The sequence below is a fragment of the Pistacia vera genome, unplaced genomic scaffold (genome assembly GCF_008641045.1).
Source record: "Pistacia vera cultivar Batoury unplaced genomic scaffold, PisVer_v2 Contig73, whole genome shotgun sequence".
NCBI lineage: Eukaryota > Viridiplantae > Streptophyta > Magnoliopsida > Sapindales > Anacardiaceae > Pistacia > Pistacia vera.
Window position 1 is genome coordinate 691,634 of NW_022196590.1, and position 57,130 is coordinate 748,763.

Sequence of the window (57,130 nt, forward strand, 5' to 3'; positions counted from 1 at the left end):
TTGAAAAAGATTTTCTAAAAATATTTAGATTATATTTTAACCTCCAACATTTGTTAATTTACTAAACACCCTCCACAATAAAAGTTTATAAATTAACAAAAACACCTCCACCCACATAATCGACTGTCAGTAGCCGTCCACCACTGTCAGACGGTGGTCGATAGTCATTGGAATGGCACACGACGGTTGGATCTGGCCAGTCGTGCACCGATTGGCATTTTCTGACAAAAAATACAACGGATTTGGCCGGAAATAGCTACATCTACGGCCATAATCTGGCCGTCATTAATTGCCAAATTTAATAGTCAAGATATGGCCATGTCAATAACAAGATAGATCTAGTCATTAACGGCTAGATCCCTGATCGTAGGTCTGATTGTTTCTTGCCAGATTCATGGTGGCGGTGGTTTCGGTGTTGGCGGCTGACAATGGTTGTTGGCGAATGACTATTGCTTGGATAGATGGATATGCTTTTGTTAATTTATAAATTTTTATTAAGAAGGATAATTGTTAAATATTTTGAATTGAATAATATATGATTAGATTTTGAATTGAATAATCGATATTAAAACTAACAAGTTTTTCACTTTTTCAAATAGAATAATAAAAAAAATAAAGTTTAAAAAGTAAAACAAAGTGGGGAAGGATATCCATGTGGGCCCAATCACTTCAACACACCCAAACAAAAATGGTACAAATTTCTTCCACTCATGTCGTGTACTCGTGTTTTCTAAGATTATGCAGGTAGACAAATAAATTGAAATAAACCTTGTATTCTATGGACACATTCGCTGAATTTAATTTGATTGAATTGATGTTGGTGACATGGGGATCTCGTGGAATAATTTGTGTGAAGAAAGCGAAAGGGTTGAATAGTCTAATCAGGCCAACCGTCACATTGGCCGTAAATGCATCTTATCAAAATTTCTGTGGCTGCAAAACCCGCCCAGCGGTTTCAATGTCTCTTACTTTTTCACTCTTGCCTGCTTTAATATCTCTTTCCTGTTCAATTTTTGTCTTCTATAGTCTTTGCACAGAGAAAATGTGATACACAAATAAAATATTGTTTTATAAAGATAAAATTTTGAGGGCCAACTAATGTGTTAAACATTCATCTTGTGGGATTGCTGTGCGTGCATATTACTAGAGAGACACGTTTTTATTTGAGTCAAGAATTATCTGTTCCTATATGTGTCAAAAATCTTTCCTTCTAGTTCCTATAAATAGGGCTGAAGAAGAAGGAAAGGGAAAAGGAGATAGAGGCATGGCTTGTGAAAAAAGCAAGATACTGATAATTGGAGCAACTGGGTATCTTGGGAAATACATGGTGAATGCCAGCGTTTCTATGGGCCATTCAACCTTTGCCTTTGTTCGTCCTCTCAAGCCAAATGCTCATCCTTCCAAGCTACAACTTCACCAAGAATTCCAATCCATGGGAGTCACTGTATTCCAAGTATTTCTAACTTTATAATTTCTATATTTATTATTAAATAATACATATAAATCTTTATCAATTGATTCAAGACAATGCATTAGTTTAAAAGTTATTGACTTATAACTCTATCTAATTTCTCTTTTCAATCATTGGATTTGTATTAAAATTTGTGAACTTAACCTTTCATATAAACTGACATTTAATTGATTTCTTATTATAATATTATCACTTTATACCATAACAGTTATGTTATATAAAATTTATCTTAAATAATATGTACCTATATATGAAGAATTTTGTAGTACAAGGGCTGAGTGTATTTGAAATTCTTTTCTTAAATGTAAATATGTCAGATCAAAATATTTTATGGCTGTTTTTGTACTTTAAACAAAGTCATTGTAATTTTTTTTTTTTTTTTTTTTTGGGAGTTTTGAGAAGTTTATACAGAAAATGAGATAACTTCAAATTATAATAATTAAATAAAATTTATGAAAATACCTTACTGGAAATATTTAAACCTCTTGATACTTTAAAGATGTTTTTTGACAATAACTACATATTTCTTTATTTTCTTTTCTCTTATCTTTCTCTCCCACCTTTCACCTTTGTTATCCAGGAAAACTTGAGGGTGGTTGTTGGAATTACCCAATAAAAGAATTTTCCTTATTTATTTTGATTAGTCTATTTATATGTTTCTTCTAAAAAAAAAACACTACCGAGCTCAATAACTTCAATTCATGCATGCATAAACAGGGAGAGATTGATGAGCATGAGAAATTAGTTTCAGTGCTTCGACAAGTAGATGTTGTGATTTCTACTCTTGCAATTCCTCAACATCTTCAACAACTCAAATTAATTTCTGCAATAAAAAAAGCTGGCAACATAAAGGTGCATGTTTTTCCTCGATAGTCTTTCATTTTATAATGCATTGCATCAAGGCACATAGAGGAAAATTGAGAGCCAAATTTCTCTCAAAGTTGAATAAAAGAATTCATACCGATACCTACGTATGAGACAGTACAATTCTTTGTTAATTAAAAATATAATTATTTTATCATATGTAGAGATTTGTTCCATCGGAATATGGTAATGAAGTTGACAGGGTAAGCGCACTCCCTCCTTTTGAAGCTGTGCTTGAAAACAAGAGGAAAATTAGAAGGGCAACCGAAGAAGCTGGAATATCATATACTTATGTCTCCGCAAACTCATTTGCAACTTATTTTGTCCATTATCTTCTCCATCCAAACGAGCAACGCAATGAAGTTATAGTTTATGGAAGTGGTTTAATTAAGGGTAAGTAAGTTATTCTATTTTATATAACAATTCTCTCATGAAAGCTCTCGAGAAGTAACACGATATCTTAAAAACAAAAAAAAACAAAAAAATAGAATATTTACTTTCATTCATTAACATCCATATTAAAATGTGTTGAAAACAGCTGTGTTGAATTATGAGGAAGATGTTGCAGCCTATACAGTCAAAGCAGCAACAGATCCAAGGGTTGCCAATCGTATAATAATCTACAGGCCCCCAGGGAACATTGTATCACAATTAGATTTAATTTCTGCTTGGGAGAAGAAAACCGGAAGAAATTTGAAGAAGATTCATGTTGCTGAGGAAGAAATCATAAAACTTTCTGAGGGTAAGTTTCCTAATTGAACTAATTTATCTTAAACTAATAATATTATTATTATTTGAAACATCTATATAATAATTATGAATCTAATTTTTTTTTTTTTTTTTTTTTTTAAGTGTAGTCACACCACCACCGGGGAATGTCCCTCCTGCAATTTTGCACAACATATTTATCAAAGGTGATCAAATGAGTTTTGAACTAACTTCAGAGGATTTGGAGGCCTCCCAGCTATACCCTGAATACAAGTACACTTCAGTTGATGAACTTCTGGACATTTGCTTGGTTAAACCCACGAAGGTCAAATTGGCTACATTTTAAGATTGCATTTGGTTAGGGCTCTTGAAAGATTACACCGGTAATCTATCTTAATAAGGCCATTGTCTTATTTAGTTTAGTAGGTAATAAAAAATTCCGATAATCTTTTATTAATCAAGTAATATGAGAGGTGATACAGGGGTTATGTGATTACCTACTCAAATGGTGATATTTTAATATTATTGTGGTAATCTTGGCTCCGTTTGACTTATTATTTCTACCCATTTTCCCAAAATACTTGTTTGGCTTGTTATTTAAGAAATATTAGTACATTTATTTAATTACTTTTAGACCCCTTAAATTTATTAATTTCATTAAATATCCCCAAAAAAAAAGTTTAAAAATTAACAAAAACACCCCCACCCACCCATACTTGCCAGATTCCGACAATCACTGTCGGTGGTAGCCGGAATCTATCAGAACGGCCTACAAACAACTGAAACTGGTCGGTAATTCACCAATCTGGCCTTTTACCTCGTAATACTCCCCTATTCAACTACCCAATATTATTCCCAAAATCTTATCCAAAATAATAAAACAAATGGACCCATTATTCTTTGGCGGATCTGGCGGGTATTATTTTGGGTCCATTTGTTTTATTATTTTGGATAGGATTTTGGGAATAATATTGGGTAGTTGAATAGGGGAGTATTACGAGGTAAAATTTAAAAATTTACAAAAAAATCCCTAGGTTTGCTACTTTAACTAAACATCCCAGTATATAAAAATTTTGTAAAATGACAAAAACACCCCCACCCACTCATAGTGCCAGATTTCGGCCACTACTGTCGGAATCTGACCGAAAAATAGTGTTACGACGCAGGCCGGTCGGATCTAGCGGGTAGGGCGTCGATATGGCCTTTTCCGGCCAGATCCACAGAAAATGCCAGATCTACGGCTAGATATGACCCTTGACGACCAGATCGATGAATTATCGACTAGTTTCGATCGTTTATAGGTCGTTCTGACAGATTCCGGCTACCACCAATAGTGATTGCCGGAATTTGGTAAGTATGGGTGGGTGGGGGTGTTTTTGTTAATTTTTAAACTTTTTTTCTGGGGGTATTTAATGCAATTAATAAACTTAAGGGGTCTAAAAGTAATTAAAAAAATACTAATGTATTTTGGGAATATGATTAAGAATATGGGTAGAAATAATATGTCAAACAGAGCCCTAATTTTTCTTCCAATTTTACCATTACTTAATAAAAATTCCGGACACTAATACCCTTTTATTGATGTCAAATAACGATTAACCCAATCTGTTGAATGATTTCTTTAACCTCATTAATTAATTAATTAATTAATTATATAAATAATCTTGTAAAAAGCATTTCAGTAGTACCGCTACACTATTTATATGCACAAAGTGGAGCCCGTCTTGACTTTGACTTGATAGCATAATATCTCTGGTTTGGCATTGATGATATAATTGTGGTATATCTTCCAAGTTCAAGTTTGCGTGATGAATAAAGATAAAAAGACATCCTTCTTTGTGTTTTGAATTTTTACGATGGAGAAACTGTTCAATATTTTTTAACATAGAACTAGGTTGACGGTGCGCAATTTGTAATGCCGCAACGCACATCCTTTTTCATATCAAATGCAAACCCGAGACATCATCGCCGCAACGCAAGATTCTGAATGTCGTGGCATGCCTCTTTGTCTCAAACTCATGTGCACATGTGCAAGCTGCCATGTGAACCAATGATACTTCAAATGTCATAACTTCTTCGTTTCAGTTCTGATTCAAAACTGTTTGTTCTCAGTCGTCACAAATTTCCTCACCAACATTATTTTTCATCCACATATTATTTTCAAGCACCTATGACCTGAAAATTTGCCAAACATATCCGTAATTCCAAAAAAAACACATTTATAAAACAATTAAGTCAAATTATACAAATTAAACAAAATTTCCCACAAATCATTTACAGGATATACCACAATCTATGGGATTTTGTTTCACCTCTCCTTGTATATATGCCTCCTTTGTGGAAGGAATAAGACACACATAAATATTCAAGTCATTTGCTTTTAATTATTGTATCAGAGCAATGATTCTTGGCCCCATTCTTTTTGCTCATTTCAGCAAAGCCATTTGATATAGCAAAGTCATTCGTTTATTTTTCTTGCTCATTTTAGCTAAGTTAGCCCCAAGTTTGTTCATTCTTACAAACACAAAAGAAAAATTCTTTTATCTTTTCCATTACACGATGGCAGATAAACAATCCAAATCATATAAGCAATCAATGTCAAAAAAACAAAAGACCAACCCTTCCCATGAAAATCCAAATCTTCCAATGTTTCTCCATCATTTTGATAATCCAGGAGTAGTGTTGGTTACTTAGCCTCTAATCGAAGATAACTTATGTTAGGGCTAAAATCGTCTTGGGCTTGACGAGGCCTATAACGAAATAAACCATGTCATGGCCCAAGGCCTCAACCAATCCCGATTGGGCCTACGCTTAAAATCACCTTATGAAATACCTACTCTATGAGTTGGGCTATCCTATAAGTTAAGCTAAACTGGGTTTCAGCTCATTAGCCTGCAACAATCTATAAATAGGAAATCAGAATCCCATTCTATTTCTCTTCTACTAAGATTCCAATCTTACTCAAACTATTAAACTTGATTTGATAAGGTCAAGAAATCATATTCTTTCATGATAGGGATTATCTCCAAAATAGGACTTAGGTCCTACTAAGATTCCAAATCTTATTAAACTATTAAACTAATCTGATAAGGTCAAGAAATCATATTTTTTCATGATAGGGATTATCTCCCAAAAAAGGGACTAATGTCCCACTAGGATTCAACCCTTTGGATTCACTATAAAACAGAGGCTTGCCCTCTCATTAAAGGGCAATCTCCCATAGTCAATCTACATTACTCAAAACCATCTATTTGCTCCTAAGTTCTTGCTCCCAAGAACCCGACACCTCCGCCGTAGTCCTAGCTTCCGACAAGACTCCTGGTAATTCTTCATCTCCTTAATTCTTATCAAATAATCTCTTTCAGCCTTGCTGACTTGAGCGTCGGAGTGCCTACGGAAATACCACCTCGGTGTTTTCTGGAAGCTTCAAGCTTACCCTTTCATGTGTGCAGGTCTAGCGGATTGAGTGGCCTCAACCTCACGGGATCAGACCCTATTTTCATGACGGTAGATTTTTTGCATCTACAGTTTGGCGTCCACCGTGGGCCCCTGACAATCACCTGCCAACGATGACTTACAACATGAGAGGCGACACGAAACTCCTTTTGACTGACAATGTTAATCAAAAATCTCATCACGATAAGAGTTTTTTTTTTCTTATTTTTCTTCATTTTTTTATCTATTCACATGCCATATTATACTATTCGGCATATCGTAATTTATTTATATTATATCCATTCAGCGAGTAGTATAAGACCTTGAAGCTCATGTTATTGTTCTAAATTATAATAGAATAATAATGTGTCAGGGTTTAAAGTGGTGTTCCTAAACCACTTGATTCATTGACTTTGCTTCAACAATCTCTCTTCTCTAATCCTTTGTTCAGATAAGGCAATAGCTTCTGTCTCGAACCTCTCTGCACGTGCCTTTCACTTCAATCATCAAACCACCAGGTGGTCCGTCAGCGTCATCAGAGCTTTGCAATGCATTACCTGCCACAAAACCAGTCAATTTATTCATTCAAGAAGATGCTACAATACGCCAGCATCTCTAGGACCTCCGCTCCGTTAGAAGGTAACTCAAACTCGACCAGCCTTGATCCAATCCCATTCACTTCACGGAGATTTGCCACCACTTTGAAACGAAACCCGTCCATCTGTTCTCCTAAAATCGCCCTAACAGCTTCTCCAATCACACAGTAAAATCCTAAAAACGCAGCAGTATCTCTCAAAACACCTAAAGTCATCTACTAAACACGAAGAGAAACCCCAAACAAAACCTACTTAAGTGACGCCACCCACTCTCGCCTAATCTCCTTACCCTACCGTATTCAAACTCCAAACTCGAACCATCGCCCCTTCCCAACCAATACATATCAACTCAACCACCTTCACATCACAATCTCCGCACACCTGTCACAAAAGCCCTCACGCCTCCCGCTATTTGCAAACTTTCCACTCCCCACTACAACTCAGCACCACCAAACAAACAGAGTAGTCCACTCAATGATATTTGGGTTTGCACATACAATATCAACGTGCCCATTCGGATCAACCCAAAAGTGAATCATGTGCCCACTCAACTTCAACTAGTTCAGCTCTAACATAGAAAGTAACACCCTCTCTCCCACTCGGTCCAGCAAGCATGGTGGCAGCACTTGAAGGGAAAGGTATGTGTCATTGCCTCCTTTAATTACCACTCTATTTGGTTAAATCTTTCTCTATTCGACCCATTACTTAAATACATGCAGCTCATTTTTCATTTAGCTCACTCTTTATCAGTCCATAACACATGCACATCATGCATATTAACTCTCAATTCGACTATTTGCTAAAACATTCATGCATGCATGTCACTGCTCCAGCTTCAATCGAATGTTTCCAACTACAAAGTCGGTCACGCCGACTGGGCCACAAACCCTCAAAGGTTTCAACTACAAGTCGATCACGCCGACTCAACTGTAAGCTCCATACAAGCTCCACTTGGCATACACCATCGGATCGGCCCTACCCGATTCACGGATTACACCATTGGATCGACCCTACTCGATCCACGGATTTACACCTTTGGATCAACCTTGCCTGATCCCGGATTTACCATTCAGATCGGCCCTACTTGATCCACGGATTTACCCCTTCGGATTGACCGCTGCTCCCACGGATTTACACCTTCAGATTGACCCTGCTCAATCATGGATCTACACCTTCGGATCGGCCTGCCTATCCTCGGATTTACACCTTCAAATTGACCTGCTCGATCCACGAATTTACACCTTTGGATTGACCATGCTCAATCACGGATCTACACCTTCGGATCGCCCTGCCCGATCCACGGATTTACCATTCGGATCAACCCTGCTCGATCCGGGCTTACACCTTCGGATTGACCCTGCTCAATCCCAAGATCTACACCTTCAGATTGGCCCTGCCCGATCCACGGATTTACACCTTCAAACGACTCTGCTCGATCCACGGATTTACACCTTCAGATTGACATGCTCAATCTATGTTTACACTTTCGGATCGACCTTGCTCTATCCACGGATTTACACCTTCGGATTGACCCTGCTCAATTCACGATCTACACTTAGATGGCCCTGCCCGATCCACGGATTTAACCTTTGGATCGACCCTACTCGATCCATGAATTTACACCATCGGATCGGCCCTGTCGATCCACAGATTTACGCCTTTGGATCGACCATGCTCGATCCACGGATTTACACCTTCGATCGGCTTTGCCCGTCCATAAAGCTACACATTCAGTTGGCCAGACGGTTGAGGGTTCTTACACCTCAAATCGACAAGTCTCGACCCAATCACACAATGATCATTCGACCTAACAAGCTGCATCACTAATCCGCTCAGTTTGCACTCTTTGATTAATCTACTCTCTAAGCTAAATACTCTTTAATGGGGCCTAACTGTAGGGCCAAAAATCGTCTTGGGCTTGACGAGGCCTAATAATGAAATAAACTGTCACGGCCTAAGGCCTCAACACAATCCCGATTGGGGCCTACGCTTAAAATCACCTTGCGAACTACCCACTCTATGAGTTGGGCTATCCTATAAGTTAAGCTAAACTGGGTTTTGCCTTTAGCCTACAACAGTCTATAAATAGGAAATCAGAATCTCATCTATTTCCTCTTCTACTAAGATTCCAAACTTACTCAAACTATTAAACTAAATTTGTAAGGTCAAGAAATCATATCTCTTTCATGATAGGGATTATCTCCAAAATAGGACTTAGTGTCCTACTAAGATTCCAAATCTTATTTATAAACTTAATCTGATAAGGTCAAGAAATCATTCTCTTCATGATAGGAATTATCTCCAAAATAGACTTAGTGTCCTACTAAGATTCCAAATCTTATTTAAACCATAAACTTAATTGATAAGGTCAAGAAATCATATCTTTTTCATGATGGGATTATCTCCCCAAAAGAGGACTCAATGTCCCACTAGGATTCCAACCCTTTGGATTCACTATAAAAAACAGAGGCTTGCCCTCTCATTAAAGGGCAATCTCCCATAGTCAATCTACATTACTCCAAACCATCTATTTGCTCCTAAAGTTCTTGCCCCAAGAACCCGACGCCTCTGCCGTAGTCCTAGCTTCCGACAAGACTCCTAGTAATTCTTCATCCCTTTAATTCTTATCAAATAATCTCTTTCAGCTGTGCTGACTTGAGCATCGAAGTGCCCACAGAAACACCACTCTAGTGTTTTCCGGAAGCTTCACGCTTGCCCTTTCATGTGTGCAGGTCTTGCGGATTGTTAGGCCTCAACCTCACGGGATCAGACCTCTTTCTTGACGGTAAATTTTTTGCATCTACAACTATAATGCTTGGAGTCATTTATGATAATGGCACTAAGGGCGAAGAACTTGATCAAGTTTATTGATGGATTAATACATTACAACAAAAAGAGCTTTTAGCTATGATTTTGTTAGCAACGATTTCAAAATTCATTGCCAAAGGTAACTATTAGCGACGAAATATGAAATTGGTTGCCAACAATTTCACGGACTTTCTAATCCTCGCACGAGATTGCGGGAAGCAAATTGGCAATGGACTTAGCGACGACATAATTCATCATACAATGTTTTTGCCGTCAAAAATAAAAAAAGTGACACCCAAGTTGTTTCGTAACGTAATTATATGTCGCTGTGGATACTTTTAAGAGACAAAAATAATACAAAACGTAGTCAAAAGTATTTAACAATGCAAATGCACGATGCCATAAAATGTTTTTGGCTACGAAAATATGTAAAGAATTGCCAACAAAGTTTAGCTACGCAACAAAAGTCCTATCTTAACACCTTTTCGGTGACGAAAATATAAAAACTGACGCAAAATCCATTTGGCTACGCAACAAATTGTGCGTCGATAAACATTTTTTGCGATGAAAATATAAACAACAACGCAAAATCATTCTAGCTATGCAATAAATTGTCCGTCGAGAAACGTTTTTGTCGACGAAAATATAAAAAATGACGCAAAATCCATTTGTTACGCAACAAATTGTTCGTTGGGAACTTTTTGGTGATGAAAATATAAAAAATGACACAAAATCCATCTGGCTACGCAACAAATTGTTTGGGAAATGTTTTTGGCAATGCAAATAAAAAAAACAACGCCAAAAACGTATTGCAATGCAATCTATGTTTCGTCGTGAAAACATTTTTGTGTTAATTTTCTTAAAATCATTGCCATTAGTATGTTAGAATTTAATTTTTAATATAATTTTATATTAATATGACAATAACTGAAAGTGTAAAACCAATCAGTAATTAATAAAAGAAATCAAAATTATTATTATTATTTATTTTGTAAATACGAAAAGCACCATAGGATAAATTGTTTTTTAGGTTTCCACTGTTGGTAGCTTAAGTTTGGTACTTGTTTGTTGCTGTTTAGAGTCATTATTATTTATTATTGTTATTATTATTAGGTTAGTCGTTAGTGTTAGTATTATTTTTTTATAATAAATTTATAATATTATTTAATATTTATATTTAAATGTTAAATTTAGTGCATTAAATTAATAATATTTATTAATATTAAAGCAAACAAATTAAAATTAATGCACAAAAAAAAAATCACATCACAATTACGCAAATTAAATTTGGATGACAATAATAAATATTATTAATTCTCAATATCATCTTCAACTTACGCATCTTCACTTTCAGTGGTACAATTTTCATCACTCATCTCATTTTCAATATCATCATTTATGAAACTGGTATCATCATCACTAACTCTACTACTTGGCTCCACAAATTGAACAACCTCTGGTTCCACATCCACCTTATGAAGTTCTTGTTCATTAACTTCCGCATCAATATGAAAACTAAATTCATTTGAATTATTGGCTTGATATGCATCATGCATTGTCAATTGATCTTCTTCAATTTTATCGGGAATGTCATACCAATGCCTATGTTGCACCTTCTGTATAACTTTCCAATTGGCCCCTAACTTAGGATCATCATGTAGAAAACTTGTTTAGCTTGATATGCTAACACATAAGGATCATCGGCATACTATTTGTGACTCACATTGATGCTTATAAAGTGAAAATCCCTTCGCACCCATTTCTTTTTACGGTCAGTGTCAAACCAAGTGTATTTAAACAAAATCACACTTCTATCATAAATATAATTCACTGCAACAACTGAATCAAGAATTCCATAAAATTCCATCCTCTCACCACCACCACCACCACCACCATTGTCATCATCTTCAAGTTCCTCATACACTAAAACATCACTATTTTGGGTTGTGAGTCTATCATCACGATCTTTCACAGTGAATCGTACTCAATCAACAATATAAGCAGTATATTTAGACACTCGTCCATCAGGCTTACACGTTAATGAATACAAATCATCAGTAGCCTCAACTACTCCTTGAGAACGTAACACTTTCATCTACCAAAAAAAATGATTAAAATATATGATCAATATAAAAGTTGAAAACCATAAAAAAAAAAAAAAAAGTAATAAGACTCCAAAATGTTCGACGACTTACCCGATGTTCAAGCTAATCAGGAAACAATTTTTTGTTGCTTTTTCAATATTTTCATCTCTGAAATATTAGTGCCTTCACTTTCTTTAATTCAAGCATGTGCTCACTAAACATTTTTTCATAAGATACAACAAAAGATTAAACAAAGTTAAAACATATCATATAAAATGACAAAATAAAAACCTCACAAAAACAAAAAAAAATTCATAAGGTTGGCAAAATATCACTTACTCTAAATAATCACCCAATTCCACACAGTTATTAAGAATGTACCAATGTATTTTATCAATTTATGCTTGTGGTAACTTCATCAGTTGCCTCCCACCATATGTACTAACTCTATGCCTGAAAATAGATGCATCGCCTACTTTGTCATTATCATCAAAATTACGCTCTGGTCGGTTGAATTTAGTCTCAATATCATGAAGATACATAGAACAGAATGTCAATGACTCATTACCAATGTATGTCTCGACAATAGAGCCTTCCAGTCTTGCTTTATTCTTTGCATAAGATTTATAAGTTCCTAAAGCCATTTCAATTGGATAGATCCATCAAAATCCTACTGGTCGTACAAGTCTTGCCTCACATGATAAATGAACAACTGCATGCACCATGATATCAAAAAAAGCTGATGGAAAACTTCTTTCTAATTTACAAAGTATTAACACAATTTGTTCCTCCAACTTGTGCAACACATCCTTTGTAAATGTGTTGCACAAATGAGTTGAAAAAAACAAGATAACTCCACCAATGCAGTATAAATGTCACATGGCAAAAATTTCCGAATGCCAATGGGAAGAATTCATTGAAGTAAAATATGACAATCATGACTTTTAAGTGATCCAAGTTTACCATCTTTAACACTTGCATTTTTTTACATGTTAGCTGCATAACCATCAGGAAATATAATCATCTTAAGAAAGTTACAAAAGTCTTTTCTTTCTTGCAATGTCAAAGTGTATGTTGCACGTGGTTTAATGTATCTATTACCAATTTTCACCAAATGCAATTCCTTCCTCATGTTCATATCTTGCAAATCCATTCGAGCTTTATCAGTATCCTTCGATTTTCCATCAATGCACAAAATTGTCCCAACAACATTATCACAAATATTTTTCTCCACATGCATGACATCTATATTATGTGTACTTTTAAAGATGACCAATATTCCAATTCGAAGAAAATATTTTTTTTCTTCCAATTTAATTATGCTGGTGTACGTTTTCGCTTTCTATCTTGATTACTTCGGTTCTTTCCCAATTTCACCATCTCAACAATTCTTAATTGATTCAGAATATCGACCCCTGATAACTCTCTCGGTGCAGCTTAAGTTTCTAGTTTATTATTGTGTAGTCGACTCCGTCTCCATGCATGCCCAGAATGTAAGAATCGTCGATGATCTATATAACATATCTTACTTCTCAATCGTGTAGATGAAGTCTCCTTGTTACATACTGGACATGCCATATAACCTTTAGTGCTCTAACCCGTTAAATTTTCATATGCTGGAAAGTTGTTAATTGTCCATAAGAGAGTAGCTTGCATTTGAAAACTCTTGTCAGTTGAAAAATCAAATGTCAATGCACTAACCGACCATAACTCTTTGAGTTCTTCAATTAATGGACATAAAAACACATCAATTTCTCTACCAGGTGATTGTGGCCCTGGTATAAGAAGAGACATCATCAAGTATGACTCTTTCATACATTTCCACGATGGTAGATTATAGGGTATAAGAATAGTTGGCCACATGCTATATGAATTAGACATGTTACCAAAAGGATTAAAACCATCTGAAACAAGTCCCAATCGAACCTTTCGTGCATCACTAGAAAATGATGGATATAACCTATCGAACATTTTGAGGGCAATTAATGTTGATTAGTTTTGTTTAATTTTAATTTATGATAGTAGTAGGATAGGGCTTTGTTAATAGTACAATTTAAGGTTTTTTTGTTCATGTGTGCTTTATAAATTGAGATAATTTTTAGGCAGTCAAAGTTTTGTTATTCAAAATTGAGGAATATTTTGAGAAACTAAGATACAATTTAGAAGTCAGAATTATGTTCTCATCTCATTAGGTTTGCTTTTTTTAATTATTATTATTTTTTATTTTTAAAATCTAAAAGCTAGTTGGACGGATAAAAAAAAACAATAGGAAACATTATGATGACCATTTTCTATTAGATATTTCATGAACACAATTTTTCAAGCACTAGACTAACCAGTTCAACTTTATAAAACTATCCACGCATGATTAGCCAAAACTTTGAGATTAATTATTATATCTATGTTAGATGTTTAATAAGAATAGGAACACGGGTAAAAAAAATCGACACTGAACATGAATACTTCTCATAATACACATATTTCGTTAACTCCTACAACATGCACTCCTCCAGCATGGACTCTTCCAACATTGAGTCCTTATTAGACTCCTCCGGCTTCAATATATATTACACCTACCAGTCCTATTGGAGATGATAGTATATCAGGTAGTATTTGTATATGTTAATGTTTATACTTATTTTATTTTATTCATTATTAATATTGAATGTAAATTTTTGAATATTGCAAGAACCTCCTCCTTCAAAGAAGAAAGTACGTATGACGACAGGAGGAGTAGGCACAGAGGATATTGTCAAGGTCTTTGGGAAGATTAGGATTGTGATGGATCCTAAAACTAGGAGACCCAAGTGCGAATTAGCTTCAAAGCGACTGTCAAGTTAATTTGGGTTTTTGGTACGAACCATGGCTCCATATCAAGCTAAAAAGTGGATGAAGATTGACCTAGATGATAAAAAGTTGATTGTGACTCGTTTATTGGTAAACTTGTTTTTAATTTTATTAATAACAATTTTTTAATTACTAATATATTGAATTTTTTTTATTTTTTTTATTTTTTTTGTAGACAAAGTTTGATATTGATTTGAATGATCCTTTAGTCCTTGAGTACCTTAATTGTCTTATGGGTAGGGCTTATCGCGATAATCGTTGTGATCATGCCCAATATTTTCGAAGCTTTGAGGATCCTGAAAAAGCGCGGTGACACCCTTATAAAGATGTGTGACCAGAAGACTGGGATTGGTTATGCACACATTTTGCTAGTGATGATTATCAGGTAATAATTTTTAATATTTATGATTTTTACTAATAACATTATGTGGATGATTTATACTCAGTTGCTTATTATTTAATGCTTATTATTGAAATATTATCTAATATTTATTTTGGCCTAATTAAAATATTATTATACATTTCATTATGCATCATTATTCAATTTTCAGAAACTTTCGAAAGTAAACAAGGCCAATCGTGCTAAGTTGCCATACAATCATTATGGTGGGTCAAAACCCTTTGTTTTTCACTGAACAAAAAATTCAAAGGTTTGAAATATTTATTTTTGAATAATTTTTTATTTAAAGTGTATATTGAAATTGTTATTTATTTGTTTATTTTTAGTTATTTTTTAATATTAATTTTCACTTAATTGGTTTTTTTTTTGAATATTAGGATCTTCCTGAAGGTCAATTCCAAGGGGAGATGCATTTATTCCATGACACTCATTTTAGCAGTAAAAGAAATACTTGGATAAATGATGAACCCAAGCTTCGATATGTAAGTATTATGTAGTGTATTTCTTTTTTTTTTGTATAAAAGTTTATTATATTTTTATATTATAACCTAATACATTTTAATCTTTTAATTTATAAAAGTATATTGTTTTTATTTATATATTTGTGCGTATGTACATATATATTATTTTTGTAGAAACAAAAGAAGAACACTCTCAATCAAGAGCCTAGGGAAGGCTCTTAGCCACCTACTTAATTAGAGATCACTCAACAGGTTTTAGGAAAAAAAACCTGGTTATTATCGTGGATTAGGTTATGGTCCAAAACCACATATATCTTCTAAGACTTCAAGGTGAGCCAATCAAGAAGTTTTAGAAGAACTCACACACTTGCGTGAGGAGGTGCAAGAACTATGAGGCATAAGGGAAGAATTTCACCAATATAGGCAAACGATGGAGAAGATGCAGTAGTTCATCTCAATTAGTATAGGAATATGGGTTCTCGATCTAATGGCTCACAGATATTTTCAGGCCAATTTCCACCACATCCTCCACCACTTGCAACAATTTGAGTTTTTATTTGTCACTTTTTGTTGAACATTAACAATTTAGTCAACTTTTTATTTAAAAACAAACATATATAGTTCTATAATATATTTGGTTTGATATACTTGTCTGATTTCAATTAATTACATCTACAAATTGATATTTACCTTTTAGAATTAAATTTTAAAATGTCTAAGATAAATTAAATATTATTTAATCATATATATATATTATAAAATGGGTGATGACAATTATATTTCGACGTTGTAGATTTTTAGCTATGAAATACATTCAACATTGAAAAGTTTTGCTGATGACCTTTACGTTTTATCACTAATAGTTTCAAGTGATGAAATATAAAGTACCGTCGTGCTATACTTTAAACGACACATACAAAGATTACGTCGCTATTAACTTTAGGCAACAACAACTCATATTTTATCGCATTACATGTTAGGCGATGAAACGTCATATTTCGTCGCTATATACTTTAAGCGACGCACACAATTATAACATCGCTATTAACTTTATGCAACAAAAATGCACATTTCATCGCGGTATATCGTAGGCGAGCAAAATTCACATTTCGTCGCGGTATACGTTAGGTGACACAAATGCACATCTCATCGTAGTATAGTGTAGGCGACAAAATAGAGAGTACGTCACTATTAACTTTCGACGACGACATTTAATATTTCACCGGTAACTAGTTTTAGCGACAAAAATGGTATAGGCGACAATTTTTTGGTTTGTCAACAGATTTAGCGATGAATTTTAACAAATTGTCGCTAAAATCAAGCGCGACATGCCTACCACGATGATCATGGCAACGATTTTCTTCTGTTGCTAAACGTAAACCGCAACGATTTCTAGGTTTTTAGCAACAAAAAAATTCGTAGCTAAAAGTCCTTTTTGTTGTAGTGTGATTAAATAGCAACAATGGAATGAAACGAGTTGGTGATCGATTTGTCACGCGTTTTCGCACTTCACTAGTGCAAAACGAGGGCAACTTTTCTTTTTCTCTTTTTTCTTTTGTTTAGATTTGTATATAGGGGACAATGTAGATCTTAGATTGGGGGTAAGGGAAGTTTCTTCCAAAAAATTTGAATTTATAAATTTACGAGGAATTTTTTTTTTTTTTTTTGTTGAATTTTGTTTAGTTATTGGATTAATTAGTATGTCGCTGATATTAATGTGATCGCGATCACATTAACCTTAGAAGACATTAAACTTTGCCTTGGTTTAAAGATGATTTTGAGCATTAATTGCATCTAGTTTGAGACTATTGGTTTTTGGTATGAATTTTTTTATTAGTCTAAATGCTTACAGGAGTTGTGATCTCAACAAACTCTAGAACTCATTTGATGACCACTTGAGGCGAAATCTTAGAATTCATATTATTTAGAAAATGATTTATACTATTTTTGGACTGGTTGAGCCTTTCAACCCTACCCTTTTATATTATTATCACTAGTTAACCAGTCTAAGCCTTTAAAAACATATTTTAGCCTTGATTTTCTTTCATCAAGCTTATTGTAGCCCCCCTTCCCCTTCAATCTAAAATACACAAAAAATTGAGAGATCCAAAATAAATATATTCAAATACTCTCATTCCAACCCCTTTTAAGTCTATTTTCTTACTTTGCAGTCTTTTTTTAATTTATTTTATTATGTCATTTTAATTTCGTAGGTATTAATGTGACTAATGAGTAATAGTTGTCCATTCATTTTTCTTATAGGAAACTTGCATTGGCTCCATCACATTTGACTGTGGAGCTTCCAAAGAAAATTGGATTTGGAAGAGTAAACGACTTTTTTTCCACCCAAGGTTTGTCTTAATGACATGTTTCACCCAAAAAGTTTCAAAATACCACTTTTTCATCCAAAGTTTATATTCCATTAATACCCAAACCCGATTCCGACATCGAAAATTCTCTCTATCACCACCATTTAAACCTTTGGTCTCTTCTATACAAAACCCTTCTCACTTCGGTGTTGAAAAATGATACCCATAACTCAAACGCAAAATTAAAGCAAGCAACAAAAAATAAAGCAAACCAAACACAAGAATTTTAAAGTGGTTCGGCCCAATCAATGTAGCCTACGTTCACTATCCACCCAAACAATCCACTAAGCAAAAGCTTACAACTATATAATTTTTAGAAGAAAAAAATTGCAAACTCTTTACACTATCTCAAAAAGCCCAATTACACTCTTAATAACAGCCCACAATGATTATTCTTTTAAAATATATTTTACATTTTTTGAGATACTTTAAAAGTCTAATCTACTGGTCTATTTAAAGGGGAGAGTCCCTTTGCAACTCTCATTCCCAAGCAATATGGGATTCAAGGCACAATCCCAACATTCAGCACCTGATTTCTCGCCGATTGTCGGTCACTGCAAAGCTAATGTTTCTTATTCTTTGCTAATTTCCAACAACGAATATTCCATCAATCACAACTATTCAATTCACCAGTCTCCACTCTACAAAAGCTTTCTCACCCTAGGTCCTGATAATTTGTAGAACGCTAGTTGAGAAAGTGAAGTATATTTTAAATATTAACGGAATATAAACTTTAGATGGAAAAATGACATTTTGAAATTTTTTTTAGTGTGAAAGTGTCATTAAGGCTAACCTTGGATCGATTTGGAAATTAAATGCACATTAATATGTGACACATAATCTCCCGAGTTGGTGGCCTAGCTTTGTCCTTCGAAGTTGAAACTCATAAATTTGTATTGGTGATTGATGGATGATGCTACATGTGAGCATTTAATTCTCGGCGTAGCTTTAATTTGTAGGAATAGTTAGGTGACAAACAGGTGAACTAATCCAAACTTTTATTATAGAGTAATATTACATTCATTATTTATGTAGGCACATAATTCATTGTTTTGTATGTAGCATGATTGATATTGCATCCATGTCGTATTATAGGTTTCTTCCTTGTCAATCTATTATAAACATATATGTATACTGGAACAATTTATTTGAATTAATATATACGCATATACTATTATAAAGAAAAGAATTAGAGGTGGCCGTGATCATCTCAAACATAAGAAAAGCTTTTTATATTATATGAAATATTTAAAATATAGACGAAAATGGATATTAAGATATTTTAACAAGAAATAGTTTAATTATTATCTAAAGCTTTTTATTTTCTATTTGAATTATGGACAGAATTTTATTTATGTGAATTTAATAATAAAAAAATAATTGGATTAAAATAAGTTTAACAAATTATAAATATAATTGGACTAAACAGTAATAAAACTGACTACATTTGTTGAACACCAGAGAAATACAATAATACACATTAAACTAATAATAATAATAAAAACTTATACGTTCTTCATCTACTCATAATTTAGACAATCGCTGGGTCACGAAATCTCTAACTTGTCCAATTAACTGAGAGGCCTCTGGTACTTCAGGAAATATATAGAAAGCATGAATCATGTGTGGATACTCGATCAACGTTGCTTCTTTCCCTGATTTTCTCAACCACTCATAGTATCTCTTTTGCCAATCCCCTAACGGGTCAAACCCGCCCACAAACACAAGCGTCTCCGGATAATCCAAACCCGATATATCTACCGCATTCGGCCCGCTCACATTAGCTGCCTCGTGGTCTCGGTTTGACCCGTCTGGCAAATACACCTTCCATATCCAATCGGTTCGGGCCAATGAAACCAAAAGTGACCCCTTTAATCGGGTCTCGGATTCAGTCCTCTCTTCACCACCAAAAAACGGTTGGATTGAAACCAGCCCGATTATCTTCAACACCCGAAATTGAGCCCGACAGGCTCGAACTGCCACATGGTGAGCTATATTAGCACCTGCACTATCACCGGCAAGAAAAACTTTTGACAAGTCAGCATTTTGTGGAAGTAATGCCTTGTCATCCAAAAATTTAAGAACATCAAATGCGTCGTCGTATTGACAAGGGTAGCGATGTTCAGGGGACAGACGATAATTAACAGAAATAACAAAAGCAGGGATTTTACGCGCGAAACGGCGGCAAACGGCGTCGTAGGCTTTAGAGGCAGCGCTTAGGAAAGTGAAGCCACCTCCGTGTAAGAAAATGACAACGGGGGTGGGGCCGGAGACTGAGATGGGAGAAAAGGTACGGAACCAGAGATCGCGGGCAGGATCGACGGGGGTGTCGGAGGTGGAAACGGAGTTTATGGGTTTACAATTGGGAGAAGTCTGAAAGTCCAAAAACTTGAGGAGCCGACGGTTGATAGTACCGTCGGAGCGACGACATGTGTCGGTAAGAGCGGAGAGAAATGAAATGGCGATCCTTGTTTTCCATGGGAGGTTGAGCTTGGGTGGTTGATCGGAGTTTGTTTTAGTGGAGCTCATTTTAGAAAGGCGGAGAGTGTGTTGGGGGATATTATAGGGAGTAAGAAGAAAGAAAGGATGCAAATTGTGAGGGGATGGATGGGGTGAGAAAAGGGCAGGTAACATCCAAATCTTTTAGATTCTTTTCTTCATTGTCAATGTGAAAGTGATACTTTGCCTTAGAAAAATGATTCAGTCACAAATAAAATGTATAGCAAATTCATGGATCGAAAGACATGGTATCATTATGGTCGTCGATTAATGATAAAAAAATTTTTAAAAAAGAGGATTATGCCACGTGTATTGGTGCATGAATTTGGTATGCATTTCCTGGTAATTGTACATTGCTCCTTTACCTTAAAGGAGAAGAAATTCCAATTTTTTTTTTATTTTTATGAGAACACCCTTTAGGAGTTATTTAGGCATCAATAATGGACTCATTTAACCATTTAGCTTATGATTCAATGATAAAACCTTAGGTTAATTAGAGATTTTATGTTTAAGTATTATTAAGTGTTCACCTTTTAGTAAGGATTAATTGAGATATCTGCAAACTAATTTGAGTAGTAGGAAAAAAAAATTGACTCATTTTTTAATGAGTGGAATTTTGTTTCTTTTCTACCTAAATAATAGAACTAAAGACAAGTTGGGTGGATGAATGATGATAGTAATGATATAATGAGTTAAATGACCTTAATCTTCTTAAGTTATGACGTAATAATAAAATTTTTCTAAGGTTTTGGAAATAAGAGAAATTCATTTATCTTTAATGAATTGTTAAAATTTATATTATGATGAATTAGTAAATATTACTAAATTACTCGTCTATCGTTTATTTTAACACCTAAAATTTAACGATAAAGAGATTATGCATTAACTTTGATATAATATAACAATGTGTTTGTTGCAAGGCTAGCTTAAGGAGATTTGGGGATTAAGGTAAAAGTTTTAAAATTAGGTGTTTTATATTTAATTAAAAAAATAAGAATATTAAATATGAGATAACATTTTTTTTATAAGATATATTACCGGGGTAATTGATACCATTAGCTAGGTGCCTATGCATAACTTGACATCTGTTTATTTAACTTAAAATTAATAAAGACAAATTGAGGGTTAAATGGAAATGAAGTATGAAATAGAAGACCATATTAAAATAAGGAGTAGGACTAAAATGTAATAAACCAAATACGCGACGATTATACTTTTGGGTTATTTCCCAGCAAAGGCAAATGAGGTCAACCAAATCAGGGAAATGCATATTGGATGAGCAGTAATTCAATGGTGAAGGAATATTAAATCGGTTGGGTAGGAGTTTAAAAATCTAAGAGCTCATAATGCACTGGTTGGTGGAAAGGATGGCCACCGTGAAAATTGTATCGAAAATTTTAATCATATCATTTAGATTTATCGGATAATTATGAGATTTATGAATAGGTTTTTATTTTGATGAATACAATATTTTGAACATGGTTTTGTGAGTGATATCTACCAAAGTCTCCGACAATAGTAGTGGTGTGCGAAACCAATGGTAGTTCTACCATTTCGCTTATATAATTTTTGAAAAAAAAGAAACAATGATTTTTTTTTTAAGACAAATGTTAAATTATGAGTGATTAGTGTTACCAACTCAACATTCTAAGTTGGTACCTCCGTTGTGTTGTAGTTTTTTTTGTTATAACAATCTTAGTAATTTAAAAAGAAAAAAAGAATTTGAAATTAGTCCTGATTATAAATTGATAATGATGTTGAACTATTTTTCCTTTTTCTTTAGACTTTAAAAAAATTAATCTTTAGAAAATTATTGAAAGAGAGAAGTGGCTATTTTAACATTTTATTTATAAATATAGAAGCTTATATTTAAAATTAAAAGGGAAATAATAGATTTTCTATGAAACGAAAATCTTAACGTGAAAAGAATACTTATGAGAAGAACTTAATATTCAATTAAATGATATCAAATAGTATTTTAATTATGAGACAAGAATGGAAATAATAGTATTAATTTTAATATCATTTGAGTGGGGCTTTGAACATTTTAATAATAAGCGTATAAATTTACACTTATAAGTAAAACTAGCTGGCACGTCCCTACGTTGCGCATGTTTATTATTATTATTGTTTTTTTTTTTTAATGGTTTTAAATATATATTTTTTGTATTGAATTTTATTTTATATTGAATTAATAATTAAAGAAATCAATAAAAAATATTATAATAATCGACGTCAGAGCAACTGACTAGCATTCCAGTGATCTGGCGCTGATGATTTTCTATTTCGGTGTCATGATTCTGCAAATACCGGTACGGTTCTTCTCTAATTTGTCTCTCAAATCCACTGCAGTTTGATTCCTACAAATTGATTCAATTTCTCAATACTAATTCTTGCTTCGGTTAAGGTAATTCTCACAGTGTTCTATCTAAGTCTTATTATTCTCAATTTCTCTTTTCTTTTTTTCTTATTTTTCTTGGTTTTTATTTCTATGGAAAGCTAGGGTTTCTTTGATTGAATTGAATTTCACGGAAAAAAAGACTGCTTTTGTTGTGGGTGGCACTGGACATGTCGCATCTTTGCTCATCGAGCTATTGCTTCAGAAGGGGTATTCTGTCAATAATACTGTCAGAGACCCAGGTTCTTCCTTTTCTTTTCTATTGATAATGCATATCTTGTGGAAGTTTTATGATGGATTTATGAAACTGTAATCTTTTCACATAGGATGTTATGGAAGAGAAGTGTGGCTCTGCAGCCATCTGTTTTGTTTCTTTCCTTCTTGACATTTTGGACTTCAAGGCTGATGGGAGAAATAAGTACTTTGAGATGATGTTAGCAGTTGCAGAGAAGTTCAAGAGGAGTCCTTACAGGCAAGCATATTAGATTTATATTTTTCTTATTTCAGGTCACGTTTATTTATTCCTGAAATGCTTTGAAAACTAAAATGTTTGGAGAAACACAACATTTTTGCCGAATAAGATGAAAATCCTTTGATTGTTACTGTAAAATTTCTGTGCTATGGCTATGTCTGGGCAGCTGCTGGTAAGCAGCCAGATCTTGAAAAGCATGTAGGTGTCTGTTTGGGTACCACAAGGATTACTAGACCTTAAAAATGCTGTCAGAAAATCATGGAGTTTATGCATGTGGGAAACTATGATAGTCGACCTAAACGGAACTAATCAACACAACGATCGGTCTAAAAATGGTCAAGACCCTTCTTTTATCTCACACACACATACACCCACGCAGCTTCTAACATCATCTAAAAGAGTTAGTGAAAATTAAATAACAACATAAATGGAGAGCATAAATATAAATGAAGAACATGTACAAAATTTAAGAACAAGAACATAAAAGAAAACATAAATATTAAACATGTTAAAGAACATAAATTAAAACATATATGGAATCTTTTGCTATCTATAATATTTTCAGAGTATTACATCACCCTTGAGGTTGAAGAAAACTTAGAAATATGAAAGAAACATGGAAGAAGTATAGTAAAGATGTGTAGAGAAAGTATGGAAGTGTAGAGAAAATATGGAAATGAAGAGTGAGAGAAGTAAATAAAAGTGTTTGCAAAGTTTACAATCCTTGACTTTTTTACAATGGCTACGGGAGATATTACAATGAAAAGGCAAATCGCCATTTAGTCCACTCCTATTTTACATAAATGACACCACCATTTAATTTAAGACACGCAGATCTTTAATCGTTTGACAAGTTGGTAACGTGCCACGATTCTTCATCCTGGAAGTCGAGACAACCCATTGATTGAATCCAGTCAGCAGGGATTTGTCGAGGAGATGTATCTGGATAAGTATCTGAAGAAATGTCTGGAATCTGAGATGTTGGCGTGGCAGATGTACTTGGTGCATGCACGTATTGTTGTCGCCTGGATTTATGGAGATAGTAATCACGAGACTGTTGAAGCTCTTCTTCCTGCACAGTATCTGGCTGTGAGTCCGGGTACCACCATTCTGGATAAGATGAATTGTCATCGGATTGAGCATTGATGGAACGTATGCATGTCTGTTTGGCGTGGAGAAATTTCTCAGTGTAGTCTGGAGGAAAGAGTTCCCACGGAGCATCATCGTGAAAGGATGGCCATATTGCATCTGGAATGATCTGATTTTTTTCAAAAAGGATTTTTTGAATTGATCTAGTCTCAACAGGATGATCAAACATATTATGGACAAGATCNTGAGAGAGTTTCAGGTAAGAATCTTTCCTTTTCTGACTGGATTTTCATGTGTTTTTGTTTTTTTTGGGTGCCTTGAATCTTGGTTTAAAATGACATTAAGAGGCGGAATTTTGGTTTTTACTAATGGTTACACGTCTCGGATGTCAAGATTAAAGCTGTATTTTTTTTTCTTAATTTTGTATTATGGTGTTTTTTTTTTTTCCATGATATTTATTGAGAGATATTGAAGGTCTGGAAAAGGTACCATTATTTTTTCTCGCTTTTTAATATCTTCTTTTTTTTTTTTCAAAGAAAGGTCTGGGTATGCTGTTGTTTTTAAGGCAGTTGTTTGTTTAAATGTCGGGTCTATGCTTCTTTTTTTCTTGGTTTATTTTCCTGAAGCAGTCTTTGTGGTTTTGGATGGTTGAAGTTTAGTGTTTCAGTTCATATGATATTAATTTTCTCCTTCTGTACACTTGGTGATACTATGTCATAGTAACTCAATGTTTAATCATTGAGTAAAACGTTGTTCGTCAGGGATAGAAAATTCAATGACAAAACCTTTTACTAGGACGAGTAGAAGGCAGTTTGTGTCCTTGAATTCTCTGTTCCTGATGAGCGACCTTTTACTCTCTTTTTGGCCAAGGCAATTCTGATCCATGTTGTGCTTTAATTGCGACTAAGTAGGTATAATGTTTCATGTTATGATTTAATCAGATTATGCATAAAAATGATCAATAATGGTTCTTCATTTGTGGCTGTTTCTAAAGGTAAATGAGAGCTTCCCATTTTCAATTTGCATTGTCATGGAAAGGCTCTGCCCCAGAAGCTCAAAATGAAGCAGCAGATAATCAGCAAAGCACTATTGTTTTCCCAAAGGGAAATCCAAAACCCAGTGTTTAAGGCATTGACTTTCTACAAGGCAGGTACATTCACTGTAGATGTTCAATATGCTGATGTGAGCGAGTTACAAGCACCCAACTATGCTTTAGAGCAATTTAGGTGGATGCTATTTGTAGCTGAATATTGATCATTTGCTATTAGAATAATGGGAGTAGGCATTAGAATTGTTTGTAGAGATTTATTTGCTGTTTTGTGTGGAGGACTTGGTTGGAAACTATAAGAAGATTGTGAGGGAAGAAAAACTTATTTCCATTCTAAAGATTGTAATTCTCAAGATGCTCTACCATGATTATCAACAGCAGTTCTTTTGCTATTATCAAATTCTTGATCTTCTAGAGTTCACAACTTCTAGGTGCTTGCTTTTTGTATATAAGTGGTGTACATAAATCATAGCAATTTTTTAAAATCTAATACTAAGATGGTGAGAACTTTTCGTGTACCAATGTTGTTGTGATATGTTCAATAATGGTTATACTGCACCTGGAAAGTATATTGTTAGAGGAATTTCATCGTGTGAAGATTATGGAATCTACAACATGTACAATGATTCAGCACAAAAGCATCAAGACCATTAACATTTCATCCTCTAGTAGAAAAATCATTGATTGATGAAAGGCTCAAACGGTTTATGATAAGAACCCATAAAAAACTATCTCCAATCAAATTAACAAATCACATGCGATGAACTCGAGCAAACTAAAACTCGATCGCATTAAATTGCTTTCATATGGGTAAGGAAAGCTATTGGAAAAGTATACTTATTTGTTTATAGTAAGTATCAACTATTCATTTAATTCAATCGTTCTATCTATGAAAGAAAGTGCAATATAAATCGATCCAAGGAAACAAACTTTTAGATAATAACTTGATTCAATGGTTCAGCATTTTAACATAATGACAACAAAAATACTCTAATCATGTAATAATTGATAAAGGTGATCTTATCGCCCCACACTCATCAATCAGACTTGTTGGTGTCCACTTATTAAATATCTCATATATGATTTCTCTTGCTAATTAGCCCCATACTTATCATCCAGCTGCTTCTACTTTATCATCTATATTCTCTCTACGCTCCACTTGAGCTCCATTAATTTGCAGCTGCAGATTGCATCATCTCTTTAGGTACCAAAAGAGGTAACCCTTTTAACCCATTTCTTCTTCTTCTTTTTTTTCAAATTATTTTGAGATAATTTATGTACTTCCAACATGTTGATTATTGAATAGTAGCTAAGATTGTTCTATATACTACGTGTAAGATCTGTTAGTGTACATGAGGAACAAAATGCTCTTGAAATTGATGTTAGTTTAGATTTCATGTAAAATAAATGGACAAGATGAATATCGTTAGAAGTCAATAGAACTTTCCTTTTTAATTATCTAATCCACAAGCTATGCGACCAAAATTTAAAATAAGCATATAAATAATAATGATGGTAAAACATTATTAATTTTAATTTTGATAAAGAATTAACTGTTGAACAGGAATTTTATACCTAATTCTGAAAGAATCAATCTCCTCTAACATAAATTCTTGAACATTGATTTAATGTAATCTAACAATTCAGAAGTTGCTAATTTTATATTAAATAATATAACAACCTTTAAAGTTTCTCCAATACAAATTTCATCTTATTAATGATCAATTATTATTATTATTATTATTTTTTATTTCAATAGCTTAACCTTATATATGTTTCTTCATTCAGTTGTATTATGAATAATTATGAGTAAATGTTTTTATTAATTAAAATTGGAAAGATTGTAAAATACAAGTTTATAAATACTTAATCCCCAATATGTTTTCTTATAACAAAGGTCTAATTACTTAAAGTTCCTTACAGTGTTTACCACAAAAATGTCCATCGATGAAGTGAAGATTGACATGGCACCAGAAATTGAGTCACATGACAAGAAAGATGAACTTACGGCATCTCCTCCTCAAGAACAAGATGGTATGAGTTAATATTACCTCTTAAATTGAATGTGATATTGTTTTAAACTTGAAAAGAATCATTAAACTTTTGGTAAGATGACAAGGAGTTTTAGGATCGATCAAAGAGTAAGTTTAGACCACTAATATCTCTAACAGGATCAAGTTTCATGTAAAAGAAATACTTGGATAGTTTAGTTGTTGAGTTGGTGTTAAAAATAATGATCTCTACCTTATTTCTCAAATTTATTTGATTGCAATATTGTATTCATGACTACGAATTTGTGTTATGTTCAATTGTTTAACCTTATATATGTATGTTATTCACTTGATATTAGCAATAAGTATTTCATTAAAAATAATTTAAAGTACGACGTTGAACTCAAATTACGTCTAAATGCATAAAGTTCTTTAAAGGTTTTATCACAAAAATGTTTAATGATCGATGATAAAATGAGAGTTAACATTGTACTAGAAATTGAGTTGCATGAATAAAATGATGAGCTTTTGAGTTTAGACATCTCCTTACTCTCAAGAACAAGATGGTACTATTTTAAATTACCTTGTAAACTGCACGTTATATTATTATTTTATTTTAAATATTATTTTCACTTTTAAAGATGCAATGTTTGGACAATAATTTTATATATTTAAATTGTTTTTAACAATTTCTTTAGATTATCGATAGAAAAAGCAAATTAATTTGTTTATCTAATTTTATATAAACGCATAACAATTAATTATGACAAAATTTTGATTGATGAAACAGTAAGAGATACAACAGCTGCATCATCCAGTGAAATAGTTGAGAATGAGACATCTCTTATTCAAGAAAACGCTGGTACATTTTGTTATCATCTTATAAATTGCTTATTATTTTATTTCATATTATTAAAGATGAATCATTTTGAGCATCCTTTCATTTTTACTTGTCTTAGAAATTTCCTAGCAATCCTTTTGGTATTACCTAAACTAAGAGAAAAATAATTTGTTTATTGTAATATAAGTGCATAAGAAGTGCCCATTAAAATAGGCGATCAACCGTGAGATTAAACAAATGTAAACATTTTAGAATTTTTTGAAATTTAACTGTCAAGAGTTAATTTCATTTTGAAAAAAGTATGGTTAAAATTTAAAGGTTTAAAGTTAACATTAAATTTCATTAAAAGGACTAAAATAAATATAATTTGAGATCACAATGACCTGTACTAAGAACCATTTTTTTGGTCATATTATTTGGGTCAGGGTATTTATGATTTACGATATTAACTGTCTGAGAAGTCACAATTTTTTTTTATTTTTTTTATTTTCTGTTCATAAATCACTCTTATATCTTTTTCTTTAGAAGAAAATCTGGAATAACCTAGAGGTACCAGTACCACTCAGAATGCTAAGTTGATACCACAAACTAATAATAAACTGACATGTGTCAAATGCATTAAAAATTATAATCCAATTAAAACACTTTATCTTCCATCATTGCCTCAACGGCATCGCTAGCGCCTCCTTTCCCATTTTTTCTTCCGCCATAGCCTCAACCTTCTCTGCCAGGCTCTTTCCCCCAGTTTTTTCTTCCGCCATTGCCTCAACCTTCTCTGCCACCGCCTCCTTACCCTATTTTTTATTAACCCAGTTTTAATTTTTCAGCTCCGGCTCTGCCATCTCCCTCCCCCAATTTTTATTAACCTATTCTAATTTTTTCAAGGCAACAAACTAATTATCCTCATGAAACAAACACACCATCAATCAATAATATATAAATCTGATATACTTTTTTCCCTCAAAAACAATCCAACTCAATGATTTCAAATCAACCCACTCAAACATTTTTTATCTCTTGTCCATTGCAAGACGGAGAGCATTTGTTACCGTTTCAGTTCGGTAAAGTAAGAATTACAGTTTCAAATATTAGCAATGGCATACAGAGTGTCTATTCAATTTATGTACGAATAGCGTGACCTTTTGTATATACTTTTCATATGTTTAATATTACTATATATTTACATCAGCACTATATGTTTAAGTGAATTAGTTTTTACATATAAAACTTCTTTCTTGTTTCACCTTTACAGATGATACAAGGTTCAATGAAGACCGTAAAAAATTGTATCAAGCTATACTCCACCAGTCGTGTTGGAACCCTTGGGATATGAAAACTGTTGGTATATCAGAAAAAGAGGACTACCCTCTCCACGTTGCAGTTAAGGAAAACTACTCTAGTTGTCTCCGTGAACTAGTAGATAAAATGCAAAGCGACGAACTTGCTATTGAAAATCGTAGTGGCAATACTGCTTTTTTTATTGCTGCTGCAATGGGAAGGGTGGAACATGCTGAACTGATGTTTGAGAAGAATGAAAAATTAACAAGTATCCGTGGAGAAAAGGAAATGCTACCAATTCACATTGCAGCTCAGGGCGGNGATTTGGTTGATTAGCAGAGAGAGAATAAGAAATGAAAACTTAACCTGAATTCCTGATATGTAAAAATGACAACAAAAGGGAGGAGGAGAAGAAATAGACATGAACGCGTGCCTAATTCTCCTAGAATACAAGATATAACCTTTTTTGTCAAGCAAATAAAATTGAAGTTTCCAGCTTTTTAACATATAGACTTATTATGGCGGATTCTCAGTATTTGGATCATTGCACTGAACTTCAGGATCCTTACAGCCTTTCGAATCAGGAGAAGAGAATGTACTTCTAGTCTTCTACAACTCTCATGAAAATTATGGCGGGGCAGATCCGGAGTGCAGAAGCAGACCAATTTGAGATGACAATGATGAATTTTACCAGAAGTATCAAAATCTTTATTACTTAAAAAAAGATAATAAACTAGTGTTCTATTTCTGCAATTCTTTACTCACAACATTAGGCACTTCTTCAGAAACAGTATCCGTTTTGCAAATAGCCACAATTTTACAATAGAGGACCGTTGTGAACTTATCCTCTTCGGCGAATTCCATACTAGTTTACTAATCCATTTTCATTTTTTCCCCAGAAAATGGTCAGCTAAATGCAATGAAATTCTACCTATCTTTTCCGAATGGAAAATAAAACATGAAGGTTAACAAAGATATTGCAACCCTGAAGAAACATGAGATGATTTTAAGTAACACTATTTCACTATTGGAATAAGGAACTAAAGCATCAACAGAAACACTTGCAGTGCTCCCTCATTAGAAAGGGCTCATATATATTTATGACAGCATGCAATAGCATCAGAGAACCCCATAGCTATACACTGCAATCCATAGACACATGAGGTGACTGTAAGTTCATCATTGCAATAAGAAACTACACTATTAACAGTGAAACTTGCAGTGCTTTCTGATTTGCTAGGCTCTTTTATATTTGCGACAGCATGCAATAGCAAGATAGAACCACATATCTGTCAAATATTGTAAGGGAATAGTTAGTTTTCCATGTTCAAAGCCTCTAATCAGTAAAGTAAGGAAGACTACATTTCGAAGTTCCACAAACTCTCAGCAGTTAGTGTTGGTGTGTGTAACCCCTCTGCCAAATTAAAAGAAGCTGAAACCTGGCGGACATTAAAGACCAAAATTTGAAACATGAATCACAAAGAAAAACAACCATTCAGAACTTTAAAAGAAAAATTCAAGAAAACCATAAAGAATCTTTCTAGTAAAANCTGAGAACCCACAAAAGAAGAAAACATGTAAAAAAAATAATTTATCATCACATCTCATCCACGGTTAAACGACAGCAACCACAATGACAATGGTGGTGATATGGAGTGGAGTGTGAAATTAACTAATATTTGTTAAGCACCTCTCAGGAAGGCAGAGCTTAGTTTCAATACGAGCATTCAGAGAATTAGATTAAAGATTTGTAGGAGGTATCACATATCAATCAAAAGTAACATAAACACTAGTGGAGCATGGTAGCTAGGATTTGTAACAGCAGGTAACGTAGAATCATGTTCCACAAATCAGTTGAATGAGTAATTTATTTGTCAAGGAGATGAAATCCAATTTCATCACAAAGGAATTCAACTCAAGCTTTGCAAGATAACAAAACATCCCTTTATCCTTGAACACACTTAACTTTTATTAAACTAAATAAAGCAATGTATAATATATAAAACTATTATACTATCATGGTTTCAAGCAAAAAGAAAGTATCCAATGCCTAATGAGTGAAACAACAATATATCAGACTTAGTGACACCATACATTGTAAAGAGTCGAAAGTGCTGTGCGGCAGTCCTCTTCTCCTGTTCGGCCTTTCAGTCTCTTACGATTGAAAAGCACATAAATATTTGTAAGGTTGTCAAGAAACTTCAAGAGATACGGAACAACCTAAGAGAAGAAGTATATGTTTATTAGGGGTTACTTCCTCTTATAACATTGCTACATAGCTAAAAGAAATAGAACAGTAGTTCAACAAAATAACAACATTACTAAAAACAGTTATAATAACATAGAAGGATATCTAATAAAGTGACATCAATCTGTCATTTAATATCATATTTTCATAGGCAAAATAACATGAACATTAAAATTAACTGCTTAGTGTGTGAGTAAAAAATCAGAAGTATCAAACCATCTAGGCTATCATAACGCAATAAAATATAAAAATTAGATGATATAGATTACACACACACATATATATATATATATATATATATATGGAGAGAGAGAGAGAGAGAGAGAGAGGCCAACAGTCTTAGACCTGTTACAGTCACAAAGAAATCTTATAACATAAAACTCAAAAGTGCAAAAGTAGTAAACATCAGTGCATCAATAATAATTACTTATCAACGCAAAAGCTACCAAAAACCAGCCCAGAACTTTTGTCTGTACAATTTATAGTTCGAAACTTAATGTTAAGGTAGGCCTAGCAATAGTCGTATTGAAATGAGTTTTTGTCGTATCATATTTTTGATGTGTCAAATTTTTCTCATCCAAACTCAACCAATTAGCTTATTGGGTCTATGAAAATGCAAATCCATTAATTAATGTGTAACCCAAGCCTAATCCATTAAACCATTTTTCTCTAAAGGTTGATGCATTACTGATTGACTCAATAAAACTACAGCCGAACACCATCTTTATCAAATGTCTCCATGTCGTGTTACTAGGTTACACAGAATTTTGCCAGACCTATGTCAACGTGTTGTGTCAACACAATACATTTATCAAAACCAGGCACTTCAACATTCAAATTTAGTTACTATTGTGAAACAAAAAAAATTATAGCAACTTTTATAAGAATGAGTTCATACATTTTTATCTTTCAATATATAAACATAACAAATTAACTGTAATAACTAGGTTACATAGCAAGCTTTACCGTGTAAAGTCGATATCCATCCATCTCTTGGTGAACAAAACGAACAAGACTCTGAGTGGCTGAGTTGATCCACTGGTCAAGCACATTCAATGACTTTTGAAGAGTTCCAAGATCAACTGGAACATAGGTTACACCTCCCTCTATCTCAAAGTCTGTTTGCATTCTGAACGAGGAACCTATATGCATTATACCATGGAAGGAAAACATCTCTGACCTGGGTGAAAATTTAAATGAGAGATCAGCATAAGCAACTGAGAAAAAAATGATTTGCACTAGTGATGATGAAGAAAAAGAAAACACATTAGATCAAATAAAACTTTATAGATACATAAGTTAATATATAGTAATTGATAAAAAATACTAACAACACTAAAAACTCCTTCTTTCTTGAAACGCAAGGTCTCAGCACGCACAACCGGAGAATTAATCGGTACAATCTTAAAGCATCCTGCAAGATAACGTGAGAAAAGAGAGCATAAACATGGGACATGATGCTATGCTAACAACAAAGGAACAACAAAGGAATCAATAATCACTTCTACAGGTGATGGATAGTTCTTCAGCTTTTTACTCATCTTTTTTCCATCCTCAGCAAGGACAAGGCCATTGCAAATGAGATTCCTAAATGCTGGTTTCCCAAATAACACAGTAGACAACACCATGGGAGTATAGAACCTGTATAGGAAAAGAGCCGACGATGAAAATCCACCAGAAAGTTTAACTATAATAATACCTATCTCCCCCATGTTTGGGGAGGAGGGAAGAAGGAATATAATGCGATAGGCTGTTATCACTTTTCTGTAAATCAGTAGATTGGAAAACACCATACATTTGATTATTAAAAAAGAAAAAAATATATATAAATAAAAGGCCAGGATCTTCACATAAGAGACATGTTCAATATCAATGGTGTTTCTTTCAACACAAGAACTTAGACAGTTCTTATGTCAGAGATTAAAAATGCAGGAACCTCACTGTGAGAATTAATGTAATCATTGAGACAGCCAAAAGTAATGCAATCATATGTTTCAAAATTGTTTCACTTCAGTCCACTCTCATACCATAAAAAAAAAAATCCAGCAAGTCATACTAACAATGAAATAAATCCAATCACTTCTGCCACAGGTAATAGAAAGAATGTGTTGGCCACAAAATTAACTGTGATTTAGAAACAATTACATATTTACATAATTGCCAACTTGAGTGTCAAAACTGATGCTTATAGCGTGCCTAAAGATCTAAAAAGATTAAGAAGCATAAGGCATAAGGCATAGAACCACAAAATTCCCAGGAAAGTTTTTCTCAAAGAGTTCGACATTCTCAAACGGATAATGAATATAAGCATCAGGCATAGAACCACTCTCAAACCAGCAATCAAACACCTGCAAGAATAAGACCATATATCACATTAAAAACAGTTAAAAATTTTAAAAATTTTAAAATTTTAAAATTCATAACATGCATACAATGGACAACATAAAAGCATAGACACATTAATTCATAATAACCAGATCAGTAGTCTTACATCTTCTACACGATGAATCACACCAAATTCTGGACCCCGACTCGAAGGGATTGTGATGTGGTCCATATTGTGCCGGTGCAAATCAAACACCTAGATAATAGTGAACAAAAGCAACCAGTAAAACAATTAATTACAGATTGATGAATCCCCAATACCATTCAAAGTAGCCAAAATTCAAAGGGATAATTCTGTTTAAGAGTATGAAACTTTATGAAAAAAAGGAGGCATTAATACAAGAACTGAAGTACCCAGCCAAGAAAAATAAAACAAGGGATGGAGATAGAAGGAAAATGCAAGATAGAATCAGCTGAGGATCCCATAGAGCTGACATTAGCTTTATCCATTCTATGATTAGTAAAGAAAACTCGAGCAAAACCTGATCCAACATCTTCTGGTTCAAAAATACTGCACCTACAATAGCCAAATACCATTATCATCAAAATTACAATTCTTTTTGGCTTTGTAGAATTCAAAGTAAGATCTATCCCACTACCCTCACAGCCCTTAAAACCTGGCTAATGAGTAAAGGCATGAATCACTTATAACACTAGGTCATAAATAAGGCGAAGTTAAAACTGGGAGATGGCTACTGCAACTTGTCCAACTTCACTGATAAGGTAGATAATTTGTGCTAATTGAAAGCAAATAATATCAGAAGAAATATTGCTGTCAAGACTTCAACATTGATAGGAAAAAAAAAAGGAACTTTTGTGCAAGCATCCTCCGAACAAAGATACATTTCTTCTTCTTAAAACTTCAACAGAAACCCTGGTCTTCCCAAAGACAACTTGACCAACAAGCTGAAATAGATTTATTCTTTAACTAGTCTGTCCACTTTAACACACACAAACCAATTTTTTTTTTTCTTTTTGATGGGGGTGGCAGGATAGTTTAGTACCCAGACTCTTTGACAACCAAACCATCTAAAAAGTTAACCGACAATGGCAGCTAGATAAAAACACATAACAAATACCGTAAAAAGCAGAGAGAGAGAAAGAGAAGGACATGAACCTTCACACGCAGAAAGCTTTTCAAGTTTTTCAACAGAATCCATAACTATAACTTCATCACCATCTTCACTGATCCATAGAGGAAGAGGTGTGCCCCAAATCTACTTCGGCTAATAGCCCAGTCTCTTGCATTCCAGCCAATTGTGGAAGCGTTCTCCTGTAAAATGTGCATTGAAACAGTAATTTTCATGCCTTACTTTAAAAAACAAAAAAAAAAAAAAAAAAAAAAAGTGAGTACCAACTCAGTATCTAGCAGCTCTACGGATACCCATTTTTCTATTACATACTCGAAGTCAAGCAACCGTAAAAACTAAACATCAAAGCTACGATCAGTTGAGAATCCGAATTTGAGAGGAAGAAAAGTGTTTATGTGAATCTCTATTGATTAAAAAATACAGAGTTTTACAAACTCTTTTATATTTCAAACAATACACGTGTAAGTAACAGAATTTAGCACTTGCATTTACAGTGGTGCACGTGTAGTGACAGAAATTACAATTTGGCAGTTATTACACTAATCCTAACATCTCCCCTTAAACCAAACTTCCATAAGCATGAAGTATGACCTATTTAATACCTCATCTTAACATCTTCCCTTGAACTAAACTTCCATAATCGCTCATTCCTAATCCCCACTACGCACATATGATCAACATCAAGCTAGTACTGGATTATCAGACTTTGCATTACAAACTGATAACTTCTCCAGAATTTGATCAACAAATACTGCAAACAATTAATACTGCAAACAGATACTAGAGCCTTCAAAACCATCTTTATCTTTCACCTAAGTTGATAACTTCTCCAGATAAAATTCAACAAACACTGCAAACCCTTTCAAAATATACAGTCTGATGGCTTCACTACAGTCTGATAGCTTCACCAGAGATTAGAACAACCACTGCAACACTTTCAAAATTATACAGTCTGATGGCTTCACTACAGTTTGATAGCTTCACGAGTTTAGAACAACCACTGCAGACAACCACTGCATACAAATTAATGCAAACCACATACGTAGTAGCCTTCAAAAACTCATCTTTAACTTCATTCAGAAGTTCAGCAATCCTTTTGAAATTTTTAACTGACAATTCTGCTCCAATCCAATTCTGCACTACTTTAAAATTTCAAGATTATCACAACAACTTCCACAACAACTTCAAAAAAAACTTCAAGTCATCTCAACCCAAGAGAAAAAAAACTGCAAGTTCTTCAAATCCAACATGCAGAAGTTTCAGCAAAATGCACATTGAATCAGAATCTTGACAAGTCTGCTCCAATTCAATTCTGCACTACTCTTCCAACTTCACAGATCATCAAAACTACTTTCAAAAAAAACTTTAGCAAAGTCATTTCAGACCCTTCAGAAAATCAGCTTAACTCATCATTCAGAAGTTTTCAGCAAGAAGCACACACAACCAATCATGCAACTTTCCTTCAGTAAAATCATCTTTAACTTTCATTCAGAAGTTTTCAGCAAGAACACACACAACCAATCATGCAACTCTTCTGAAACACAACCAACCAGAATTGTTAATACACAAAAATTCAAAGTGAAACACAAGTAATCAGACATTCACACAGGGTAATAAACTGATGGAGTAGCTTTGACATTAAGCTTTTCTGAAAGATACAAACTTGGAAGCTGGAATGCCTTAGTGAGAACATCTGCTTTCTGAAATCAGTAGGAACATACTGAACTTTCAGTTGTTTCAGTAACTTGATTCTTACAAAATGAGCATCAAGTTCAATGTGTTTGTCCTCCCATGAAACACAGGATTTGAAGCTAAGGAACCAGCACTTTGGTTGTCACACCAAATTATAGGAATACCAACAAGTTGCAGTCCAAGCTCAGTGAAAGGATTGAAACAGACAATCTCAGTTGAGCCTTGTGCAAGAGCTCTATACTCTGCTTCTGTAGAAGACAGAGCAACAACTCTTTGTTTTCTGGAAAACCATTGAATTAAGTTGGATCCAAGGAAGACACAGCAGCCACTAGTGGACTTTGTTCATGCAAGCTGCTGGCCCAGTCAGCACAGTGAAACATTCCAGTTGGAACAATGACTTTTGGTGAAATGAACTCCATAGTTAGAAGTTCCTATATACCTCAGAGTCTCTTACAAGCTGCCAGTGAAGCTGCGTTGGTGCTTAGAAACTGACTCAGTTGTTCACTGAGTAAGCAATGTCGGCCTGGATAGGAAAAGGTATTGCAGGGCTCCAATGGTACTGGGTAAAGAGCAGGAATGTCAAATGACTCACTGTCATCAGGGGTGAGTTTAGAACCAGCTGGCATTGGAGTAGAAACTGGTTTGCAATCAACCATTTTGGTTTTGATGAGAATGTCATTGGCATACTTCTCTGGTTCATATAAAGGCCAGATGCATCTCTGTAACCTCAAAACCCAAAAAGTATTTTAAAGAACCAAGAACTTTCAAAGCAAACTGAGTGTTAAGTTTCTGGACAGTTTCTTGAATCAGCTGAGGAGTGTTTCCTGTCAAGAGTATATCATCCACATATACTAAGACATACCGACTTGATCTTGACTATGGAAAATGAAAAGAATTGGATCAGCCAATGAGTTTACAAACCCCAATCCAGAAAAGCTGCCTTAAGCTTGTCAAACCAGGCTCTTGGAGCCTGTTTCAATCCATAGAGTGCCTTTTTAATTTGCATACATGATGAGGGGTGGCAGAATCAACAAAACCCTTGGTTGTAGCATATATACACTTTCAGCTAGGTCACCATTTAAGAAAGCGATTGTTAACATCAACTTGCTGATATCCCATTCATGGCTCACAGCTAGACTAAGAATGACTCTAACAGTGGGTGATTAACAACTGGACTGAAAGTTCAGGTAATCAATTCCAGGGGTTTGTTGGAAGCCTTTGCAACTAATCTGGCCTTAACTTTGAATAGACCCATCAGCATTATGTTCACTTTAAACACCCATTACAGCCTACTGGTGCATGTCTGGAGTTAGTGGCACCAATTCCCAGGTTTGGTTAGCTAAAAGTGCTTCAAATTCTGATCATAGCAGCTGTCCAAGAGGAGTGAGAGAGTGCTTCTGAAACAGTGTTGGTTCTTGGTACAAGGTGGAGAGGTGGAGATAAGGGCAGTATTGTGAGCTTTAGCTTTGGATCTAGTGACCATGGAGTGAGTGTTTAGGGTTTGGGTAGGGATATTGGATGATGGAAATGATAAATCAACTATTAAGGGGATGGTTTCAAAAGATGCATCAGAATCAATGGTGATAGGAGAAGTAGATGTATTAGGTCCTAAAGATAAATCATGCTGTTAAGGTTCTGATCCTGTGTGGGGACAAAGAGAAGATGAAGTAGAACCAGGGTGATCAGTCATTGATGCTGAAGAAGAAGAGATTTGAGAATGACTAATGGATTACAGGCACTGCAGAACCAGAAACCGAATTGGGATATGCCAAGGAGACTGAAAAACAGAACCAGAAGAGGACTGTATGAATCTGAGTGCGAAGATGAATATGGAAATATGTGAATTTGATAAAAAGGAAAGTCCATTTCATCAAATTTAACACTTGACATATATAAATTCGACACTAGGAGCAAGACACTTGTATCCTTGTGTTGCAAACTGAAACCAATAAAAGTACATTTAGTGGTATGAAAATCAAATTTGTGATGGTTGTAGGGCCTAAGGAATGGATAAACAGCACAGCCAAAAACCTTTATGTGAGAATAGTTTGGGAGCTGATGAAACAGTTTTGAAAAGGAAAAGATTAGAAAGCAATGAAGAGGGCAGTCTGTTAGTTAGGTATGCTGCAGTGTTGAAAGGCATGCCACAGAGATTTGAGTGGCATATGAGCTTGTGCCAGTAAGGTTAGACCTTGTCAATAATTTGTCTATGCTTTTCTTCTCCTCTACCATTTGTTGGGGGGTGTGAGGACATGATGTCTAAAATAATACCAGTTGAGCAAAGTAAGGTGCAAGACTCCTAAATTCACCTCCCCAGTCTGTTTGAACACATTTTAAGTTTGAACTGAATTGTCTCTCTACTAGCTTATGAAATTGAATGAAGACCGAATAGGTTTCAGACTTAGTTTTCAAGGGAAAGATCCAGGTAAACCTACTGTAATCATCCAAAAACTGGATGTAATACCTAAAGCCCTAGGTGAAGAGACAGGAGATGGCCCCAGAGATCTGAGTATATCAGATCAAGGGGTTAGTTGACTGAGAAGAGGACCTAGGATAAGTAGACTGTTTTAATTTCCAAATGACATGCTTGACAAAAGGTGTAATCAATCTTGGATGAATGAGGTACTTTAAGATCAGTTAGATTTTAGTTAGAACAGAACTATTGGATGTCTAGTCTCCTATGCCATAACAAACATCAGTTCTTTGAGCAGGAAATAATTGTAAACCATGCAATTATTTCTATCAGAACAACACAAAAGGATACATTTTCAGAGTTATATTCTGTATCAGTTTGAACAGAATTAGATGCTACAACAGAAGGCTTATTACAAGACAGACAGGGTTGGCCAGCAGAAAAGGCACAACCTGATAGACTCTTAGAAGTATGTAGATGCTAAAGGGACAGTACAAGTGCTGAAAGAAGGCACTGAATTATATTATGAAGCTGATGATGAGCTGAAGTGCCAGTCTCAGCAGATTTGAAGGAGTAGGGAATGAGGGCTGAAGTTGATATAGACCATCCTTAAGTAACCCTGAAGAAGAATGGCTCTGGAAGTCTTGTTTAACCACACAGTAATCAGAAAAAATTCAACAAACACTTCATTATCTTTAGTAAATTAGATATGCTAAGGAGGTTTTTTGTAATTGTAGGGACATAAAGTACATTTCTAATGCAATTCCTACGAACAAGATAACCAAGAAGAACCAATATGAGAAATGAAAGGAACTCACCATTTCCCACTTGGAGCGTTCACTGCCAGTGTAGCTAGGGCTTGTTGTTAGCTCGCCAAAATCAGAAGTGACATGGTCTGTTGCTCCAAGGTCCATGTACCATGCTGCATCCTGAACAGCTGAGGGTGTAGCAACATAATTGATGCTGCAGGGATATGGTTTGAGTATGAGTCTGAGATTGAGCCATAAACACTTGACTGTTTGTGTTGGCAGGTCCAGATCCAGAGGATGATGTGTTGGTGGGGTAAAATCAGAGGACAATTGTGTGTTGTACTCCTTTGAAGACTGAACTGAGGATCCTGAATGCATATCGGTACCAGTGTAGGGATTCAGAGATCCAAAGTTGGAACCTTGTGACAGTCCTGAGTGTGGATAAAAGGATGGTCTTCCAGTAGAAAAAACAGGTGATCTGTAGGCTCAACATTTTTCCAAAATTTGGAGAAGCAAAAGTATGGCGTATTGTTCCTGACCGTGCATTGTTACCAGTAAAGTGCACATCAATCTGTGGTAACAATGCAGAGCTAGATGGCCCGTCTTCCCACAGACTTGACAAACAAATCTGTTCTACCACCTATTCTACTCGGCCTCTTCCTCCAGAACATGACCAGAGGATAAAGATAATCTGATTAGGAGGAGTGTAGTACGCAGGATAAGTTTGATGTGCAGACTGATTTGCAGTAAATGAGGTGGTAATGGGTAGGTTTGTTGCTGTAAAGATATGGATGTGTGTGTGAGGAAGCTGGGAACTGCTCTTAGAAAGGTTCCATTTGCATCCAATGAGACTTGTTTTGTTACTATCAAAACTTAAATTTGCAACATTAGCAGAGATCCGTGAAACTCAGATTGCATAGCTGAGGTCAGTGCATTATTTGCCTTTTCTAACCTAAGCTCCAGTTTCTGCAGATTATTTGAGCTTCCTGAACGAAATAGATCTAATCTAGACTCTAATCTAGTAGTAATGTCACAACAGCTGGTCATAGTCAGAATCAAGACCATCTAAGATGAAATTTAACAATTCTTCATCAGTAATCATAATTCCACTTGAGGATGAAACTCTCAGCAAATCCTTCATTTTAAGAAAGTAGTCATGCATACAAGGTCATATTTCTTTGTATTTTGCAGTAAGTTCTATATGTAGTGTTTTAGCTCGTGACTCAGTAAGAAATTCTCTTTCTAAGTAAGCAAAACTCAGTTGACAATTGACATTTGAGATTACCGAAAAAATTGACTCTGAAATGGACGACAACAGCCAGCTGACGAGGAGCTTGTCTGTCTTCTTCCAGAGGTGGTATTCCGGATTAGGTTTTTTAACAACTTCAGAAGTTAATCCATCTGATTGAACTCGAACGAACGGCGCTGGACAAGCAATCATTCCGGTGAGATGATCTCAAGATCATGAGCTCCTACGGCAAACAGTACTTGCGATTTCCAGAATCTATGATTATTTCTGGTGAGTTTAGGGTTGATTACAGGGAGTGTGTTTGAGGTTATTGTAGTTGAGCAAGTGTGATTGCTGAAATCAGAACTATGCTTGTCCCGATTGAGTTGAATCTTTATAGATTTGTGGTGTGGAGAAGAATTTGAAGAAAAATCGGCCATGACGTTAGTCAGTGGCTCTGATACCAAGTTGAGAATCCGAATTGAGAGGAAGAAAAGTGTTTACTGTTGAATCTTTCTATTGATTAAAAAATACAGAGTTTTACAAAAACTTTTATTTTACAAACATACACGTGTAAGTAACAGATTTGCACTTGCCATTTACAGTGGTGCACGTGTAAGTGACGAAATTACAATTTTGCCAGTTTATACACTACCTAACAGATAAGATTATTTTGCACTAAAATAATATACTAGTCTACATGATCCCTGACTCACACCAACAGTCCAGATACCTGATTTTTCTGTAAATATTTTTTAATTAGGACAATCGTTCACTTACATGGACTCCGTCATATTATATGGACGGAGGTCCATTTACTATAGACGGACGTCCCCATTTAAAAGACGCCGTCCAAAGTAAAATAAAATAATTTTTTTATAAAAATTAGGGAGGTGTTTATCGTATTGAACAAACCGTCCCTTATTTTGGACAAACGCCCGTAAATAAGAACATCCGTCTTAACCAAAATATGAAATAAAAAATAAAAATTTGGGGACGACTGTCCTTACGTTTGGACGAGCGTCCATTACCCTCATACTTTTAAAAAAAAAAATTCTAAACACCTTCTTCTCGCTCTTCTTGTCGTCTTTGCTCTCTTGTTCGTCCTCATTCCCCATCTCCTCTTCTTCTTGTCCAGTGTATTTCTAAGAGTAAAGCAGATAGTATGTGAACCCACTCCCACAGTAGACTGGAAAGAAGCATCATTGCTCTCTGGACTGCATCATCCAGACTTACTGCCTTGGGTTTAGGTTGATCACTAGTGTTTCCCAAGCCAAGTTGACCGTGTTCACCCCAACCCCATGTCATAATTATTCCATTATCTGCAATGGCATTGAGAAGTGAAAACAGATGAGCAAGAAGAAAAAAGTAAGTAGATAAAAAAAGATTGTTGAAAATTGCCTGTTACAAATGCAGAGTGCTCAGCTCCAGCAGCAATTTGAACAACTTTCGCATCGTCAAGACCAGATACTTTCTCAAGAGCAGCTTCGTTCGAATTTTCTGGAGCACAAAACAACAGATATATCACTATGTGTACTACAATCATAACCAAATGTAAATGTAAAGATAACATTGGCCATTTGACCATAAAGATTTCAATTATCAAACTGAAGTAGTTTACTGAATACATAAATTAGAAATGTAGATGAATAATCACTTTTTTATTATCCAAATTATCAAGTAGGTTCATGACAGTTTTTGATATCAAAATGTATTACCAGATAAAGGCTTTGCAGGGCTCATCTTCTCAGGATCACTTAATACACCATGGTTGGATCCACCGAGCATAAAAACTTCTCCATCACCTGCTACAGAAATTGAAGACTGTCTTGAACAAGTCATGTACCATCTTGTAACTAGAAAGAAGAGGGTAAAGAGGGATGTGGAGAGAAATGGAAGAATGGGATGAAAGAAGGAAATACACAAACCAGTTAACAGTAAACGTAACCATCTCCTCTTCTTCTTTCCCCTTGATCCTGGTCAGGTTACTATCTGCACTACTCTTAGAACAACACTGGACAAGAAGAAGAGAGGAGATGGGGAATAAAGACAAAGAAAAAAAGAGGAGATGGGGAATGAAGACAAAGAAGAAGAGCGAAGAAGAAGAGGTGTTTAGAATTTTTTTTTTTTTTTTAGAAGTATGGACGGGTGTCCATTCCTAATGATGCCCGTCCAAAATTTATGGACGGCCGTCCCCAAAGTTTTTTTTTTTATTTTCATATTTTGGTTAAGAACGGGCGTCCCTTATTTGCGGGTGCCGGTCCAAAATGAGAGGACTTCCGTCCATAACAGATGAACGGTCATCCCTAATTTTTATAAAAAAAAAAAATTATTCCATTTTACTTATAGGCGGGCGTCCTTTAAATGGGGACGTCCGTCCGTAGTAAATGGACCCCCGTCCATATAATATGGACAGGAGTCCATGTAAGTGAACGGCCATCCATATTGGATGGATGGCCGTTCACTAGAAAAATATTTATAGAAAAATCAGGTGTTTGAACTGCTGGTGTGAGTCAGGGGTACATGTAGGCCAGTACATATTTTTGGTACAAAATAATTGGTGTCCGTAGCTTTGTTGAAAACTAAATGCCTGTGGCATACACTGTCGGCTATCGCACATAAAAAATCCGTTTAAAATGACAGGCAACCACAATAAAACAAAAAAGAAAATCACAATTCAACCTCAGAAAAGATCTCTTCATGCTTTTCAAGCAAATTTTAAGTTATGGGTTCTTCAAAAGGTTGATAATAAGTGGCATTTGCTCGATAGAATTGAAGAGAATGAGAATGGGAATCCTCCTTCCAATTTTTGCTTGACAAATTTGATAAGTCCTTAAAAAATGATGGAATAAGTTTCCAACCCCAAAGGCTCTGATCCTCAATAGCATATAACATTGGGTCCGTTGGTTTCTTTATTTTCAATCATATTCCCAAAATAACTGTTTGTTTCATTATTTAGGAAATACTATTATATTTTATTAAATTATTTAAACCCCTTAAGTTAATTAATTTTATAAACACCCCCAGAAAAAAAGTTTAAAATTTAACAAAAACACCCCCACCCACCCATAATTGCCAGATTCCAACAATCACCATCGAAATCTGTCACAACGGCGTAAAAACGACTAGAAATGTTGGTAATTCGTTGATCTGGCCTTTTCCAGTCAGATCCATCTGGCCGTCAGCGACGACCAAAGAAATGACCGTCAAAGACGGTCATATCTTTAGCCTTCTCTAATGGCCAAATCTGGCCTTTTGCGACCGTCGACAGCCAGATCAGGTTGTAGATCTGGTTGAAAAAAGTCAGATCGACGCACAACCGGCCAGATCTAACTTGTCGTAAAGCCAAATTCTGAAGGTGGTGGCCGAAATTTGGCACTGTCGGTGGGTGTGGGTGTTTTTGTCATTTTACTAAATTTTTATATATTTGGGTGTTTAATTAAATTAGCAAATCTAGATTTTTTTTTTTTTTTAATTTTACCGCGTAATAATCACCATATTCAATTACACAATACTATTTCCAAAATCCTATCCAAAATAACAAACTAAACGGACCCATTATTATTTTATCTTTTAATATTAAATATTAACTATTTAAGTATTAAATAAAAATATAATGTTACACAACTAAAACAGTGATAACAAAATGCATTACAATCATATTTATTTAATATATAAAAAAATAAAAAAATATTATCGGCTGGTTCTTTACAACGTTCCACAATCCCAACGATGCGAGAGGGCGTCACCAGACGTTCCAATCGATGCAACAGCCCTTCACCGCCCGCAATTATCGGCCGCTTATTAATTTTGTTTTTATTTTATTAAATCATTAGTTAATACATTCATTATATTATAAATAAATATGATTATAATATATTTTATGATTAATATTTTAATTATATAATATTACATTTAATTTAATTTAATAATAAATATCACATGAATTTTTTTTTTTTTTTTATTATTATAACTAGAGCGGGTAGATTCAATATACACAAAGAGAAGATATAAAGTGATTCAAAATAAAATTAAACAAATTGAAATCTTAATCTACTAACGGTGGCAGAGTCGCATTGAAATCAAATTAAGAATTAAAATATTCTAGACTTAATTTACAACTACAGCAAAACCAGACTGAGAATCAATTAAAAATAGAAACTTTAATATATGATTGATATATAAAATAAACGTAAAACAAAAAAGATTGGAAATTCAAAATTCAAAATTCAAAATTCAAAATTCAAAATTTCATTAATTGAAAATAGTTTGAAAACTTACTTGTTATTCCAAATTTCCTCTAGGAGTAGTTAGTGAAACTGTTATACATAAGAGAGAGTTTGGATACAAGAGAGTTTTTGGGTTGCAAAAAGCTTGCTTTACATGAAATAGATACAAAATTTATAGGCTTTTGAGAATACTGTAATATCACATGAATGTTATTGAGTCACAAGTAGATTTTTTTTTTTTTTTTATTGTTTGGTCAAAACTTGATAGAGCATTAAATATCTCCAACCAAAGCTCCAGTGCCTCAGTCAATCTTGCCCAGAGTAATGAAGATAACTGTTATGGAATCATCTAATTTACTCCGAACAGTTCAAAATCACCATCTCTCTCAAAAGAAGAATGGCCAAAGAAAATTGTCAAAGTTTCTTCTCACAAATGACATCCGAAACAGGGAATATTTGGCATGACAAAGATAAGACAAATATTCTCTGCGAATGGAGATATTTGATGTTCTATCAAGTTCTTATAAAAAAAAAAAACAAAAATCACTTGTGACTCAGTAGTATTCATGTGATATTACAGTATTCTCAAAAGTCTATAAATTTCGTATCTTGTTTCATGTAAGACAAGCTTTTTGCAACCCAAAAACTCTCTTGTATCCAAACTCTTCCTCATGTATAATAATCTCATTAGCTACTCCTAGAAGAAATTTGGAATAGCAAGTAAGTGTTCAAATTATTTTCAATTAATGAAATTTCCAATCTCCAATCTTTTATATTTTACATTTATTTTATATATCAATCATATTTTAAAGTTTCTACTCTTAATTGATTCTCAATCTGACTCTGTCACAGTTGTCAATTAAGTTTAGAATATTTTAATTCTTAATCTGATTTTAGTGCGACTTTGTCGCCTTTAACAGATTAAGATTTCAATTTGTTTAATTTTATTTTGTATCACTACATATCTCCTCTTTGTGTGTATCGATCATGTCTCTTTGGTATCAAAGCCAGGGAAGAGGCAATGATTTATGATTGTTAAAATTTTGTTTGTTGATTATTTTTAGAAAGAATCCCTATAATCTCTCCACAAGATCCTGTTAACAACTCACGCCAACAATCACCTTATCTTTTTTGAAGATTTTTCTCTTAAACAATAAATCTATGTAATGTCGTGTTCATTTCGTGATCCATTGATCACTCACACAGAAAGAAAAATAATAGTTTTTTGGTCAAACATTTTAAATGGTCGGGTTGAAGCCATGCTCACTATAATAAAAAATTTACCATAATCCTTAAGGTAATTGCATTATTGATATAGAAACTGATTAAATATCAGATATGGCGGTTCGCAATAATAGAGATTCAATAGATAGCTCCCCTTATTGATGACATGTTTGTCGTTTTTGCTTTGGTTGATATCTCTGCTTATTGACTTGAGGTCCACTTACTCGATATCATATATTCCCTTCATTTCATTTTAATAGACGTTTTAGGGAAGTATTTTTTTGCCAAAATAAAAGTCGTTTGACTATTCTATCCTCTCTCTCTTCCTCGATGAATTCTACTGTCCTTTGTATTTCACTTTTTCTCTGTCCTCATCTCCTCTCTCTCTTTCTCCATCTCTACCCATTATCTTCTCTCTCTCTTTCTTTTTCAAATGCAGGTCAGCAAGAGAATCAAAATTTTGTCACTGCAGATTCAGTGAAAGAGTCGGTATGAGGAAAACGAAATTTGTTTCCTTAAAAATTGTGCAAGGTATCAAAACGTCACCTAAAAAGAAACGGAGGGAATATATTTTTCTGCTTTAATTAAAGGCTCTACGTCAATTGGCCCCACACTTATCAATGCCATCCAGCTGGCTCTATTGGAAAGACATTTCTACTTTAATTACAGGCTCTATAATCCATCTCGAGGTCTTTCTTTAAGAGTATTTTAAGCCGTAAGCTCCATCTATATTCTCTCTACACTCCACTTGAGAAGTGAGAACTTGAGTTCCGTTAATTTGCAGCTGCAGATTGCATCCTCGCATTGGCTACCAATAGAGGTAACCCTTTCAACCCATTTCTTCTTCATTTTTTTTTCCTTTCTTTGTTTTATTTTCTATAATTTATTTTCTCAACTCACTTCTTAGATATTCATATATATATATATTAGATATATATATATAAATTAATTCGGTCAAACAAAATGGTAACTTGCAATGAGTATGCAAATCTTCTTTTCAATTCATGGTATTTTTTTCTCATTTCCTAGATAAAAAAACATCAATTGAAATGCTTTCTATTGTTTTTATTGATATCAAAGGCTCAGATGCAATTATCTAGTGGTTTCTTAGAAGCAAGCTGCAATATATTTCCATATATATTAGAATTATTTTTAAAATTGATATTAAGGCACCCTTATATCTTTACAAACATTTGTGATCAAACAAAGCAAATAGCTCCTTAATAAAATAACTTTTATGCTGATTTTGCTGCGGACTTGAGCCATTCGAGTCTGGTTAGTTTTACATTTCAGTACTGCTGGCAGTTTGGGCCACTAAAATGGCCTGGATTTATAAGACTTGAAAATTAGAGCTTAGTCCTTTCTCTATCCAAGAATGTAATTTTATTTGATGATGTTAAACCCAAGATCTCTTGTCCATCATATTAACCTATACACAAAAAATATGGCGATTAAAGTAGGAGATACTATTAATTAAGTTAATATGAATGACAAAGAAAGATATATCAAAGATTGCCCATGAGTAAATAAATTACAAAAATTAACATGGGATGAGACTAGGGGTTACAAAATACATGTTGGCCAAGCTTGGGCATTACCCGTCATCCCCGTAATGGGCCAGGGTCATTAGGGTCGAGTCGATCCTAGGCCAAGGGGTACCCCATCCCAGCCTGGCTTATTGTCATCTCTACTTTGTTTAGTGCTAATCAAAGAGTCTTGTCTAAAAGAAAATTAAGGATAAAAGGAAATATTGATTAAAATCAAGAAGCAAACAAACAAGTACAACAAAACATACACAAGTGATTTTAAGTGGTTCACCGAAAATGGTTGTATCTACGAGGGATATGATTACACTAAATAAAGAGAACAACGAAGATATAGTGGTCTTAGCTTCTCACCTTCTAGGTTTTAATCACTCAACCTTAATGTCTCTCTTGTGCTTAGGGTTCTTGTTCACTCATACAATTCAGAAGCTTGTTCAACGCTTGGTGTGTTCTCCCTCAAGCTAGCTAACTTACTCACTAGAGCTAAATCTCAGCCTTTAGCTTTCTCATTTCTGTTTGATATGGCTCTTTTGAGTAGAGTTTATGAAAGAAAAACTTATTAAAGTAGAGCTTACATGATTAGAGCTTTTGTGAAATTTATGATTAGAGTTTGCTTACAAAATTGTAAAAAGCTTTTGAATATTAATTAACCAAAAAGGGGTTTCAATATACAAGAATAGATCGAATCAAATTTATAAAATTCTATAAGAATATTTTTTGAATTTCAATACTCTAAATAAGCTAAAAAGGAGCTTATGAGAGAAGCTCAAAATTTGAACTTCTTCCATAAGCCATAAAATAGCTTATTAGAAATCTTATAAACACTTTTAAAATGCAATCAAGCAACTTTAAAAGAATTTCAAAAGTGCTTGTAGCTTTAAATAAAATTTTTTGGCTAGTAGAGAAACCGAAGCTTATTAAAAATGTTGAAATTTAAAAAATATCCCTATTCAATTTTATAAAATTCTGTTCTTTTATGTTAAAATATTAATATTAGAAAGTTCTTTTCCATTTTCGGTAGCCAAATAACTAATAATTTCTTTCACAAAAGTTCAACTCTATTAAACTCTTCTTCCATAACTATACTTAAAGAAGCCTTACCAAATGGACCTTAACCACCCACCTCTCATTTCTAACTTAATCATCGCAAGTGAGCCTTGTATAAAATTGGAATAATACCCAAAACTAAAGGCACGAAATTACAAAATTGTCCATGATGAAAAACTAAACCTCTAAGGGTTATACTTCAACAAAAAGACAAGCAACACCCTCAAGACTACTAATTTTATACCTATTTCTGAAAGAATCAAGCTCCTCTAACATAAATTCTTGAACATTGATTTAATGTAATCCAATAATTTAAAAGTTGTTAATTTGAAATTAAATAATATAACAACCTTTAAATTTTGTCTCAAATACAAATTTCATCTCATCAATGATCAAGAATTTTTTTATTACAATAATTTAACCTTATATATGTTTCTCATTCACTTGATATTATGAATAATTATAAGTAAATGTTTTTATTAATTAAAATTGGAAAGATTATAAAATACAAGTTTATATGAAGACTTCATCCCAAATATGGTGTCTTATAAATTAAATTCAACAAACATCTAATTACCTAAAGTTCCTTACAGTGCTTACCACAAAAATGTCCACCGGTGACGTGAGGATTAACATTGCAACAGAAATCGAGTTACATGACAAGAAAGATGAACTTATGACATCTCCTCCTCAAGAACAAGGTGGTATGATTCGATATTACCTCTTAAATTGAATGTGATATTGTTTTAAACTGAAAAAAAATGATTGTTTGAGCATCAATCCTACCACATCATTAAACTTCTTTAATAATCGCTTTGGTTGATTAAGTATCACTAAATGTTGTTTATGAAATAGTGAGCGATACAACAATTGCATTAGAGAATAGTTCATCAGATGAAAAATTAGAGAATGGGACATCTCCTCCTCAAGACTTGCCTGGTACGTTTTAATATTACCTTTTATATTGCCTATCATTTTAATTTATACTTTTAAAGATGCATTGTTTTGAGCATCCTTTAATATTTATGTCTTTAAACTTCTTTTACAACCGTTTTATTTTTAATAAGAAGTTTACTTTTTTGCTGTTGTTATTGTTGTCATTCTATAAGCGCATTAGGATTATCCATAAAAATAGGGGAATAGTTTTTTTTTTTTTTTTTTTTTTGTGAGATTATGGAAATAAATTAGAACTTTTGTAACTTAAACTTTCAGAACTAATTCAATTTTGAATTTTACCTAAAATTAACTGTTGTTAAGAATTAAAAGGTTTAGCTAAGGTTGGTAATATTAAGAATTAAAGATAATTGTAAAAGAGGGAAGAGAAAATAGCACCCTTTAGGCTACTAACTTCTGGTAAGACGACAAGGAGTTTTAGGATCGATCAAAGAGTAATTTTAGACTACTAACATTTCTAACAGGATCAAGTTTCATGTAAAAGAAATACTTGGATATTAATCTATGTAATTTAGTAGTTTAGTTGTTGAGTTGGTGTTAAAAATAATGATCTCTACCTTATTTCTCAAATTTATTTGATTGCAATATTGTATTCATGACTACGAATTTGTGTTATGTTCAATTGTTTAACCTTATATATGTATGTTATTCACTTGATATTAGCAATAAGTATTTCATTAAAAATACTTTAAAGTACGACGTTGAACTCAAATTACATCTAAATGCATAAAGTTCCTTAAAGGTTTTATCACAAAAATGTCCAATGATCAATGATAAAGTGAGAGTTAACATTGCACTAGAAATTGAGTTACATGAATAAAAGGATGAGCTTTTGACTTTTGACATCTCCTTACTCTCAAGAACAAGACGGTACTATTCTAAATTACCTTGTAAACTACACGTTATATTATTATTTTATTTTTAATATTATTTTCACTTTTAAAGATATAATGTTTGGACAGTAATTTCATGTATTTAAACTGTTTTTAACAATTTCTTTAGATTATCTATAGAAAAAGAAAATTAATTTGTTTATCTAATTTTATATAAACACATAAAAATTAATTATGACAAAATTTTGACTGATGAAACAATGAGAGATACAACAGCTGCATCGAAAGAAGGGTTATCCAACAAAAGAGTTGAGAATGAGACATCTCTTCTTCAAGAAAACGCTGGTACATTTTGATATCATTTTATAAATTGCTTATTATTTTATTTCGTATTATTAAAGATGAATCATTTTGAGTATCCTTTCATTTTTATGTCTTAAAAATTTCCTAGCAATTGTTTTGGTATTACCTAGACAAAGAGAAAATTAACTTGATTATTGTAATATAAGCGCATAAGAAGTGCCCATTAAAATAGTCGGTCAACCGTGAGATTAAACAAATGCAAACATTTTAGAATTTTTTGCAATTTAACTCTTAAGGGTTAATTTCATTTTGAAAAAAGTTTGGTTAAAATTTAAAGGTTTAAAGTTAACATTAAATTTCATTAAAAGGACTAAAATAAATATAGTTTGATATCACAATGACCTGTACTAAGAAGCATTTTTTTTTTTTTTTTCATATTATTTGGGTCAGGGTGTTTATGATTTACGATATTAACTGTCTGAGAAGTCACAATCCCCTCCTAAGATTTGTCTTAACATCCGGACGACAATTTGTTTTTATTTTCTGTTCATAAATCACTCTTATATCTTTTTCATTAGAAGAAAATCTAGAATAACCTAGAGGTACCAACTGAGAATGCTAAGTTGGTACCACGAACTAATTATAAACTGACATGTGTCAAATGCATTAAAAATTTTATTTTAATATTATCAAAAATTATAATCCAATTAAAACATCTTCCATCATTGTCTCAACCGTATCGCTAGCGCCTCCTTTCCCATTTTTTCTTCCGCCATAGCCTCAACCTTCTCTGCCAGGCTCTTTCCCCCAGTTTTTTCTTCAGCCATTGCCTCAACCTTCTCTGCCACCGCCTCCTTACCCTATTTTTTATTAACCCAGTTTTAATTTTTCAGCTCCGCCTCTGCCATCTGCCTCCCCCAATTTTTATTAACCTTGTCTAATTTTTTCATGGCAACAAACACTCGGTCAACAAACTAATTATCCTCATGAAACAAACACATAATCAATGAATCCAAATGAAACAAACACACCATCAATCAATAATATATAAATCTGATATACTTTTTTCCCTCAATGATTTCCAATCAACCCACTCAAACATTTTTTATCTCTTGTCCATTGCAAGACGGAGAGCATTTGTTACCGTTTCAGTTCGGTAAAAACCGGTCTTCATTTATGTTAGGCACTACAAGTTCATCGGTTTCTTGCCGCAATAAACACTGAAAAAGCATTTGTCGAATTCACTTAGTTTGGCCATGTACTGTACTGCATTATCATCCTTAGTTTTATTGTTTATTTCTGTCTAGTCCTTAATTTTATTATTTAATTTAAATAAATTTCACACATGTCAGTTTATTATTAGTTTGTGGTACCAAATCAGCATTCTGATTTGTACACCGGCTACTGTAGATTTTCTCTATTTTCGGAAACATATATTTTTTAACCACCCTTTTAATGGTTCTTCAACTGATTTATTATTTAAAAGGTCACCTTTTGTAGTAATGTAAGTATATTTATGTAAAGTAAGAATACAGTTTCAAATGTTAGCAATGGCATACAGAGTGTATTTTCAATTTATGTACGAATAGCGTGACCTTTTGTATAAATTAATTTTGTATATATAGTTCATATGTTTAATATTACTATATATTTACATCAGCACTATATGTTTAAATGAATTAGTTTTTACATATAAAACTTCTTTCTTGTTTCACCTTTACAGATGATACAAGGATCAAAGAAGACCGTGAAAGATTGTATCGATATATACTAAACGATGACGAAATGGGATTATTTTTTTTTTTTTTTCTGGGCAAAAACTTTCAAAATATTTGACTGTTGGTATATCAGACAACGAGGACACCCCTCTCCACGTTGCAGTTAAGGCAGGCCCCTCTCGTTTTCTCGGTGTACTAGTAGGTTTAATGCAAAGAGACGATTTTGCTATTAAAAATCGTAATGGCAATACTGCTTTTTTTATTGCTGCTGCAATGGGAAGCGTGGACTATGCTAAACTGATGTTTGAAAAGAATGAAAAATTACCAAGTATCCGTGGAGACAAGGAAATGCTACCAATTCACATTGCAGCTCAGGGCGGCCATGAAAGGACGGTGGAGTTTCTTCATAAAGTCCAAGGACCCCTGGGAGAAATGGATAGCAACAAATTGTCTGGTAAGCACCAACTTTTTCTAATATTCTAATTGCTTATTTACTTATTTACTTGATCATATTAGTTTTATTATGCTGCTTTATATATATATATATATAGAGTTTTGATTTAATAATAAAAATCCTCTTGATTATGAAATAATACAAAACCGGCCCATTGCTTATTATTTTAGTTAGTTTATAATAGCCATTAGAATACTAATTATATTGATAATATATGATTAAATATGCATGGTTACATGCAAGAAATTAAGTGTAGGAGATTTGATCACAAAGTTGATATGCAGGAATTAAAATTGTTAGAGACAAGAATTCAAAGATGTTATATCTAGACCCAAAAAAATTATCTAGATTAGGTATTAAAGCGATTTAATATGATAAATTGCAAACCATTGAGGCAACAATTCATCACTAAAGATTTGTCCTGAAGATGAGAATGAAATAAAAGAAATGGACAAAGTTCTTTATATACAAGCAGTTGGAAGTCCGATGTATGTAATGACCAGTACAAGACCAAATATATGTATGTAATGACCAGTACAAGACCAAATATATGTCATGCAGTAGGAGTGGTTGGAGTTAGTATATATCAATCAAATCCTGGAATAATTCATTGGCAAGTTGTGAAAAGAATTATGAGATATCCGAAGGGCACTAAAGGTATCAAACTGTGTTCCGGTTTAAATAATCTAGAACTTATTGACTATTGTAATGCAGATTTTGCAGGTGACATAGATGATAGAAAGTCCACAAGTGGAATACGTATATTTTTTTTTTTGGTGGAACAACTATTTATTAAGTAGGAAACAAGCTTGTGTTGCAAAGTCAACCATAAAAGCAGGATATATATCTTGTAGCACAATTGTAAGTACTACAGTATGGGCTAAAAAATTTAATGCTAGCCTACCATTGGGTATACTTGATAACATGTTTATGTGTTTTGTCGGGTCAGTCATCTGTTTGGTAAAAAGTGGAGCTAATAGTTCCTAAGGTAAACACATTGACACAACTTATGCCTATATTCAAGATATAATGGAAGGGAGAAATCAAAGTCTACTATATACACTGGTGAGATGGTGGCTGATCTTATGACCAAGGGATTATCATTCACATAATATTTTTCACTACAATAGTTTCCGCTACAATAGTTTAACCTTATAAATACATTCACATAATATTTTTATTTAGTATATCATTAACACTAAGGCTATATGTTTGAATGAGGATTGGATAGGAATATGAATGGAAAGAGTGTAGGACGAGAATGTATAGTAACAGACCCACTTAGTCATGAGTGGGGGTTAGTGATCCCACTAAAAAACAATTCATTAATTTGGTTTGATTTTTCACTTTGGACCATACTGTATTTGTATTCGTGTTTTTAAATTTGATCAAATTCATTTACTTTTCTTATAGTTTATATTATTTTATTATAGACTTGCCGTTCTAAAGTTAATTCTTGGATCCATCCTGAGAATATATGAAAGATTAGAATAGGATTATATTGTTTTTTGTAATAAAGAATGTTAATGGAATGAAATAAAATAGTTTAAATATGTATGTATGTACGTATGTTATTAGATCATGAAATCCATTAAAAGTTAATTAGATAAAAAGAAGAACCCCTATTAGAAAGTATTTTATAAATACAAAAATTAAGAATAAAATTAAATATTTAATTGTTGTTTTTACTCAAAAAATAAATAAATTTGGAGAAATTATAATAATTTAATATATTACATTTTAGGATAGTTTTTATTTATTTATTTCATATATTTCATAAACCACTCTTACAATATTAATTAGTTTAAGAATTTTTTACTTTATTAATCACTCTTCTAAACGCTAATTAGTACAATTTGAACATGGTTCATCAACTAATTTATATTTTATAAAGGTTATATTCGGTAAAAGTAAGCAAATAAAGTAAAACTAAAAATTACAAATTTTACCAATGGGCTTATTGAATAGATGGACCTAGAGAGTATAAATTTTATTAAAGTACAAGTGGCCTCTCTGGTTCTATAAATTAATTTTGTATGGATATATGGTTCGTGGTTAACTTGTGTACTCATGATGTGTTAACATTATATTAAAATAGTGATGCACATATTCATAGCATTATTGATAGTTTCTAATGTTCAATATATTATTCTATCAATTTATATAAAAACCACTTTCAATGAATCAATTTTTATTTGTAAAACTTGTTCTTGTCTTGTTTACAGATTGCTTGAGGATAGGTGAAAACATAAAAAAACTGTATAGAGCTGCATTGAGGAATGACCTGAAAACTATTAGAGATGTTTTTACGAAAGATCCAGAGAATATTCCACTGTATTTAACTGCTAGGATTTCAAACAACGGTGATACGGCTCTCCACATTGCAACTGCGATAGTTTCTACTGTGTTTGTTCAAGAACTGGTAAATAAGATGGAAAAAAAAGATTTGGCTATTCAAAATTGTGATGGATGTACTGCTTTTTTTTCTTGCTGCTGCATCTGGAAGGGTGGAACTTGTCAAGCTGATGTTTGGGAAGAATACAGAGTTACCAAGTATCCGTAGATATGACGAGATCTTACCAATTCATATAGCAGCTCAAGACGGCCATAAAGAGATGGCGACGTACCTTTATGAAGTCACTAAAGATAAATTAACAGACGATGATCTCATCAAATTTCTTCGTGATCTGGTCGATAGAACTGATTTGTTTGGTAAGCATGTCTTGACATCTAGGTTAATTGCACAGTCACTTGATAATCTTTACTTTTGATTGAATTAATTTAACTACGTAGGTTTTAATTGAAATTATACGTCCTTCACATATTATTAATTAAACTAAATTAAGGATATGCATATATAAACCCAAGATATTACTTTCCATAACAAATATCACTATTAATACCAAATTGTACAAAAATTATTAATAAGCAAAATCATTACCTATTAATTAAATAAAATAATTTTGTTTTGTTTTTGTTATCCTATTAAAAGAAAAAGGATAGAAATTAGCAATGAATTAATTCAATCAATGTAGGAGGTGCGCTAAATAAAATCTTAGTTTATGATGTTACCGAATACTTGGTCAAACGCACAACAGTTAGGTTTAATATAAAACATTTAAGAAATTAACAATAAATATAAAAAAATAAAAATAAAAAGAGAAGGAAGACACAAAAGATTTATGTGGTTTAAAAATATGTTTATATCCGTGGGGTACAATATAGAAATATTTTCTTCACTAGAATATAAAATTAACAAATAAAATATCAAGGATTATGTCAATTTGTCAAACCTAATAACTACTAAAAACCTTTGAATGGAGTACATTCCAAAAGATCCAATGCATCACTTATTTAAG

The 57,130-nt window shown here is 33.5% G+C and overlaps 4 protein-coding genes across 5 annotated transcripts; 3 read left to right on the forward strand and 1 right to left on the reverse strand.

Annotated features, from left to right (window-relative positions):
• The first annotated feature begins 1,258 nt into the window (after positions 1-1,258).
• Positions 1,259-3,411, forward strand: LOC116115064 (isoeugenol synthase 1-like). Of its 2 annotated transcripts, none has more exons than XM_031401194.1 (5): positions 1,259-1,453; positions 2,189-2,323; positions 2,500-2,728; positions 2,874-3,077; positions 3,193-3,411. In XM_031401194.1, exons 1-5 carry the CDS (start codon positions 1,265-1,267, stop codon positions 3,387-3,389), a joined length of 954 nt encoding a protein of 317 aa, XP_031257054.1. In that variant the 5' UTR covers positions 1,259-1,264; the 3' UTR covers positions 3,390-3,411. The 2 variants fall into 2 exon arrangements, with proteins under 2 accessions (XP_031257054.1, XP_031257055.1); XM_031401195.1 differs by having other exon boundaries at positions 1,259-1,444.
• Positions 3,412-19,558: 16,147 nt separating this feature from the next.
• Positions 19,559-20,587, reverse strand: LOC116115068 (probable carboxylesterase 18). Its single transcript, XM_031401200.1, has one exon. The coding sequence runs from the start codon at positions 20,570-20,572 to the stop codon at positions 19,568-19,570; it is 1,005 nt and encodes a 334-aa protein (XP_031257060.1). The 5' UTR covers positions 20,573-20,587; the 3' UTR covers positions 19,559-19,567.
• A 6,068-nt stretch (positions 20,588-26,655) lies between these two features.
• On the forward strand, positions 26,656-29,995 carry LOC116115049. The gene is made up of 4 exons (XM_031401182.1): positions 26,656-26,765; positions 27,473-27,583; positions 28,331-28,402; positions 29,634-29,995. Exons 2-4 carry the CDS (start codon positions 27,487-27,489, stop codon positions 29,993-29,995), a joined length of 531 nt encoding a protein of 176 aa, XP_031257042.1. The 5' UTR covers positions 26,656-26,765; positions 27,473-27,486.
• Positions 29,996-53,624: 23,629 nt separating this feature from the next.
• On the forward strand, positions 53,625-56,493 carry LOC116115011. Its single transcript, XM_031401148.1, has 2 exons — positions 53,625-53,771; positions 55,997-56,493. Exons 1-2 carry the CDS (start codon positions 53,666-53,668, stop codon positions 56,332-56,334), a joined length of 444 nt encoding a protein of 147 aa, XP_031257008.1. The 5' UTR covers positions 53,625-53,665; the 3' UTR covers positions 56,335-56,493.
• Positions 56,494-57,130: the final 637 nt, after the last annotated feature.

Bases quoted from the DNA above. Each gene is read 5' to 3' on its own strand.
- LOC116115064 (XM_031401194.1), top strand. From the start codon at position 1,265: ATGGCTTGTGAAAAAAGCAAGATACTGATAATTGGAGCAACTGGGTAT. The intron at 2,324-2,499 runs GTGCATGTTTTT...TATCATATGTAG, and splicing joins AAAAAGCTGGCAACATAAAG to AGATTTGTTCCATCGGAATA. The intron at 2,729-2,873 runs GTAAGTAAGTTA...TGTTGAAAACAG, and splicing joins TGGAAGTGGTTTAATTAAGG to CTGTGTTGAATTATGAGGAA.
- LOC116115068 (XM_031401200.1), bottom strand. From the start codon at position 20,572: ATGAGCTCCACTAAAACAAACTCCGATCAACCACCCAAGCTCAACCTC.
- LOC116115011 (XM_031401148.1), top strand. From the start codon at position 53,666: ATGCTACCAATTCACATTGCAGCTCAGGGCGGCCATGAAAGGACGGTG. The intron at 53,772-55,996 runs GTAAGCACCAAC...TCTTGTTTACAG, and splicing joins GGATAGCAACAAATTGTCTG to ATTGCTTGAGGATAGGTGAA.